Source organism: Nicotiana tomentosiformis, chromosome 1 (genome assembly GCF_000390325.3).
Source record: "Nicotiana tomentosiformis chromosome 1, ASM39032v3, whole genome shotgun sequence".
NCBI lineage: Eukaryota > Viridiplantae > Streptophyta > Magnoliopsida > Solanales > Solanaceae > Nicotiana > Nicotiana tomentosiformis.
This window is the reverse complement of record NC_090812.1, coordinates 146,203,973-146,276,061: the sequence shown is the minus strand read 5'-3', so window position 1 is coordinate 146,276,061 and position 72,089 is coordinate 146,203,973. Positions and strand designations below refer to the sequence as shown.

Below are 72,089 nucleotides of genomic sequence, written 5' to 3'. Positions count from 1 at the left end.
GTTTTTGCATGCGTCGTTTCCCAGTCTTCACTATTTAAGCAGATTAAGGCTCGACAGTTTGATGATCCGCACTTGGCGATTCTCAGAGAGACGGTACTACAGGGTGGTGCCAAGGAGGTTTCTATTAGCGAGGATGGTGTTCTGCGACTCCAAGGTCGTCTATGTGTTCCTAATGTCGATGACGTGAGGGAGAGGATTCTAGAGAAGGCACACAGTTCTCGATATTTCATTCACCCAGGTGCTATGAAGATGTATCGCGACCTGAAGCAGCATTTTTGGTGGCGGCAGATAAAGAAAGACATAGTTGAGTGCGTAACTAGATGCTTAAAATGCCAACAGGTTAAGTATGAGCACTAGAGGCCAGGAGGCCTACTCCAGTAGATGACTATACCAAAGTAGAAGTGGGAGCGCATCACTATGGACTTCGTGGTTGGGTTGTCGCGGACTTTGCGGAGGTTTGATGCAGTTTGGGTCATTGTAGACAAATTGACCAAGTCGACACACTTTATTCCGGTGATGACTACTTATACTTCAGAGAGGTTGGTTCAGATTTATAATCGGGAGATAGTTCGGTTGCACAGTGTGCCTGTTTCCATCATATCAGACAGAGGCCCTCAGTTCACTTCGCATTTTTGGAAAGACGTACAGAGTGAGTTAGGGACCCGTGTAGAGCTCAGCATAGCGTTTCATCCACAAACCGACGGGAAGTCAGAGCGGACAGTTCAGATCTTGGAGGACATGCTCAGAGCATGTGTGATTGACTTTGGGGGACAGTGGGATCAGTTCTTGCCTTTGGCCGAGTTTGCATACAACAACAACTATCAGTCCAGCATCGAGATGGGTCAATTCGAGGCTTTATATGGTCGGCGGTGTCATTCTCCCATTGGGTGGTTTGAGCCCGATGAGGCTAGGTTGTATGGAACTGATTTGATGAAGGATGCCTTGGAAAAGGTAAAGTTGATTCAGGAGCGGCTTCGCACAGCTCAGTCCCGACAGAAGAGTTATGCGGATCAGAAGGCGCGTGATTTATCGTTCATGGTGGGTGAGAAGGTTCTCTTGAAAGTCTCACCGATGAAAGGGATTATGAGATTCGGGAAGAAGGGCAAGTTTATCCCAAGGTTTATAGGCCCATTTGAGGTGTTGAGGCGAGTTGGGGAGGTTGCTTATGAGCTTGCTCTCCCCCCCCAATCTATCGGGAGTTCATCCGGTTTTCAAAGTGTCGATGCTCCGGAGGTATCGTCCCGACTTGTCGCATGTGTTAGACTTCAGCACGATTTAGTTAGATGAGAGTTTGGGTTATGAAGAAGAGCCAGTTGCCATTGTTGATAGGCAGGATCGCCAGTTGAGATCCAAGAGGATTTTCGCGGTAAAGGGTCAGTGGAGGGGCCAACCAGTCGAGGAGGAGACATGGGAGTCCAAGGAGGACATGCAGAGCAGATATCCACACTTATTCAGCACTCCAGATATGAATCTAAACTCGTTCGAGGACGAAAATTGTTTAAGAGGTGGAGAATGTAACAACCCGACCGGTCGTTTTACTTTCTAGAACCTTGTTCCCCTAAATAAGACTTTCCGTATGTGCTTTTATTAATTTATGACTTGCGGGGATGGTTGGTTTGGGATTTGGAAGGGTTCAGGTTGAAATCGGAACACTTGGTTCCTTAAGGTTGGCTAAAAAGGCCAAGTTTGACTTCGGTCAACATTTTGTGTAAACGACCTCGGAATCAGGATTTGACGGTTCCAATAGGTTCGTATAATGATTTCAGACTTGGGCGTATGTTTGGATCGGGTTTTGGATGACCCGGGAGCGTCTTGGCGCCTAATAGTGAAAGTTAGTTCTTGGAAGGCTTAAGAAGTTCTTTAAATTTGGTTTGGAGCGGGTTTTGGTGTTATCGAGGTCCTAATGGAATTCCAAGACCGGGGATAGTTCTGTAATGTCATTTAAGACTTGCATGCAAAACTTGGTGTCATTCTAAGTAGTCTAAGAATATTTCGGCGCGTTGGAAGTAAATTGAATAACTTGAAGTTCTTAAGTACGATTCAATTAGTTTTGGGGTGTGATTCTTAGTTTTAATATTGTTACGGGCATTCTGAGTGTTCGAGCGAGTCCGTTTTATGATTCGGACGAGGCTCGGACCAAGATGAGAATTTGGAGCAATAGCTGAAGCATCAGGTCTGTCATAATCTCACCTGCACTTGGCCAGCCGCAGGTGCGAGCTAAGCCTCACAAAAGCGGCCAAGGAAGGGCAGCCCAGATTCCGCAGGTGCGGCCCATCCTCCGCACAAGCGGAAACCCGTCCGCAGAAGCGATGCCAGCCAGCCCAGGGGAGTTCCGCAGAAGCAGACTTTTGTCCGCAGAAGCGAAAGTGCAGGTGCGGCCCTATGACCGCAGGTGCGGAAACCGCTAGAGGCAGTGAACTTTATTTAATACGGGACTTAGGCATGTTTCTCCCATTCTTCACATATTTGGGCGATTTTAGAGCTTCAAAAAGGGAGACTTCAACCTAACTATTGAGGGTAAGTAATTTCTATCTTAATATGAGTTTAATACATATATTATGGGTAGATTTCAACATGAAAATTGGTAGAAATCATGGGTTTAGATGAAAAATCTAGGGTTTAATAAAAATGAGATTTTACCACAAAAATGATAATGAAACTTAGTGAAAACCATATAACTATGTTCCTATGGTTATGGCTAACGACTTTCTTCAAAATATTTTGGAATCCGGGTGTGTGGGCCCGGGTGTGAATTTTAGGAATCTTGCAATTTGGGTTGGGTAATCACTCTAATAGTGGAGATATGAACTTTTGAGCATAGATTGATTGATTTATATAATGTTTGACTAGTTTCGAGTCATTTGGCATCAAATTTGGAGGTTTGAGCGCATTCTTGAATTGGGAAGTAGGCGTTGAGATGAGGTGAGTCTCTTTTCTAACCTTGTAAGAGGGAATTAACCCCATAGGTAAATTATAAGTAATATGTGCTCCTACGTGTGGGGGCTACGTACGTACAAGGTGACGAGAGTCTGTACATAGCTACTAATTATGCTATTGTCCGAGTAGTCTAGGACCTATACCATGCTATACTTGAAATGTTTGCACTCCCATTTGTTGATTTAATTGCTTAAGGCATATTGGATGTTGATAAAAGAATTGAAAAGGTTAAAGTTACTTACTTAAAGTTGTGAATGGAACACTTGACTATAAATGAGAATTTGTGTGTTATTTGAAATAGTTTCTATTTGTGGAGCGGGCCGAACGCCTCGGTAGCAGATAGATGCATCTATGGTTCGTGTCGTTCGACCCTCGGCAGTGCACCGTTTAAATATTATGTTGGATCGGGTCGTACAACCTCGGCATAATATGCGCATGAAAAGCTTTTGGACTATTCATGATTTACATTGCTTAAAATGCCTTGAATTACAAGCTGTTAAATAATGAAACTAAGCTTGGGACTTAATACTTGCGAAAGAAGAATTTACTATTTCCTGATATTGAGCTTTCAGTATTGTTCATGAAATCCATGCTTAGTATATATTTGATATTCCATTGTTGGCCCATAGTAAGTGTCAAAGTCGACCCATCGTCACTACTTCTTCGAGCTTAGACTGGATACTTACTGAGTACATGTTGTTTATATACTCATGCTACACTTCTGCACTTGATTGTACAGGATCTGAGGTAGTTACATATGGTTATAAGTCCGGTGCGCATATTTGATCCCCGCTACAAGAATACACAGTGAGCTGCCCTTCCGAGCTGTTCTGCAGTCGGAGTCTTTTTCTTGTTTATTTGTTCGGTCTATCCCATTTCGGACAGTAGACTAATATTCTTTTGAATATTCTACTAGTAGCCCATATACTTATGACACCGGGTCTTGGCACACACTAGTAGACTTACGATTTTGGGATTGTATTCCTACGGTTATGATTTCATTTAGTTGGTTTCGTTATGATTTCACTTGCTCATTTTAAATTCTCCGTCATTTGTTAAATTCTTTAAATTTAAGGAAAGTTAGTTGTTTGAAAAATTTATTAAAAAAATGGAAATCGCTAGATTGTTCACAGTCGGCTTGCCTAGCTACGGTGTTAGGCGCCATCACGACCTAAACCAGAATTTGGGTCATGACAGTTACTTTCTTCTGTTGTTTTACCGGTGTTTATCTTTATTCCAAATAAAGTAGCATTTAGAGAACTTCAGTGCATTCTCTGTAGAGCTTATGACTCGGTTCCACCGGGTTTTGAAGTTATTTAACAGTTGTACTGTTGGGGTTTATTTATGATAGTTTAATAGTTTAATTTGATATTGAAGTTGGTATTCTTGCTAATTATCAATGTATGTTAGGCTTATCTAGTCTTAAATACTAGGTATCATCACGGCCTAAGATGGGAAATTGGGGTTGTGACACGAAGAGAGGGAGTATAAGATACTTGTATAACTTAGTAATACTTTATTTCTTGATTTTCAAATGATAATAATTTTGGACCAACTATTTTTAGTAATTATGACAACTAAAAAGAACGAGAGGGAGTATAATTGAAATGTAAGGATAAATTTTTAAAAAGAACTATAAATGACTTCATATGTGTTTAAGATATTAACTATTTTAAAACAAATTTAATTTTGTAGAACGACTAAAATTTAAGATCAGAGGTAAAGTATCTTAACATGAAATATGTCTAATATTTATAACACTTGTAATTTATTTAAAAATAAGTTAATATTGTAATTAAATGGATTTTGTTTTAACATTGAAAATTACAAGAATTGTATAATTTATCAAATTAGTTTAGAATTAAAACACAATTAGTTTGTTATAGGTTTAGGAGGATTTAAGGGGCAATTATTGTCACGACCTAATTTCTCCTCCGTTGGGTAACGTGATGGCACCTAGTCATAAGGACTAGATAATCCTAACATTTACTGAATAACAATAATAAATAACATCTAACAACTTTAGAAATGGAATTCCCTATAAAATTTACAATTACCAAAACCGGTAGTACAAGTCATAAGCCTTTCTGGGAGAAGTTTTACATAATGAATACATCACTGTTCCGAAATAGAAGAAACAATGGAAATAAATACATTAGAGGGTGACTTCGGAGCCTGCGAATGCCCGGCAGGTGTACCTTGAAGTCTTCAGCCACACCAAGCATGAGTCTCAAACCTACTCGATCTGAAGTACCTGACTCTACACAAAAATATGTAGAAGCGTAGCATGAGTACACCACGGTGGTACCCAGTAAGTATCGAGCATAACCTCGGTAGAGTAGTGACGAGACCGGGTCAAGACACCTACCAAAAATATAAACCTGTGCAGAATATGACATAAAGCTAATAAGGAAGGAATATCAGAGTAATGCCAATAGCAAAAAGAAATCAAATTACAATCAATAATAACGATAGGGGTTACAGTCAAACCTTGGTCAATTCTTTCAACTTCGAGCTTCTCAAAATGAGAGTCACTTCTAAAAATCCTTTCTGAACCCCTCAATTCTTTCGGAACTAGCATCATCCTTCCAACCACTCCTCACCCCAACGATAATGCAAATCTTAATTCTAAGAACCTCCTCTCAACCAATACCAGCATCCCAGCTAACAACTCATCACAGAACCACACAGATTCTCACATAACACGGTCCGTACACCAAACGGCAATAACCCAGGCATGAAGCAAAATAGAAGGAAAACAAGGTACGAGGATTATCTAACAAGTGCAACAGATATAGTAACAAAGTATAGTTTCATCAAATTATCCCACAGAGGTAAAACAGAACACAATATAAACACAAGGAAAGGGTATCTCACATAACATTCGATGCAGCATGCAGCCCGGCCCCAAATATGTCAATCCACAAAGGGATACTCATCGAGCCAAAGTGCTCGGGTTCACTGATCACATGAATGTTGATATCAAGAACAATAGAGTACACAAGTATAACTGTGGGAAATGAATAGAAATAGAATAACATGGATAAAAACAAGCACAACTAAGGTGAAATAAGCAAATCAACATCACCGGGGCCATCTTGCCCACATCGCCATAAGGCCTGAATGGAATTACAACATGCGCGGAGAATAATCATACAACCTCACATCCCATTATCGCATAAGAGAGAGGTACATAACATAGGCCAGGGGCACAAATAATATTTGTCCTTCCCGGTAACATAATCATGATAACAGTCTCACAAGAATACCCAATCCTAATTTGATATAAAGTACACATTCTCGTTGGGCTTTCAAATAGCCCCCAAACAAAATCCTGATCATTCCCAAATAGGTAAACATATTTCAAAAAGTCCATAGCAAGTTACCAACAATTTATGCCATTAGTTATCCCATTCTCAACATTTCTTCACAATCCGCAAACAAGAAATAGTATGCATATGAGGACATCCAACCCCCCAAAACCTCAAGAACACCATAGTTTCCATACCTGATCTCAACTATGCTACCCGAATAGCTGATACATCACTCACACCCCATCACCTTACTGAAGCACCCATGTGAATTTTCTTTCCGGCCGTGTAACGAAACCTGAACCTTAGAAGCCTCAAAACCCCAAAATCACTATGCCACTAGCCACGCACCCGTAAGCCAAAACTCAAGGTTTCTTCCTAAAGTGCACGCTCTTCACATATGATATCCAATAATGACAACATTCTATCAACTTCTGATATCCATCCAGGAGGCAACCATAATGTATAATATATTCCTTATGCCCATAGTAGACAACTGACTCAAGTCATGGCCAAAACCATCGAGAACTCTCTAAGACCCGCCCGCACGTAACTAATCTATCAGGATCGCATCTCCCCAACTCAACCGAGTTACACAAACTGCCCAACCCAAAAGTACTGCCACAGATGCCGGTGAAAAATTCCCATTCAAAAAGGACCAATTACTTCCATTGCTATGCTGACCCAACACCACAGAGCTGACCCATTTCTTCGAATACTCCTCATCTTTCCTTTGGGGTAACACTTCTCCCTCTCGATACACAATTATCCCAACCAAAACCCAATGCAGAAAATCCTAGCATGAACCACGCAACCCGTAAGCACATAAACCACCGTATTTCCTCTGAAGCGCCCCGTAATACCGCAACTAAGATGCCCACACTGAATAGACCTCCTGTGAATCTGATGTTGTTTCTATGACCCCCTCCCCCCCTCCCCCCGATACTAAAATGTAGATCCATTAATGACGCAGAAATATCGTAAGCCCCAACATCATCCCATGCAAGATCTCAAGTCTTAATCATATATAAATTTTGGGAAAACTTCTAATACTATATATATATACACATCTCAGGCCAAAACTGATATAACACCTGACTCTGCAATCTGCATGCCACTAGTAGACTCCCCCACTTGGCGCGAAGCCATAGAAAACAACATTTGATGATCCACAAAACTAACCTTCACAACTCTTACATCACCAATCACAAGGTACTCCAAGTCATCTACTAAGTGCACATCCATTCTCGTGACAGTCAAACTCGCTTCCTTCAGTGCCTTGAACGACAATATGTACCTTTCATTGAGTAAAAATCCCATACAAACCACATAGCCTTTAATACCACCAGCTATCCTCAATCAACATCCACCTCGTGACCCCACCACGATCGCGATGACTAGTCAACTAATTAAACCTTCCCAAGATTGTACTTATCAACCAGATGTTGGGACCCGCCGCACCTCCATGTGATCAACTGAATAGTCTCCCAACACCTCTGCATCCTCAGTTTGGATGACACGTTGAGACAATGTTTGAGCATATCTGGCTCCCTCATAGTCCATCTGCAGCATCACAAGCTGCTGGCGCATAGCTGATACCAAGAGCGTAATACCATACACGAAGGAATGCAAAGGAACGTAAGGTATATGCTTCGAGCTGAATCAATGTCGCACGACAAGGAATGAAAGAAGTGGAATTTCCTAATAGTTTCCGTAGCCTCTAGAAGATAAGTACAGATGTCTCTGTACCGATCCGCAAGACTCTACTAAACATGCTTATGACTCGTAGCACCTATGAACCTAGAGCTCTGATACCAACTTGTCACGACCCAATTTCCCCTCCGTTGGGTATCGTGATGGAACCTAGTCTTAGGGACTAGGTAAGCCTAACATTTACTGAATAACAATAATAAATAACATCTAACAACTTTAGAAATGGAATTCTCTATAAAATTTACAATTCCCAAAACTGGTAGTGCAAGTCATAAGCCTTTCTGGGAGAAGTTTTACATAATGAATACATCACTATTCCGAAATAGAAGAAACAATGGAAATAAATACATTAGAGGGTGACTTCGGAGCCTGCGAATGCCCGGCAGGTGTACCTTGAAGTCTCCAGCCACACCAAGCATGAGTCTCAAACCTACTCGATCTGAAGTACCTGACTCTACACAAAAATGTGCAGAAGCGTAGCATGAGTACACCACGGTGGTACCCAGTAAGTATCGAGCCTAACCTCGGTAGAGTAGTGACGAGACTAGGTCAAGACACCTACCAAAAATATAAACCTGTGCAGAATAAGACATAAAGCTAACAAGGAAGGAATATCAGAGTAATGCCAATAGCAAAAAGAAATCAAATTACAATCAATAATAACGATAAGGGTTACACGAATGGTAACGAGAAATAACCAAATAATTAAACAACAACATAGTTGGGTACGGATGAAGTATAAATGTGCTCATGTAGGGAAAATGATGTCAACTCAACCAATCAAATCGTTTCTAATATACGATTCCAACAATTCCAATGCTCATAATCTCATATCATAAATCACAACTTCCAAACCTTTAACACACATGTCACCTTGTGCCCACACCTTTCCATCTCACTTTGCAAGGCAAAACCCATGTGCTTCTCGGTACATAATATCCGTGTCAAATGCTAATTAAGATGTTCCAGAGATTTTATTTATACATCACAAGGTAAAATTTCAGTTTCGAGACCAGGTAGGAAATTCGTGAGAAAGATTATTTTATTTTAGAAATTATTTGAGTGAAGAAAAATAACATTTTTCAAATAAAATACAACATCGAACAAGCTATTGAATTTAATATAGAATTTATTAAATTAAATCATAATAACAATTCCTTTTGAAGTAAGATAAAAACCTTAGACAGGCTAAGGAGATTAAGTTGAGAAATCAATTGAAATAAAATATAACAACTATTAGAAATAGTAAATACTGAAATATACTGCAAGTTTTAACTTAGAATTCACGCAAGGTAGCATGATATTAATTTTTTTATTTTAAATCACCATATTACTAACAACTCAGCAAGGCAGGCGGTAATGACTCAACGTAGTAAATTCACCTTGAAAAATCAATTGACCAAAATAATAATATTAGGAAAAGGAGTTCGGGAAATGACGGCAAGGCAGTAAATCAATGACAATAACTAAATCCTTAGAAGATAGTGAAAATCGGAATTACAAGTTCTCAGAATCTCGTACGAAGGAACTGGAACCAATACAATAAAACAGGGGAAAGAAAATACACAAATATGTTACGGCGTGCAACCCGATCCTACCATATAATATCAATATCATAATTCACCCTTATTTCACTATATCAATTCACCCTTATTTCACCTGTTGCGGCATGCAACTCGATCCCACTGTACAACATCAATATTATAACAATAAACATAATATGTTGCGGCACGTAACCCGATCCCACCATATAATATCAACATAATAATTCACCCTTGTTTCACCTGTTGCGACGTGCAACCCGATCCCACCGTACAATCACAATGTCACAATATAAATATCCTCCCTTATTTCACCTGTTGCGGCATGCAACCTGATCCCTCGTACAATAATTTAAATCAACAACAACAATTCAATAACTCAATTTACAAGAGTTTTCCACAAGCGAGGGTATGAGTACACGGCAACAAAGGAACCACATAAAAATCAAAGGAATACAACTACCTTTACAAAAATGACAAGACATGTAAGGCGCGTAATAATTAAGCATGCAATTATAACAATTTGGACATGTAGAAGATATGTATAGATTCATAGAGTAACTCAACAATTAAGAGGTAACAAGACAATAAGAAAGGAAATAACTTCAACCAAGGCATATAAGGGCCAAATAACGACCCAACAGGTCATTTTGAGCTCTAGTGCGTCATTTAGTGGTTTGAGATCCTGAGCAGCTTCACTTCAGGTATAAGTTGGATCGGGCCGTACGCCTCGGCATTTCCTATATCATATCCTCATGGAATCGTGCGTAATATTTGGCAAAAAGCCAGAGTATCTGTGAGTTTTCCAAATTTGGGTTATAAAAATCTATATGATGAAAGCTTGAGTTTCTCGTAAAGAGGGGTATTTTTACCACATGATCTATACTTGTTTATCTCATTTATTTTCTCTTCCTCATATTTACTTACCTCTTTACTATACATGATATTATTGGACCACTAGTAAGTGTCGATGTCGACCCTTCGTCACTACTTCTCTGGGGTTAGTCTAGATAGTTACTGGGTACACGTTACTTACGTACTCATACTACACTTGCTGCACATTTTGTGCAGGTACATATGTGACTAGTGGCCTTGTGAGAGCAGAGGCGTATATGCATACGGGGACTTATGTGAGTTGCATTCCACATTATGACCCGTAGCCGGCAGAGTCTCCTTCAGAGTATTTATATTTTCCTGTCCAATTTGTATTCCGGACAGTTATTGTATTTTATTTTATATTCCTAGTCAATACTCATGCACTTGTGACACCTAGTTTTGGGATGATTATGGGTTGTTCTGTATTGAATTTGTTGAAAGTATTATTAATTACTCTGCAAATTTCCATTCTTTACTATTAAAATTAAAGGAAAATATGATTTCAAAAATAATAAAAATGAGAACCCAATTAAGTAATTATTGTTGGCTTTCCTGACAGTGTTGTATGGCGTCATCACGACCTTTATGAATTTTGGGTCATGACAACATGGTATCAGAGCGAGTCTAGTAGGTCTCACGAGTCATAAGCGAGTATAATAGAGTATTACGGGTCAGTACGGAGACATCTGTACTTATATTCGAGAGGCTACAAGGCTGTTAGGAGCACTTCCCTTCTTGATTCCTCATCATGCGATTTGATTCCTTGAGGCTTGTGCCTTCATTTCCTTCCCATTCAATCTTATGCGACATGAAGCGCTTGTTATAAATTTGTAATCGAGGAATTTTAATGGTACTACAGATGTGGTGCAGGATATTTCTCCGTGCGTATTTGATTGGGCTATTGTCGTCGCCTTGCGGAAGGTCGTTCTGTCGTTACGGCCCAGTATCAGTATTACCTAAGGTTTTGAGGTATGGCATTAATTGTTATGATGATTCGTGCATTGTTATCGCACCGTGTTTGTGTAATGGTAGGATGTATTTCTATGCGTCGAGGTAGTGAATGACTTGGAAGAAGGTTTACTCAGTGCATGATTCAGAGATCCAGTATTTTATTTCCTGTGAAGGAAAGGCAATCGGACTATGAATGTTCAGGTTTTGGGTTGATGGAGTAACGAGACTTGGTATTTTCGAGCGTAGCATAATCTTCATCCGTGATGTGGTGTCGTTGTTCTTGCTAAATGTGTTAAGTTTTCCGGTGCTATGGTTTTCTTCAATTTTCCTTTGGGGCAGAGTACTGTAGATGGCGTCGGGGCAGCGGCTGTCAGAGGTCGCAGTGTGCTGTGGTTCAGAATCGAATAGGTGATCCTAAAGTTGATGGCTCAAGGAAGATGATCTTCGGGGAGGTTTAGAGTTGGCGGCGATCTGTTGGTTCAGGTGCTACAGAGATGGATTTTGATTTAAGGCAACAACTGGTCAGCGAAGGATGAGGAATAATATGTGGGAGGTGTCTTGCGGTGGTTAAACTTCTAGAAGGCCAAGTGTGAGAAACAGGAGTCGAGTAGTTGCTTAAAGGAGTGAGTTTGACCAAAGTGGGAGAGTGGCAGAGCAGTATATGGGTTCTGTGGTAGGATGACTACATGCCTTGGGGGAAGTTAGAGTGATTTGGGATTTATGGTGGACAGTGACTAGGTCTACGGGATTAATTTGGAATATTTGCTGCTATATTGAAGAAGATTGGGTGTGATAGGAGGGAGTTGCTTAATATGAAGCATGATACGACATGACTTTGGATTGGAATATATTGTCGCATCTTTAATTTATGTCCATGAGGAGTGAACAGACTCGTACCGCTGGTGAATGAGCACAGGCTCAGGATGGGTTACTAATTTCATAGTAATTGCACCCAGTGCAGCGGCATTGGATGATGTCGGCATGGATTTTCCACAGGCGGGTTATCTCTGTGAGCAGGTTAGCGGTTGCGTGGTGTTGATGAAGCTTCCACGAAGAATTTCTATTGACTATTCAGGAAGAGGTCGAATATGTGCATGTGGCTAGTGATTCATAGTGGCCATGAAGAGTTTAAGAGCAAGGTTTCGAGAAATTTGGTGGGTTGATTGTGCAAGATCATGTCAATGGGGGATAAGGAATCTTGGTGGGTTCCAGAATTATGCAATGGTAGCTTCGATCTAAGTGGGAGAGCCCCATCGCCTACGATTGGATTGTATGGCTATCTACTTGTGAGGTTTCTGGTTAGAAGCATATTGAAAGGTTATTATAACTAAGTAAAGAAAACATCAGTGGCAATTGGAGTAAAGGATTTGAGGAATGTACTCTATAACTGTCCTTATCGATTCATGTTCAGGCTTTGGGAAGACTCAGGATTTATGCTTCGTGTAGAGGTGAGTTACAAGGAACGTGATTCAGCGGGTGCTTCTTTGAGAGGGTGTTAATGTGCTACTAGGGCCTTGGAATTTAATTATATTCGGGACCAAGTCAGAGTGGGTGGCTCTCGTCAACGGTCCTAGCGGATTCAAAAGTTAAAGTGCGGTGCCTAAAGATTTCGAATCTGTAGTATGGTTAAGTATTGAGCTTTTGCAGTGGATTATGAAAAGTGGCTTGGGAGTTCTACGTTAACTTCGGTCTGTGGTTTGGCATTGGATGAATGGGAGAAAATAACTTAGGATTCATGGAAGAATTTTTAGAATTAGTGTACCAGTTGAAGATGCGAATATGCACATAAGGAGGATATGAGATGGTTCGTGGGTTTTGGAGACAACACGGTCTCGTGGAATAAGGTCACTCAGGATGAGTGCGGATTTGGGTTCATGATGCTTTGAATGGAGCTATTATTATTTCTAGGGAAAGTCCCGAGTAAATTAAAAGAAAAGGCTCGGTTGGTAGTGGTTGAATCAACACGGTTATGGCAGTCACCAGTTTCTCCAGCATGAAGTTATACATGTAATTTGTGGTTGTACACTTGGGCTTGAGCGCCACCACAACTTAGTTGATTTGGGAGGTATTCGATTATTATGGCTTTGTTGTGTAAAGGGATTTCCGGAAGAGTTATGGCAGTTTAAATCATCACATGAGGTTGTATTTTCTGCGGTTTAGGAATTTAGTTGCGTGTTGCATTGGTTCTTCTTAAATGAGCTAAGTAAAAGGTTTCTATATGATGAAGTGTTTATTCTATTAGTGGATCAGGGGTTATGATGAAATTCTTGTACTCTTGTGTATTGGTATGTTAGGTACAGCGAGCGGCATGGAATTGGAAGTTGAGGATGAAGGTTGCAGTTGATGTCGACAAGAATGTCACGAGCTCGGATAAGCGGGGAAGAATTCAGATGTTTAGAGTAAGCTGGTATTGTCCTTAGTGTCACCTGAGATCGGTGTCCTGTGTAAGAGGCTTTGTGTACTGATTTGCGGCTTCTTGATATGCTTTACAGCAATAGTGTGACCGGTGGTATGGATGTGTAGACTTGTTACCTGGTGCGGAGGGTTGTGGGAGTGTATCCCACGAGAAGATTGCATAAGTGTGACATGTAGTCACCTGATTGATTAAAGGTTGGAACCCGGTATGGAGATTTGGTACTATCGCTAATGTGAGAATTTTTGCCTGAAGGGCACTCGGTTCATTTGGTTGTGGAATGTGGAAGTTTGTTCCGGATTTGACGGTTGTTCTCATGTGTCGTGAATAGGTCATTGTGGGTCCTTGAGAGGCTATTTAGCCAAGCATGGTATGATCAAAATTGGTTTGAGGTTCGTGGATGGATATAAATGTGAATGTGGGCTCTATATCAGTCCAGATGTGCTCATCTCAGCATAGCGTTGTTTTCGGAAGGGTCTTCGGGTCTTGGATGTTATTTCTGCCGTCAGCTATTTCATGTAATAATCTATTGTGCCATGTGGGCTGTGAGACGGCTTGAGTATTCGCACTCGTATTGAGATCCCATATAGTTTGTGGTGTTATGTGAGCAGGATGGCTCTCGAGATGCAGATCATATATCGTACCTTAGTTGTGCTTGAGTTTTATAGCACGTGACGCTACCCGTCTCCCCAGGATTTGTATTATGCACTTGGCGTGCTTATGATTAATATTCGGGCATTTTGTGAGTATAAGCATTAGGGCTCAATGTGTGTTTTCTTTAGATTATTATGTGTGGATCGGGTTGCACGCCGCAATGGTATCATGTGTGGATCGGGTGGCACGCCACCACGGGTATATGGTTGGATCGGGTGGCACGCCGCCGTGTATATATTATTTGGATCGGGTGGCATGCTGCCACGGGTATCATGGTTGGATCGGGTTGCACACCGCAATGGTATCATGTATGGATCGGATTGCACGCCGCAACAGTGTGTTATTGAGTACAGTTTCCCATATCTATTATGGTGTGTTTTGCCTCTCATTTCTTGAGGAAGGATCCTAACATCCTTTCAGTTGTTTAATTAGCTACGTGGGTAGAGTAACTCTTTCCAGAGTTCGTTTTTCCATATGTATCACATTCGAGTTTGTATCTTGTTAGCACATTGTGGCATCATATGAGCCTTTTGGTAGTGTCTGAGGTGGTTTATTGCCTGAGCAGCTTGTACTGGGTAAGACGAGATTATTGGACCTGGGATCAGTGCGATCAGATTTATATGAGGCATATTAAAGAGTAAATATTGTTATTAAGTCCATAATGAGGTAATGGCTCTTGTCGAGAGGAGAGACTTCATATATTATAATTCGGCAGGTGGCTATGAGTTCTACACATCTTCTCTATTGTGGCATTTCAAGAGTTGGAACAAGACTTATATGTATCATGAGGTGTGTTGTGAGGATAAGATTCGTGGGATTTCGGCTATTGTCGTCAGAGGTTGTTATTATAGTCATGCGAATAATGCAGTACATGGTGTGAATTCAGTGAGAGTGTACAATCATGTATTGGTACATCGTGTAGTGATTGAAAATGTGTTCATATGTTGGAATTGGGCTCTAAGGCTTATTTGACTAGATAAAAGGGAGGATTTTCACGTTTGCTCGAGAAAATGTGCTCAATTGGGTTATGGTAGCACGGGTAGGTGCACGAGGTGTTAAACAGCAATTTCAGACAACTCTAGAGTAGTTCTTAGCACATTCACGGACGAACGTATGTTTAAGTAGGAGAGAATGTAACGAACCGACCGGTCGTTTTGAGATCTAGCGCATCATTCAGCGGTTTGAGACCCTGAGCAGCTTCACTTCAGGTATTATGACTTGTACGTATGGTCGGAATTTAATTTCGGGTAGTTCGGAGTTAGTTTAGAAAGAACAATTCTGATTTCGAAAGATTTAAGTTGGAAGAATTGATTAAGGTTCGATTTTTGAGTAAACGACCTCGGAATCGAGATTGGAAGGTTCCAACAGGTTCGTATCATAATCTTGGACCTAGGTGTATGTCCGGTTCCGGTTTTGGATGACCGGGGAGCGTTTCGGCGCCTATTGTGGAAGTTGGCATTTTGGAAGGATTTCATAAATTTGGGATGGAGTACATTTCAATGCTATCGATGTCCGTTTGGGATTTTGAGTCTGGGAATAGCTCTGTATGGTGATTCTGGTATTGGGAGCGCGTCCGGACGTGGATTTAGAGGTCCGTAGGTCATTTCGGGATCATTTGGCGAAAGTTGGGACTTTGAAGGTTTTTGAGGAGTTTGACCGGAAGTGGACGTTTTGATATCGGGGTCGGATTCCGATTTTGAAAGTTGAAGTAGGTCTGTAATGTCAAATATGACTTGCGTGCAAAATTTGAGGTCAATAGAACGTGATTTGATAGGTTTCGGCATCGATTGTAGAAGTTGAAGTTTCAAAGTTCACTAAGTTTGAATTGGAGGGCGATTCATAGTTTCGATGTTATTGGGCATGATTTGAGGCCTCGACTAAGTTCGTAATGTCTTTTGGGACGTGTTGTTATATTTGGTTGAGGTCCCGAGGGCCTCGAGTGGATTCTGGATGGTTAACGGATCAATTTTTGGACTAAAGGAATGATGAGGCAGTTGGTAGCTGGTGTAACCGCACCTGCAAGGTTTTGGCCGCAGAAACGGCCATAAGGGGCGCAGGTGCGATTTTGGTTGAGCAGTGTTAAGACTGCAGATCTCGCCGCAGAAGCGAGACCGCACCTGCGGAAGGGAAGGCGCAGAAGCGGAAGCAGCGGCTGGGAGGCATCTCTGCAGAAGCGGAACAATTGCCGCACCTGCGGAACCGCAGAAGCGGTCAAGTGACCACTGGCGCGAGAATTCGAGCTGGGCAGTGAGGTTTCCTTTAAGACTGGATTTGGCCCATTTTTCTCCCATTTTTCACTTGATTGGGCGATTTTGGAGAGTTTAAAGTGGGGGGTTTTCATCATCTATGCCAAGGTAAGTTATTTCCATCCATTACAAGTTAAATACATGGTTTGTTTAAGGATTTAAGCATGGAAATTAGTAGAAATTGTGGGGGTTTTGGTAGAAAATCTAGAAATTATATTTTTGGATTTTGACCACGAATTTGGGCATGAAATTGAGAATAAATTATACATTTGAGCTCGTAATGCTATGGGTAGTGTTTATCTTCAAAAATTTTCGGAATCCGGGCACGTGGGCCCGAGGATAATTTTATCGACTTTTCGAGCAAAGTTGGAAATTGTTATAAATTGATTAATTATGAGTATTAGAGTACATTTTGATTGGGTTGCATCTTAATTGTCTAGTTTGGAGCGACGGGCATCGGTTTGAGGTGTTAGATGGCTTTGGAGACGGTTATGGAATTTCGGAACGAGGTAACTCTCCTGTCTAACTCTGTGAGCGGGAAATTACCCCTAGGTGTTGTATATGGATGTGTGCTACTTGTTGTGGGGGCTACGTACGCGTGAGGTGACGAGAGCCCGTACGTAGCTACATTCATGTTATTGCTCGGGTAGGCTTAGGTTCACATCATGCTATAGATGTATTAATTGAGCAGTCTCTCCTATTAAATTCCTCTATCTTACATTACTACTTGAGACTAGACTTGTTATTGTAGAGACTTCACGAGTTCACGATTAGTCACCAAATAACTTTACTCCTCCTACGGCATGTTTTCGTGATATATATATATATATATATATATACTTCTTTGAAAGGGTTTTGTTAAATAAATTACAACTCACACGTTTATTCGTGAGTGGGGGTCAAGGATCCGTCAAAGCTTCTTACTCTTATGGGATTGGGCCATTCGCCTCGGCAGGAATTAGTATTTCACTTCTTATGGAATCGGGTTGTTCGCCTCGGCAGAATTTATGTACCACACTCTCATGGGAGCAGGTTGTTCGCCTTGGCAGGTTAAATAGATGCATCTATGGTTCGCGTCATTCGACCCTCGGCAATGCACAGTTTTATTATTATGTTAGATCGGGTCGTACGCCTCGGCATTTCCTATGTCATATCCTCATGAAATCGTGCGTAATATTTGGCAAAAAGCCAGAGTATCTATGAGTTTTCCCGATTTGGGTTATAAAAATCTATCTAATGAGATCCACTATATATATATATATCTGGTTAAGGAGGAAATTTCAAATGGAGAGCTTGAGTTTCTCCATATGATCTATACTTGTTTATCTCATTTATTTGCTCTGCCTCATATTTACTTACCTCTTTACTGTACATGATACTATTGGACCACTAGTAAGTGTCGATGTCGACCCCTCGTCACTACTTCTCTGGGGTTAGGCTAGATACTTACTGGGTACACGTTGCTTACGTACTCATACTACCCTTGCTGTACATTTTGTGTAGGTACATATGTGACTAGTGGCCTTGTGAGAGCAGAGGCGTATATGTATATGGGGACTTACGTGAAATGTATTCCACATTACGACCTGCAGCCGGCAAAGTCTCCTTCAGAGTATTTACATTTTCCTGTCCAATTTGTATTCCGGATAGCTGTTGTATTTTATTTTATATTCCTAGTTAATACTCATTCACTTGTGACACCGGATTTTGGAATAATTATGGGTTGTTCTGTATTGAATTTGTTGAAAGTATTATTAATTACTCTGTAAATTCCCATTCTTTACTATTTAAATTGAAGTAAAATATAATTTCAAAAATAATAAAAATAAGAACCCAATTAAGTAATTATTGTTGGCTTGCCTGACAGTGGTGTCCGGCACCATTACAACCTTTATGAATTTTGGGTCGTGACATAAGCGGCTTTCACATAACAAGATAGAACGATCGACTCAATTCCTAAGGGGTAGGTTCCCCCACACAAAGTTAGAAAAGACACTTACCTCAATTTGGCCAACTCAATACTCAATTTAGCTTTTCCTTTTACCAATTCACTACTGCTCGGCTAAATCTAGCCAAAGACGACTTAAATACATCAAACAGTGCAAGAGAAAACCATTTCAATTAACAAAGCTATGATCCTTTTACAATTTATAAAACGTCAATAAAAGTCAACTCCCCGGGCCCGCACCTCGGAATCCGATACAATTTACAAAACCCGAACACTCATTCCGATACGAGTTTAACCATACCAAAATTATCAAATTTCGATACCAATTCGTCCTTCAAATCATCATTTTATATTTTTGAAAGATTTTACAATTTTCCCCAAATTTTCCTTTAGATTCTCATGAATTTGATGTTAAATCTAAGGTATAATCACAAAATATAATTGAAAATTGATTAAAGGCACTTACCCAATGATTTGATATGAAAATCCTCTCTCAAAATCGCCCACTCTCGGACCTAGGGTTCAAAATATGATAAAATGAAGCTAAGCCCCTAAATGGAAGTCTTAATACCAGCCTCAGATGTCGCATTTGTGACATCCGGATCGCAAATGCGACAAAAGCGTCGCAAAAGCGAAGGCTGACCAGCTCTGCTAAGGTCGCAAATGCGAGCTCAGAGTTTTCGCAAAAGCGACAGTATGTGTCGCAAATGCGATGAAATAGTTCGCAATTGCAAACTCCCTTGCCCCAGCCCATCATCGCAAAAGCGAGAAAAATCTCGCAAATGCGAGAACAGAGACACCAGCACAATTGTACCTTCTTCCAACACTCTGAAACGCGTACGAAACTCATCCGAACCCTCGGGGCTCTATACCAAATATCCACACAAATCTGAAAACATAACACGAACTCGTTTGCGCCATCGGAATACCAAAATAACCTCTAGAACCACGAGTCGGATGCCAAATCACATAAAAATCACCATGAACTTCAAGAACTTCTAGAATCGCAACCAAGCATCCGAACCATATCAAATCAACTCCAAATGACACCAAATTTTACAGGCAAGTCCGAAATGACATAACAGAGTTGTTCCAACTCTTGGAATCGCATTCCGACCACGATATCACCAAAGTCAACTCTCAGTCAAACCTCTCAATCTTTCAAAACTTCAACTTTCCAATTTTCGCCAAAATGATTCAAATTACCCTACGGACCTCCAAATCCGGACGCATGCCTGAGTGCAAAATTACCACCCGAGCCTATCGGAACCATCAAAACTCCAATCCGAGGTCGAATACTCAAAAGTCAAACCTTGGTCAATTCTTTCAACTTCGAGCTTCTCAAAATGAGAGTCACTTCTAAAAATCATTTCCGAACCCCTCAAAAACCCGAACCGATGATGCACGCAAGTCATATTACACTGTGTGAAGCTACTCGTGACCTCAAATTGCCGAACCGGATGCAATTGCTCATAACGACCAGTTGGGTCGTTACAATTATATTTTTAAGGGAAACTACTAGTTATGTCCATTTATAAATAGGTTATTAGAAAAATTGGCCAATTCATAAAATATTACTAATATTAGCCAAATATTAGCCAATTAGTTATTTGTAGCCAAAAAAGGTCAATGTTTTATTTTTTTGTGAGTAGGTGTTATTAGAATAGATTGGATACATCCTAAGGAGCTTGAATCTCAGTTTTGGAATAATTTGGTGGAGTTTCGAGGTTTGAATTGAAAATTCGAAGTAGAAGATGAACATGAAAAAAAATGATATTCGTATCACACTGTGTATCACAGATGTATCATATTTGTATCAAATGTGTATCACATGTATATCCATGTATACCTGCATGTGAGATACATGCATGATACGTGTTTGATACATGTGTCGTAGAAGAATTTTTTGAACTCGATTTTAATTACGAATTTTGATACCAAATCACCTCCAATCTTCCTCAAATTATTTATATTGACTCATATATATGTTTTCAATGAATTTCAACCATACCCATTGAAAAAAATCCTTTTTTGCTTAGATTTTTAGAATCTTGTATATATATATATATATATATATATATATATATATTTCATCACCTTATTTGCTACCTCATCCATAAAATTTTCTTTCCGTCTTACATCGAATGTTGTTGATCACACTTAAAAATATGGAAGGAGATCTTTGCGTGTAATTCTTGGAGAGAAAGAATCTTATTTATTTGGGTTTTTAATTTTTATATGTGCTTGGCTAGTTTTGTTAAGTCTATGATTAATGGCTAAAGATTGGTAAGTTGAAAGGGATATTTATGTAAGATTCTATGTTTATGCGAGTGTTAAAAAAACCCTTGCTTTGTTAATATCACGGTTTGCTATGTATTAGTTATATATAGGATAATACCAATAGGATGTATACATAAGTTGAAAAAATATAACAAATAAGAAATTAGTAGTACACAAAGCTAATGATTGAATTGCACAAAAATATGCTTGCATGGGACTTAAAGAGCTGAAATGTATGTGGAGTAAAAGAAAATCTAAAAAATGGTTTATCTTTATTTCTTTTAACTTTTAACTAATGTTTATTTCTTCATACTGACGATGATATAAATTTTGTTTATTGATAATATATGTATTATTGAAACAATACCTAACTACAAAATAATCCAAGTATTTTCATCATTTCCAAACAAAAATTTATCGCAATAGTATTCTTGAAAAAATAAAATATTTCTTTACGTGGTTAAGTATAACAAAGAAGCATTAGTTCTACTTTTATATATGGAATAATTCTTAATTTTTCAAGAAAAAAAATCAATTTATAAAAATTACTAAGAACATCACTATATTGTAATTGTGAGATTTTTTAGATTCAGTTGTGTTTTCAGTTTTATCAGTATTTTATAATACTTGTACTTATTTTGCTAGATTTTTATTGGACAAAAATGTTAAATTAAACTTTCTGTTGCCCAAAACAATACTCACATAATAAGGATTGCCTCATTAATTTGAAACGATAAATAGGAAAAGTTTTATATTTTAAAATAAAGTATTACTAAGTTATTTGTTATACTTGGTCAAAATTAATATAATATTGTGACTCGGCTCTTTTACCATGAGAGATTATATTAGCATTTTTGGTAGAACTAGTATCTGCACACTCGTTGCGCGTGTATTACATATGTCAATGGGCATAAATTTTTTATAAATCACATAAAATTATTAAAGAATATTTTGGTTTATAAAATAAAAGTCAAAGGGAAAATCTCAAGTTCCTAACAAATGATGAATTTTAATCTTATTTGGCGAACAAATAAACCATACCCAAAAGAAATCCTCAAAAATAGAAGCAATGAAGTCAATACATCATGTGTTATATCATACTTACCTCACCTTGTGTACGAATTTTTTTCATCTTATCCTCTAAGTGTATGTTGACTCGTATAATGTCGACAAATTAAAATTGAAAGTATTTGTTTTTTGTACATATTTGGCAATACAAAAAGATACCACCCTTCTTGTCTCCCTCAATTTTACAAATACTTTCAATTTTAAAATATTTGTATTGAAAGGAATAAATACGCGAGGAACAAATAAGATATATCATATTAACCAAGTTATGCGTAGCAGTTATCAAGGTCATTGATTTTTTAATACCTTAATAAGATCATGATTATTCGTATCATAGTATATGATATGATATGATACTTTATTTTAATTTGTATTGTAATAGACAAATTTCCAAACAAAATAGAAGATAGGAGACTATTACAAAGTTTTCTGGGACAGTTAAATTAAGCTAATAATTTTACAAAAATGAGCAGAACTTATAGAAATTTTACGGAAGAATTAAGAGGAAAAAGATATTCTTTTCTTGCCTTGATAATCTTTTTGCAAGGTTTACTCAGTTTTGTTTCATAGTATATCATTAGACCCCTTATCTAAATTGCCCATATGTAAAAATAAATGCTATTCAAGGTTTGCAGGAATCATTGTGCCATAATTTTAACTTAACTCTAAGTAGTTTCTGTTATTATCATTTCATGATTTTTTGTGTCGGAAATAAAAAAAATTATCGGAAAAGATGGATCGAGAAGTAGATATATCAGAGTTCCTGTGAGTTATTTTCCTTCTATTTATTTTTGTTTCTTACCAATATGACTGATTCGTTTCAATCTCTTCATTTCAATTTATGTGAATCTGTTTGACTGGACACGTAATTTAAGAAAAAATGAATACTTTTGGAATTTGTAGTCCTAAAAAAATCAAAAAGGGATCTAGAGTATTTGTATGGTTATAAAAGCTTCTCATTAGGGATAGAATTGGAAGTTTAAGTTAAATTGTTTCCAAATTTAGAAAGGAGTCATTCTTTTTAGAACAGACCAAAAAAGAAATAGGTTCACATAAATTGGAACGGAGGGAGTAGTTAAGAAAAAGAGTTAAGTAAATTTCTTTTTTTTTAAAACTATAAACTGCACAAAGGTTGCGCAACCACAAACAGTATCATAGAAAGAGATTATTCTGAGACAGTTTAGGAGCATGATAATAAATTGGAAACAAACAACAGTATCCAAAAGGACCATTGAGATATATCATCTTTTCAGAACTATATCATCTTCTCTTAAAAAAACATCATTCATTTTCAGACCTTGCTCAATGCTCATCATTGCATTCTCTAAATAGCTCCTATGAAGGTGGAGGTGAAGGAGTTACGGCTTTGGTGTTTAACAGAGCTTTTTTTTTTTCCTTTTCCTCTTGAGGAACAAAGCGGAACAACAAAGGGCTGAATCTAAGTGGAACTAACATAGCCTTGTTGGAAAAATGGATTTGGAGGTTTGGTATACAGAAATATATCGTATTTAGAGCCCGTTTGGACATAAGAAATTTTTCATCAGCGTTTGTTCATAAAATTTTCAATTTTCACTTGAATATCCATTTTGGAAATTTTCGAAAATTTGAAAAACTCCAAAAAGCTGTTTCTCAAAATTTTCACTCACAAAACTTCAAAAACAACCCAAAATTATATTCATGTCCAAACACAACTCTATATTTCAAATACCATTTTCACTTTAGAAAATATTTTCTCCCTATTTTGGAATTTTACAATTCTTATGTCCAAACGCCCACTTAATATGTATTGAGAGACAAGTAGCAGAAAGAAAAACCACGCTAATATGCAAGATAAAATAACCGAAACAGAGAGAACTCTCAGCCAGAAGATTTGCATATAACAGCTTCGGAGCAAATAAATGCTCCCTGAATTACAAGAAACATGACTAATTGAAACCAGACAGAAGTACCTAAAGCATAAGATCCAAAAGCTTCACGTCACGCCAGCAAATTAAGAGGCTGCTAGTGATTCTAAATCATGAATGCTAGGGAAAGAGCTGGAGAATTTGAGGTTGTCCAGAAGAGCATGGTGCCTCCAATTCTTGGAATACCTCAGAGCTGCTTGACCCATTTGTCACTGAATTATCTTTGCGCTCATCTGGAGAGACTTCAAAAGATTCAGGCTGCTCCGAAGAGCTTGGCGCTTCCAGTTCAAATACCATGCAGGAGGTAGCCTCATTTATCGCTTCATCAACTTGTCGATCAGCTGGAGGGAGCTGTAAAGTTTGTGGCTGTCCAGAAGAGCATGACTCTTCCCTGTGTCGGAAGCTTTGAGCTGCAGAAGAGCATGGTGTTTCCAATTGTTGATCAGGAATTATTTGGAGAGTCTGAAAGTCACTGGGAGAGCATGAGTCCTTCATCGCTTGAAATTTCATAGAGCAGCCAGCTTCAAATGAAACCATATTATCTCTTTGACAAAAATCAACCCGTCTTCTCTTAACAGAAGCATCCTCCGTTTTCTGGACTTGGTCATCATTAGATTCTCTCAACAGGTCAGAACTTGGAGACTCCACATCACGTTGGACCGAGATGGTTGATTGATCTATCTGTTTAATTTTATTCTCGTACACCAGAAGAAGTCCCCATTTTGTTGCAATGCCTGGGTCTATAGACGCCTCAAAGAAGCAATAATCATTTGGCTTCTTCCCCTTTTCACTATCAGAAGTATGCCATAGTGCTAGAAAAGGTATGTAGCTAAAGCAAATGGCATATTTACTACTATGAGAGCAAATTGCTTGGCGAGCAACAATCAAACATTTTTTCTGGAGTACATCTTGTTCTTGCCTGTCATATCTTTGCACTAACTTAGCTGTAACCTTAGTGCAACCGAACCAGTGACTTCCTCTTCGTGATTTAGAATCCAAAGGTTTCTGGTTCTGAACAGTATCCAATGGTACACGAAAGCATATAACAAATCCTTTGAATTTACTCTCATGCCAACTTGGATCAAGTGGAGTGGAGAATCTTTTCGTATGCTCTTTTCGATAATAATTGAACCCGCTCCATCTTATATCTCCAGGGAAAAAAATGCTAAATGGTAGCCTTTTCTCAGACTGCACGAAAGAAAATTGCATTAGCTCCAATCTCCATTTCCTTAAACTTAATTGGATAAGCAGAAAAATGACGAGCGAGAGAAAGAGCGATACCTGAGATGCCACACTAATTAAGTGGAGGACAAAGTGCAAGATATCAGTCAGTTCACCTCTATTCTCAATATGCTGTGTGAATGACACTGAATACAGCTCTGAATATTTGGTGGGGAAATCAGGGATGCTTTTCAAGACTAAAGGATCATATGCATATAACTCCTTTATGCATGATGGAAGTCTGGGCATTACAAGCTTCTCACAAAATGTTATATCTAGGTAATGAAAGTGCTGATTGTTGCTTTCATTGAAACTAGTAAAATCATTTCTAGTCAAATCCAAGTGAGCCAAAGAAGATAAGCATCCAAGATCCTGATAATGTTCTCCACTACATAGTGTGTGCTTATTAAGCTTTAACACCCTAAATGACGATGAACCTGATGCAGAGGGTAACAGAAAAGTTGCATCTTCTCTGTATCCAAACCAGGGAGAGAATGATAAAAAGCTTAGTTCATGAAGGTCTGCAACTGAAGGAGGTATTTGGGAAATTGCAGTACCAGATAATACTAGCTTTTCTAACAGCTTCAACTCACCCATCTTCTCTGGCAAATCTGCAAGTCTTTTGCAGTTGTAGATCACAAGAACTCTTAGATTCTTCAGACAAGAAAAGCTGTTCGGAATGCTTACTAGATCTTTACAATGACTTAACCGTAGTTGTTTGAGGGAACCAAGATTTCCAATTGACACCGGAAGCTCTACTATTGGAGTATATTCTATAACAAGTTCCAATAAATGGTGCATCTCTTCTGTTGCCGGCAAGGCCATTATTTTTGGAAGACAAGAAAGTTTGAGAGTTGCAAGAGATTCCATCTGATTACAACTTGGAAGCATCTCAAGACTCTGACAATCAGTTATCTCCAATGTCAATAAACGGTGCAACCCCTTGGTTTCTGGTAATTCCCTCAACTTTGGAAGACAAGAAAGTTTGAGACTCTTAAGGGATTCCATCTGAATATAACTTGGAAGCTTCTCAAGGCTCTGACAATCAATTAGCTCCAGTGAAATGAGCTTCATGAGAACTCCAAAGGATGGGCTCACTTCTCTCAAACTCTTACATCCCTCTAGCTTTACTCTCTCTAAATTTGGCATCATCTCAAAGCTTGGAACTTCTTCCAAGTGTTCGCAATAGCTGAGGTACAAAGTTTTTAGTTTGTCCAAACCCTGTTTAGAATGGAAGGAAATTATAATTATGTGATAACATTCAGCAAGTAGATTGATTTAACTTTAAAAAATATGGAATAAGAATGCCAAAGGAAAGGAATGGTAACAATCCTACCTTCGGAATTAACCAGAGTTTATGAAGTGTAGTACATTCGAGTATATCAAGGCGAAGAAGCTTTGATGGTTCAAAACTCTGTGGCAATGAATTTAAAGGGCAACCTTCCCAATCAAGCCACCTTAGGCTGCTAGGAAGATGAGTAATCGGGTCAATAGAGCAGAAATCTGTTGCTCTAACTACAAGTACCCTTAATCTTTTCATTCTCCTAAATGCTTCACTGATGTTGTAATATGATATATCCTGTTTTGTAATGTAATTCCTTGGTATCCATAGTCCCTCCACAGATTCTGCTTCCTAAAAGGAAACAAAAGAAAACCTTTAAAAAACACTATTGTGTGAAAATCATTTCCATAGCTGAAAGTTCGATTAATACTTGAAGTAGATATTGGCATGAACTTGCAAGGGGATGTCTCCTAATCTTACATATACTCATTGGTAGTTCAATTCAAGAAAAAGATATCAAAAGACGAGACCACACAAATACAATAATATGGAAAAAGAAACAACTGATAACAAAAGAATGTGATTCCTAGTAGAATGAATACTCTCTCTGTGTGTGTCAATGTATCAAAATGATTTAGTTAAAAATCATGAGGAAACAACATTTTAAACACAAGACACTCTCTCTCTCTCTCTCTCTCTCTCTCTCTCTCTCTCTCTGTGTCACTGTATCAAAATGATTTAGTTAAAAATCATGAGGAAACAACATTTTAAACACAAGACAATTGTACCCATTATACATTTGTTGAATAACAAAATTGATCTCTCTCTCTCTCTCTCTCTCTCTCTCTCTCTCTCTCAATTGTACCCATTATACATTTGTTGAATAACAAAATTGATCTCTCTCTCTCTCTCTCTCTCAATGTATCAAAATGATTTAGTTAAAAATCATGAGGAAACAACATTTTAAACACAAGACAATTGTACCCATTATACATTTGTTGAATAACAAAATTGATCTCTCTCTCTCTCTCTCTCTCAATGTATCAAAATGATTTAGTTAAAAATCATGAGGAAACAACATTTTAAACACAAGACAATTGTACCCATTATACATTTGTTGAATAACAAAATCTCTCTCTCTCTCTCTCTCTCTCTCTCTCTCTCTCTCTCTCTCTCTCTCTCTCTCTGTGTGTCAATGTATCAAAATGATTTAGTTAAAAATCATGAGGAAACAACATTTTAAACACAAGACAATTGTACCCATTATACATTTGTTGAATAACAAAATTGATCTCATTCATTTAACTAACCAAAAAATGATATAAAATATTAAAAAGTGATGTGATCAACACAAATGAGAAAACAAAATACAATTCTATGTTGCAAAATAATTGAAAAAAGAAAAGAAAAAGAACAAGAAATCCGTACAGAACCTAAAAGTGGATGATGGCAATACAGTTCTTATGAATGAGATAATGACATATCTTACCAAATTTCCAGTAAACAAATCCTCAATGTCCTCAGGAAGCCATATTCTACTCCTTCGTGAGTCATCTTGACTCACGATGTGCCAGGCCATTTCTTGTATCAAATCATGCATTTCAATTGTGTCATATGGTGAGATAAATAAAAGAGACTTTTCAATTAAGACTTTTATTCTTATTGTAGATCCGATATCACAGCTCTCAAGTATTTCCTCTACATAACTCCTCAATTTTCCTCTATAAAAGCATGCAATATCTAGAAAGAGTCTCTGATCAACATGCCCCAGTCCTTCAAAGCTTATCTTAAGCTTAGCAAGAATTTCATCATTTGGCAGATCCTTCAGCCTTTTCCAAGTTGATCTCCAATGCCTCCTGTCTAATCCATAGAGAAACGAACCTAAAACTTTCAGAGCTAAAGGGAGCAAACCGGCACAATGTACAACTTGATTTGAAAGCTCCTCAAAGTCTTTCTTAGGAATTCTTTGCTTAAAGGCATGTAGGTTAAATAGCTCAATAGCTTCATTAAGAGTCATCAAGTTCACAGAATACACTTCATCCACCATATGATTATCTAACAAATTTTTATCTCTTGTTGTAATCAAAATTCTACTACCACTACCAAACCAATCATGCCGTCCAACTAACATTTCTAATTGGTCTTTTTGATTTACATCATCAAGAATGATAAAAACCTTCATTGAGCGCAACCTCTTCTTTATGATTTCCATGCCTTCATATACACTTGTAATAGTTAAGCTTAACTTTAGGATTTTTGAGAGGAGAACACCTTGCAAATATTGCAGTCCATATGTCCTTTGCATTTCTGCAACATTATCAAGAAAACAAACACCTTCAAATAGGCCAGAATATTTGCCAAACACAGCGCTTGCAATTGTTGTCTTACCAATGCCGCCCATCCCCCAAATTCCAATAAAACGAACATCAGGTGTTTCCATCCTTAGTAATGAACTTACTTCACGCACTCGAGACTCCATCCCCACTAAATCATTATCAATGGTTGAAGTAACTTGACACAATTTACCCAGTATGTCTTCAACAACATGCTGGATGCAATTCGATTCATACCTGTACAAGCAATTGCAAAAACAACTTGAAACGAGGCTTCACAAACAGAGTGCATGATTGATACGTCTAAGTATTCCTAGTCCATTCAAAACCATGAAAAACAATTAGTGTGGAAATCTATATAAATATATAAAGCTGGGCATAGTTGAGGTGATGTGGCACCTCTCTAACCAGCATTCCTATTTTTCTTTCACTCCCTCCGTTCCAATTTATGTGAACCTGTTTGACTAGGCACGGAGTTTAAGAAAAAATGAAGACTTTTGAAATTTGTGGTCCTAAACAATTCAAAAAGGGGCCCAGAGTATTTGTGTGGTTATAAAAGCTTCTCATTAAGGGTAAAATTGTAAGTTTAAGCAAAATTGTTTCCAAATTTAGAAAGTGATCATTCTTTTTGGAACGGACCAAAAAGGAAATAGGTTCACATAAACTGGAACGGAGATAGTATCTCCTTTTTTGACATTTTTCCTCTCATCTGGTCCAAAATTCTCTTTTTGCTGTCGACAGACTTTACATATTCCCACTACTTTCAGCAATTGATGTGGTCTTTATTTGTCTTAATAATCAGTTGAAGCCTCTATTAATTAGAATGTCATTCCCACTACGTTTCAGCAATTGAGAGGCATTTATTTGCCTTAAAGTTTAATAACAGTGCTGGATTTATAAGTTATATATATCGGAACTCTATTTAGAATGTCAAAAGCATAAAGTGCTAATCTCATTATAATTTCAAAGACTGTCAATCTGCTTTTGTTCAATATTCTTTGTTTTCATTCCTTTTGGTTTTTAATCTGTTTTTTATTTATTCCTCCTTTGCACTCCCTTTTGGATTTCACACACCGTTAAACATGACAAGAGCAAGTTCTCCACTTATCCCCCTTCTCTCTCTTTTAATATAATATATTCTATCTTTAATTTAATGTTTTTCCTTGGCAAAATAGCCTCCGGGCAACTTAAAACTTGTACCCGTTTGTCAACCCGGTAAATGAACTTACAAGTTTTCCATTTAAACACTTGTACTTGACGGAATGAGTACCAATAAACACCTCTGACCATTGACCAAACCTATGTGGCAACAATATGTGTGACGTGGCAATAGTGTGTGCATATCACGCAAATCAAACGCGTGAAAGCAATTTGCTTGAGTAATTAAAAATGAAAAGAAAAGATAAAAAGTAAAAAAGAATAAAAAATTACAAAAACCCACCCGACACCCCATCTCCCCATCCCCTTTCCCTTTCTTTTCTTTTCTTTCCCCTGAAATCACAAGTCCTTCTGTTTCTCTTTTTTTTTCATCTCTATTAGAGGCTTTGAAGCTCTTCACTGTACAACAATGGTGGATCTATGCTCCATAAAAATACCTCAAATAAACCAATGGTCTGGCTTTCAGATTTAGGTGGGATGGTTTTAGGTGGCCTTAAAGATATAATCAAACACTCAGAGTTCGAGAATTAACTAACAAATTAAGCTGCAAGATATGTCGGTAAGTATATAACCTAGAAATGCCCTAGCTAAGAGAAAACGAAATACATTAAATTTGTGCCATGGAATTGATACAGGTTCGCAAACATGCATTCAATAATTTGGTTTTATTAAAGTCCGATTATTGAAAGAATGTAACTCAAACTTTCCAAGAGCTTGACAACGCAGAGAGAAAAAAGAGCACCTGAATAGAGCGGAGAGACTGCTAGTGGTGGCCTGAGACTAGAAAGTGGGAGGGTTTTAGGTGGCCGAGTATTGAATATGGTGAAATGGTGGTGGATCGGCGGGAGCTTTGACTATGAAGGAGAAGACAAAAATTAATTTTTTAAAGAGGAGAATAAAAATCTGGTAAAATGATTTTTCTTTGAAAGTAGGACCCACAGATTACACATGTCAAAGAATAAAAGGCTTAGTATATGACGTGTCAGTCATGTCACGGCGAGTGAAGAACACGTTCAGTCGGATGTGTTTATTAGTATTCAGTTCATCAAGTAGAGGTGTCCAAATGGAAAAAATAAAAGTTTATATACCGGGTTGACAAACGGGTACAAGTTTAAGTGGCCCGGAGGCCATTTTGCCTTTTTCCTTTGAATTCTATATCGAATCATGATTCATGTTGGCGATATTTAGTTAGTTAGAATGTCTATTATCATTACTATGGATGTCTTTTATTTTTGATGATTTCCTTGAGCTTTTAATGATAGCCGTACCGTATAGAATCATAAGAATCATTTTTCTTTCATGTGATGTATAATTAGGGGTAGGAGTATCTCGAGTTGAGAATTTCAGTATATTGATGTGCAATGAGTTAATGTTAAGCTTGAGTAAAATATTCAATGTGTTTGTAGGAATATCATTTGGGTTGCATACAAATGGATTGTATTTGCAAGAATGAGAGGGGAGTGTCACGTGAAGAGAGATTCTTCGGAATCAAAATATGATGTTTTATGATAAAGAATAAAAATATAACAAAAGCTAAAAAACTACTTACATATAAATATTCATAATAACTCTAGAACTTCATTGATAATAGTCAGAAACAAGTACATATAGATTTTGTGTCTATTCTAGAATCGCAAGCTCTTTAATTTGATCGAGGGAGAGATACGGGCTTTTTTTGTTGTGCATTTGAAGTATTCTTTTCTAAGGTTTCCAATTTTTATTATTAGGAATTTGCATGTTCCTTTTGTAGATTATCTTTTTGAAGAAAAAATACCAAAAACTATTCTTCCCTTTATTTTACTGATGGTATTAGTTTATTTGGTTTACTTTACTGAAAAAATATTTATTTTATTATAATTTACTATAATGTTAGAAGTTTTTCTTTTCAATTGAGCATTATTGTTTGATAATACTTTCAAAATTATATTATGTTGCTTCTGCGTCATACATAGAAACTTGTATTTGTTAATTATGGTTAGGATTATTGTGTTTATTGTCTTTTAAATTTACTTTAAAGGTGTTTCAGATATTTTTCTTAATTCCGTATTATAAATAGAAACTTATATAGTTTTACTCCTATTTATTCATCATGCTTGGGATTATTCTTTCCATAATCTACAATGAAGAATGTTATACTTGGGAGTTGGGATATTGACTGCGTTTAATTTTTTTTGTGAGTTCTTTAGCTTTTTGTGAGCTTTTCAAAGTTGTTTTGTTTATGGGTCAAAATCATGAGAAATTTTTAAAGTGATTGTCTATGTGTAATTACCAGAGGTATTTACTTTGGAATTCTTTGTAAAACCTCCTAATCACTATAACCATATGTAATTTCTACAATTTCTTATGCATCTAGTGGTTTGTTTTGCTTTTTTGGTCCCCAATATGAGCTAAATAATGTTGATATGCTTTAGGTATTAAATTTGCGAAAAATAGAATATGATTTTAATTTTGAGTTAGCATATCATTACAGATGAGTGATTGTGATAATTAAATTTTACAAGATATAGAATTCTATCATTGTAGGAAAAAAAGGATAGGATGGTTAGGTTACACATGATTTTTATAGATAAGAAGGAAACACAAGTATTTTCATGTTTCTTTTTCTTTACATCTATAAATTTATAATACCATTTAACAAATTTATAGATATTTTTTAATCCCGCGCGAAGCGCGGACAAATTTACTAGTTATGTAATAGATTTAGTATTTCTAATCCTTTTGGGACCATGAAAATCAGAAAATAATGAGCTCAATCATATGTCATTTCTCCTTGTTCACATACCCCCTTTGATTCCTGTTAGATAGTTAGTAATGTATAATGTCCTACATCGGAAAATAGATATCTATTATTATTTAATCATTGTATATAAATAGGGTATTGTAAAATACTTTAGACATAATTAATGAAACTTTTCCGTGCCATACTTCTCACATGGTATCAGAGCGTTGGTGAGAAACATCCGGGAAAGAAAACTCTGCCACACAGACGCCATGTGTTAGTTTTCGGTGACTTCTAGGGCTGTTATTGTGTCACCTACGTTTCCCTCAATGTTGTGTTAAAACCAACATCACAACAGGGTCCTCCACCTTGCGGCAACCAAACCCCAGCAAACCCCGCCGAAAAATACCCCCCCCCCCCCCCGCGCGCCGACCAGAAGGGGAAAATTTTTGGCAAGATCTCCTCACTCTCTGGCGCATGAGCTGCCTTCTGGCCAGTTTATGACAAAACTCCTTTTGGACAGCTTGCTCGCGAGACTATTCCGAGTCTATCCATCTAAGTTACATCAAATTCCGAACCTTTTTATTTTCCGGCGACTATTCAGTCTCCGGCAAGATACATTGTTTTTTCTTCACTGTTCCTGTGAGTTTTTTTATTGTTCTTGATTGTCTGTGCTATTTGGTCCAACAATGTCTTTGGGACTTGATATTTTTGATTCAGCACGGGTTCTGGAAATTCAAGTTTGATGATTACTTTGGAACCCTTGATGGAAAGTTCAAACTACTTAGCTTGGGCTTCTTTTGTTGAGTTGTGGTGCAAGGGTCAAGGTATTCAAGATCACCTAACCAAGAAGAGTAGTGATGGAGACGAAAAAGCCAAAGCACTCTGGGAGAAAAGTAATGCTCAATTATGTAGTTTGTTATGGCGATCGACTAATTCCAAGATAATGCATTTGTTTCGTCCATTTCATACATATTTTTCAGTTTGGTAGAAGGCTCGTACTTTATACACTAATAACATATCTCGTTTTTATGATGTGATATCTCGGATGACAAACTTAAAGAAACAGAAATTGGATGTTTACCTACTTAGGACAGGTGCAGGCAGTAATGGAAGAATTTGAGAAATTCATGCCCAGACCCCACCTGTTGGGATCAAACTGGGTTTGTTGTTGTTGTTGTTGCTGCATGCCAATCACTGCTAGTGTTGAAAAACAGCAAGAGCAACGACAGAAGATGTTTCTAGTTCTTACACTTGTTAGACTGTCTTATGACCTTGACTCGGTGCTTGACCAAATTTTGGCTAATTCTTCGGTTCCTACGGTTGATGAACTATTCTCTCGATTTCTTCGTCTTGCTACGCCACCCCGTCACACAGTGGTGTCACCACCAACTATTGACTCATCTATTCTCGCATCTCAGACAATGGAAAAGCAGATATCTCAGACTATGGAGAATAAACGAGGATGAGGTCATTTTGGAAGATCTCGACCCAAGTGTTCTTATTGTAATAAGATTGGACACACTCGTGAGGTGTGTTACTCTTTGCACGGTCGACCGCCTAAAAATGCCCATGTTGCTCAAACCGAGACTACAGGTAACCAGGGATTTTCTTTAACTGAAGAAGAATATAATGAGTTACTTCAGTATCGAGCAAGTAAACAGACACCTCCACAAGTAGCCTCTATTGCTCAGACTGATACCTCTATTGCTGGTAATTCCTTTGCTTGTGTTTCCCAGCTTATTACTCTTGGACCGTGGGTCATGGATTCAGGCGCCTCTGATCATATTTTTGGTAATAGGTTAGTTTTGTCAAATAGTGTTTATACTCAGTCTCTTTCCAATGTTACTTTAGCCAATGGAGTCCAAACAAAAGCAAAAGGAATTGGACAAGCTAATCCCTTATCCTCCATCACTTTGGATTTTGTTCATTATGTCCCTGTTTATCCTTTTAATCTCGCATCTGTTAGTCTTTGACTCATGCCCTCCATTATGGTATATATTTTATTGATGATTCCTTTATTATACAGGACTGCAATACAGGACAGATGATTGGTACAGGGCGTGAATCACAAGGCCTTTACTATCTTAACTCACCAAATCCCTCCACAGCATGTCCAGGTACAGATCCTCCAGATCTAATTCAAAGACGTTTAGGACATCCGAATTTATCCAAGCTACTGAAGATGGTGCCTAGTTTGTCTATATTAGATTGTGAGTCGTGTTAACTTGGGAAACATACCCCAGCCACCTTTCTGCGTAGTGCTGAGTGTCGTTCGGAGTCTATTTTTTCTTTAGTTCATTCTGATATATGGGATCCTAGTAGAGTCCGTTCAACCCTAGGATTACATTATTTTGTTACATTCATTGATGATTACTCAAGATGTACTTGGATTTTTCTAATGAAAGATCGTTCTGAGTTGTTTTCTATCTTCCAGAATTTTGTGCTGAAATTAGAAATCAATTTTGGTGTTTCTATTCGCACTTTTCGTAGTGATAATGCTTTAGAATACTTATCCTCTCAGTTTCAGCAGTTTATGACTTCTCAAGGAATTATCCATCAAATATCTAATCTGTATGCCCCTCAGCAAAATGCTACCGCAAAATGAGGTAGCAAAGAGAAAGAATAGGCATCTCATTGAAACTGCTTGCACACTTCTCATTTAGTCCCATGTTCCACTGCATTTTTGGGGCGATGCAATTCTTATAGCTTGTTACTTGATTAGTCAGATGCCTTCATCTACTATCCAGAATCAGATTCCACATTCAGTATTGTTCCCTAAGTCACCGTTATACTCTCTTTCTCCTTGTGTTTTTGGGAGTACATGTGTTGTTCACAACTTAGCTCCTTCAAAAGATAAGTTAGCTCCTAAGTGTGTCTTCCTTGGTTATTCTCGGGTTCAAAAGAAGTATCGTTGCTACTCACTTGATCTTCTTAGGTATCTTATGTTAGCCGATGTCACATTTTTTGAGTCTCGACCTTACTTTACTTCTTCTGATCATCTTAATAAATCTGAGGTCTTGCATGTACCTACTTGTGAGGAATCTACATACACGGCACCACCACAACCACTACTACCTATACAGACTTTTGAGGAATCTATAGTTGCTCCTCCTACATCCCCAGTCACAAGGCCACCACTCTTGACTTATCATCGTCGTCCACGTCCAGCATCAGGCCAAGATAATTCACGTCTTGCATCAATTTCTGCAGCTAATGCGTACTTGTCTCTTCCTAGTCCACCAATTGCACTCCGAAAAAGTGTATGATCCATACTTAGGGGTCGTTTGGTAGGAGGTATAAGAATAACGTTGAATAGGGTGTATTAGTAATGCTGAGATTAATTATGCTGAGATTATTTCTTATTCACTGTTTTTGGTGTATTAAGGCATTGCAAAAAATTGATTGTTTACAAAAATACCCTCCACATTCTTTAACTTTGTACACTATGTTTGCAACAGTTTTATTACCCTCCACATTTTTTACTCTCTAAAGCCAATTGTTTTCTACACGGGAGCAAATAGTGGATTCTTTTACACTATTCCATTTGCTAATATTATTATTAATCTTTAGTATATAATTTTTTCAGAAAATATTTTTCATTTACTAAACAAACACAAGATATTTTTAAATACTTTTCGTCGGTATTAAAATAGTAAATTGAAATAACGATCATGTGTAGTCAACATGTCAATTACAAAATATGGTAGAAAGTATTTGGAATAGGTTTTAAGGGATTTGAGGGGCAATTATGTCTTTAACCTGCCCCACACCGCCCCGCATAGCATTTCCACCCGCGTTCACCCGCCCCACACCGACACCCGCGTCCACCCGCCCCGCATAAGTTTTTTTCTTCATTTTGTTATTTTTTTTTCTTTTGAGATTTTGGATGGAATTTTCAGTTTAATAAAAATAAATGCATGATCTTTTGTTGATTGTGTAATGAATTCGGCAATTAGAAAAAAAAAGTTTTTGTTGCTCATTGTAAAAACCGCAAATCACCCCTTTAATATATTATTATTCATTGTAAAGTAGTATTTTACATTATTACTGTTTCGATTGATATTAACTCTCTCTATATTATTATCTGCTTTTCTCCACCTTTTTATCTTATCATTCACGATATATTAATTTTTGCTCTAATCTGATCACGAAATTGCAAGCATTATTCTACTCTTTGTCTATACACATTGAATAATTAAAAAAGAAAGTCGTATAGAAAATATAAAACCAAAGTAGGCATATATATATATATATATATATATATATATATATATATATATATATGCTGGGAAGCATACACTTGAAGAAACTAATAAAGAATTCTCTAATGACTCTAATGATGTCATTAGAATTAATAAGGAGAAGATAACTTGACGATTCTTTAAGTTAACCAACCAAAAATAATTAACCTCACCTTAAGCAATATGTCTAATTTGTCCAGAAGTCTAATCATCATTTTCATATCTTCTGTACCATCAAGTGCAGGATTTGACTCCACAGAAAGTGAGAACCCCATAAGCGCTCTGTCGTAATTCTCCAACTTTGGTTAAAAATTTTAAATAGCTTTTACTATTTTGATTAGAAAGTTTACCGCATTTTTAAACTTGTATCTAGGTTTGTGTTGCTGATAATTTGCAGAATAGGCCAACCAAAAAAGTTGCTTAAACCCGCGTAAACCCGCATAGACCTGCAACCCGCCCCGCATCAGTTTTTTTAAAAATTATTTCAACCCGCACCCGCACCGCCCCGCATAACCTAAAACCCGCCTCGCCCAGCCCTGCATAGCTTTAAACCCGCACCGCCCCACACCCGCACCGCCCCGTTTGCCATCCCTACTTGTTGCTCTTCTTTCAGGTAAGTCTATTGTTGGTTGTCATTGGGTTTATGCAGTCAAAGTCGGCCCGGGTGGCCAAGTTGACCGGCTGAAGGCTCGTGTTGTTGCAGAAGGATACACTCAAATATTTGGGCTTGATTATAGTAATACTTTCTCTCTCGTGGCTAAAGTAGCATCTGTTCACCTCTTTTTGTCCATGGTCGATGTTCGTCATTGGCCTCTTTATCAGTTAGACATTAAGAATGTTTTTCTCCACGGTGATCTTGAGGAAAAGGTTTATATGGAGCAACCACCTGGTATCATTGCTCAGGGGGAGTCTAATGGTCTTGTATACCGATTGCGCAGGTCACTCCATGGTTTGAAACAGTCTCCTCGAGCTTAGTTTGGTAAGTTGAGCCCAGTTATTCAGGAGTTTGGCATGACTCGTAGTGAAGCTGATCACTCTGTGTTTTATCGGCATTCTGCTCATAATCTGTGTATTTATCTAGTGGTTTATGTTGATGATATTGTTATTATTGGCAACGATCAGGATGGTATTACTAATCTGAAGCAGCGTCTCTTTCAACACTTCCAGATTAAGGATCTGGGTAGATTAAAGTATTTTTTAAGTATTGAGGTTGCTTAGTCTAGCTCAGGTATTGCTATTTCACAGCGGAAATATGCCTTAGACATTATTGAGGAGACAGGAATGATAGGTTGCACAATTGTTGACACTCCTATGGATCTAAATGCTAAGCTTCTGCTAGGACAGGGGGAGCCTCTTAGCGATCTTGGAGATATAGGCGGTAGCTTGGAAAACTGAATTACCTCATAATGACTAGACCTGACATTTCTTTTCCTGTGAGTATTGCAAGTCAGTTTATGGATTCTCCCTATAATAGTTACTATGGTGCAATTGTTCGCATTCTTTGGTATATAAAGTCAGCTACAGGCAAAGGATTACTATTCGAGGATCGAGGCGACGTTCTAGTCTGGATATTATGTTCTAGTAAGAGATAATTTTGTCTCTTGAAAAAATAAGAAACAGAATGTAGTTGCTCGATCTAGCGCAAAAGTAGAATATCGAGTCATGGCAAAATGTGAGCTAGTTTGGATCAAGCAGTTGCTTAAGGAATTGAAGTTCGGAGAAATCAGCCAGATAGAACTGGTGTGTGATAATCAAGTTGCTCTTCATATTGCGTCAAATCCGGTATTCCATGAGAGGATTGAGAAAAGATACTCCCAGTAGATATTGTACAAAGTTTGTGAAGTCGAATGATCATCTTGCAGATATTTTCACCAAGTCCCTTACTGGTTCTCGTATTAGTTACATCTGTAGCAAGCTCGGTACATATGATTTATATGACCGACTTGAGTGGGAGTGCTAGATAGTTAATAATGTATAATGTCCCACATTGGGAAATAAATATCTATTATTATGTAATCTATATAAAAAGGATATTGTAAAACACTTTAGACATAATTAATGAAACTTTTATGCGCTATACTTCTCACAATTCCTCTCCCAGTTAATGTTTGGTTCCTTATTTTTCTCATTTACCTTTTTCTCTTCTTCATTTAGAGATATATCTTTTGGGAAACGACCATTATTAAAAAATGGACATTATGTCTAATTTAACCCCAAAAGTTAGCTCATTGGATGAAGATTGTCCAACACCATATGAGGCGACAACAACTCATATCCAAAAATAATGTGGGATTCTAACTCCCTTCACACGTCCAAAACTAAACATTTGGAGGATGGACAACATAACATGAGGGCCATAAAATTGGGTAAACCAAGAATAGAGATGGGTTTGGCTCTAAAAAAACATGTTAAGAAATGGATCTTAGGCCTAACTTAACCACAAAACTAGCTCATGAAGTAAGGATTGTCAAATCCATATAAGGAGACAATAATCCATATCCTCAACCATTGTGGTACTCGAACACACAAAGCAGCATATTTTTATTTTTTCAGCCCTACCTTTTTTTTTTCTCTCTTTTAAATTGCATAAGGGTAGTATAACTACTTTTAGCTTCTCTAAGTTGTTCAAACATATCTTTGAGGCTATTGTTTAGTCAATGATGAACTAAGCTCTTACCTTGATTTCCCAAGAACTTATTAATATTCCTGACTGAGAACATATCTTCGGTATACTGGATAAACTACAGAAATATTTTCTTGAGTGTGAATTTTCTATGAATACCCTGAATAGTGAAGAGTATAGACAACCCCAACTACTGGGATTAAAGTATAGTTGACTGACATGAATTTTGTTATGCTAAAAGGATACAGAGAATAAGAAGGAAAATGAAAGAGAGCCTTGTACCCGTCGTAGCCATTTGGTAAATCATATCCTGCTGTTTTGCCTGCCTCACCAAATGCATCCCTCCAAGATTGCACCTTCTCCAAATCATCTCTAAAATTTTCCTCATGTCTAGCAAATGATTCAGCAAAAGTTCCACTTTGCTTACTCACATCCGATGGATCTACGTCATAGAATATGGGTATCACAGTTTGTCCTAATTCTTTCTTGCATTTCATGATCTTTACAAGTTCATCCAAGCACCAAGTGGAGGATGCATAGTTCTTAGAAAATACAACAATAGCAAATCTTGATTGTTCAATAGCTTTCACAAGTTCAGGTGAAATGGACTTTCCTCTCTCTAACCTTACATCATCTTTGAAAGTGTGAACCCCTTTGTGTTTTAGAGCATAGTAGAGATGACCCACAAAAGTTTTACGAGTATCTTTACCTCTAAAACTCAAGAAAACATCATTCTTCCAATTTTGAGTGGGTGAAGAAGTAGAAGCCATTGTAGATGAATGTGAAAGAAGTTTGCAGATGTAGGAAAGTTGTGTTCAGTTGCAATTTAAGGCACTATCTTCTTTATTACTGTCATAAGTCTTTGGTTGACTTATCACACGGTTTAACAAAGACTTGCTCACCATTCCAGTAATTCTTTAATTGACGAAAATGTATCTGCTCCTTCCTTTATGTATACTTTATTCGTTGTCAGTTCTTGGTAAATTCTACCAAAGTAACTTGAAACCACATTGTTCACATCTGTCAATGACAATATTCAATTCAATCCATCACACAAATTTTTCCTCCCGTACAAATTTGATTGGACACAAAATTTTAAAAAGAATTAAACACTTTTAAAACTGATGGTCTAAAATAATTCATACGCATTTGTGTGGCCCTGTATATCTCGTAAAATAAGAACTTCAAAATAAAATTATCTTTAAATATAGAAAGTGTGCATTGAAACAAAATGAGAAATATAAAACAAGGGGAAAGTACAGAGTTTGCGTCTAATTTTGTTCTGAAACTGACTTTAAGAGCGTGGTCTCGCAATTTAAGTTATATACACGGTAATGATTTCAATTACGTTATAGCAAATTACTTATCATTTATTCTAATTACTGCTATTAAATAGACTATCTTCAATTACCTGATTGTGTAAATACTCGGTGCATAGAACCTAATTTCTTTTTTCACTTCTTGTAGACCATTCAAGCTGAAGATAGTGAAGTTGGTGAAGCCCACCGGAGACTCGACGGAATTTCGCCGGAGAAGTGATTGTAAGAGAGATTGAGCTCAAACAGGTTCGAGATGTTTCTCTGTACGCCGCCGGAGAACAAATTTGCCGGTGATTTGTCCATATAGCTGGATGCCGGAACCATAAAAGATTTGTCAAGTTCGAGATTTCCGGCTGAATTTAGCCGGAAAATCCACCTTTCTTTCAATCTCATTTCTTTCTTAAGGTTTCACTCTGTCAATTATCAAATTCCAACCAAATAAACTCTGAATCGATAATTTAGGATTTGAAATTTGGAACATTTGTTCCATTATATTAGTGAAATTATTTACCGGTAGGTAATTTTGATCCCTGAATTATATGCGTTATTTTTGTTCCATTATATTAGTGAAATTATTTACCAGTAGGTAATTTTGATTCCTGAATTATATGCGTTATTTTATTTTTTGTGCTTCTGTTATTTATCGTATGACACTTAACCTTAAATTAAATTAAATTAAATTTTTTAACCCGGATAATAGATACTATTATGTCACAGTTATAACAATTAACAAGTAACAATACTTCTTTTGTGAGGTTTGAAAGAGAGATTAAGCATAATATTTGGCATGTAAGTCTTCTTTGTCTCTTTTTTATAGAGTTAGAGACGATAAAAGAGATATTAAAAAAAAAATCTTTATAAACATAAAACCAGTGAGACGTTTAAATATATCTTATGATGTTTGAAAGAACACATAACCTTTACTCTTTAGAGATGAAAAAGGAGTCTTTTAAATAATTTTCTCCACTTACCACAGATGACGAAAGGACCGAATATTCCCTATCGAATTTCTTTATTGCCCTGCAAATGGTGTTCTTTTTAATGGTTAGCAAAATAGTAAGATCGACTCTTATTGCCCATTTGGTCAAACTTTTGAAATCGTTTTATTTTAAGAAAACTTTTTTGTAAAAAGACATTTTTAGAGAAGTGTTTTAGATAGGTACGTAATAATTAGTGTTTGACTGAATCATTTGAGATGTGTTTCTTTATCAGTTTTAGAAACAGTTCTAGTTGACCAATTATCCAAAAAAGTACATTTTAGAGTCAATTACAGAAACATGATACGTAAACTCAGTTTCATATAAGCATTATTTAAATAAATAAATGCTTTTAAATACCTATTATGAAAGACTTTTATTATGTTTTCCAATTTTCTTTCAATAAAGAGTACTATTAAAAGTAAGAGTGCACCATTAGCCACTTTTAAGCATGTGTAAAATATATTTACAATTTTCAATGTATTCACAGATGAAGCAAGTCACCCAAACTTCAAGATTAAATATCTTGAATTTTTGAATTGCTAGTTTGGAATTCACAACTTAGTATCTAAAATATCTGAGCTCTAATTAGAAATTCAAGATCAAGTCTCCTGAATTTCTGAACTGTTAATTTAAACACAAAACTTATACTCAACTCCCTTTCTCATCTCTTAAGATCCATGCTTTTCCCTCTTTATCACATACCTCGATCGCAGAATTAAATCAGCAGACACTAGAAAAGTCATCCCGGATCCCTAATGAGGCCAAATGTAGATAGCAAACAATTCAACTGTAAAACAAAGGATTAGAACTTGACCAAGAAAAAATTCTTGACCAAGTGGTTGACCCAATTTTCCAGCAGTCAGTCCCTCTGGGTTAACGTACGCAAAAGAAGCATACACAAAGCACACATTGTTCCCCACTCGCGAAGCTCAAGCAAAACATACTACAATTCCATATCAATAACAGTAACTAGGTTATGATTAAAAGAACAGCAAACAAGATAAAAGCAACGAAGTCATGAGAAAGCAGCACATTAAAGATCTAACTACAAGCCTCAAAAACCAAGAGACGACGAATGGCAAAAACACCTATCTAGTATTTTCACAAACCCAGATAAAAACAGATAACAGCCAAAAAGATAATACCCCCTAATAGTAAATACTGCAAAGCTCATGGACCTGATCTACGCAATTCTTCTGCTCCATGTGCAAAGTGGCACCTTTCTCCAAAAGTGCACAACCCTTTAGCAAAGTTCTCACAAATTTTTGTTTTAAAGTTGCTTGTTGCAGTGGAGCTGGGATTCTTCATCATGGGTGCCGCAGATTTTGCTGTAACGCTCTGAATAAGCTCACGAACCATTTGACTGGCTTGTCCAATCTGATCAATTGTACCTTCAAGTTCTATATTCCTCAAGTTAGGATCTGACTCATGATCCCTAATGGAAAATTTGGCTCCAGTCACACGGCTTATTTGCTTTGAGTTGACACCACCTTTTCCAATAATAGGTCCGGCAAGAGAGGCATCTACACTGATCTTAGCAGTCGCAGAGGACCCAAAGCTGGCAGCTGCTCCAAGACCTGCAGGAGTTGTCTCTGGTCGACTACCATACCTTCCATGCATCTGGAACCTACCATGGGACTCCTCATGCAATGGAGCCATTGGCTTGCCGAGCTCCCACTCACCATGGGCAAAATTACATTTGTCACCAAATTTGCAACCTTCAGCGGTGTTGAATTTGTTGCAGAGACGAGTCTTAACAGCTGGAGGAGATGATCCATCAGGGAAAGACGGAGCTATTGAATTTCTAGAAGCTGCTGGAAGAGCTGGGTTGCTGCCAAGCATTTGAGTTACAGCTTTAAGACCTCCAGGTACATAATGCAAGAAGTGGCATCCTTCCCCAAATGGGCATCCCGAAGTACTGCAGAAGATCAAATTAATACATTAATTCAACTATACAACAACCCAGTAAAATCCCACTAATGGGGTCTGGGGGGTAGTGTGTACGCAGACCTTACCCCTACCCGAAGGAGTAGAGAGGCTGTTTCCGAAAGACCCTCGGCTCCAAAAAAAAAAAAAAGGACAAAAGGGCAAAAAGGGAGACAATAAAGTTGGAAAAAACAAAGTTGCCATCATGAACCATTAGAGTCAAGCTTATCAGCAAGAAGATCAATAACAGCGAGAGCCAAGTCATACAGCATCTCCCAGTTTATTCACATATCTTAAATAGGGGCTCGATTTATTAATTTCTTGATTAAGGCATTTGTCAAGCAAAAACACTCTACAAAACCTCTTTGCTATCATAAAAGAACATGATATCCAACAACTAAAATCTCTAAAATTCAAACTCCGATACATTAAGAAACACAAAGAACAACACATAGCCGGACTCGTCTACGATGTTAACGGCACATTATTACTCATATTACGAGTCCCTAGAACTCTTTTGCATGTCAATTTTTGAAATTGCCCAATGCTTGCTTATCAACAGGAAAGAATGTTGATAGGAATCAAAAACAGGGTAATTTCACATGAACCAAAAAGTGATCAAGCAGGTCTTTTTACTAGGCAAGCAAAGTAACATACACACATATTTCTTGAAATCCACACATTGCATATTCACTTATGCACAAGATTTTGACAAGAAATACAAAATACTAAAATTAACTGAGCACAAATCTTCTAGCAATTTGCCCAGCAATATCTCCAAAAAGATGATATCTCAAAATATCACTAATCACTTTCTCATGACATCACTTAAGGACCGGTCAAACTTTAGCCTATTAAAACTATTTTACAGCTTGGGGCATCAGGGAGGCAGTGGAAGGTCGGAACAGTTGGAAAGTTGACATAGCCATCAAGAAAATCTCGAAGATGATCCCAACAAGCATTTTTTGGTGGCTTTGGCAAGAAAGAAATCGCATATGGTTTGATGGCATTTCAGCTCCAAATGCCCTGAGCACCTATTTAGTTGGAGCTCTCTAACCCCTGTAAATAATGTAGTTCCCCTCCTAGACTTCATTGGCTCGCATACTCTAGCTTAGCCCAGTTATGTTGTTGTTGATGCCTGCAATGAAGAATCTTATTTCATCACTCTTATTTTACAGCTTATAGGATGAAGAAGGGACAATTCTCATTTCTAAATGCTAGAAAAGCTAGGCTAAACCTAATATAAATTACCATAACTGATGGTAAGCTAGAAACCCGTGTTTTAGACTTTTAGTCATAGTTTGCACTCTAATTACTGCATTTTACTTGTGGTTGAGCTTAAATAATGGTGATATGCGCTTATTATGTGTTTTATGCCTTGAAGGAAATGATTCCGAGCTATTAAGATAATTTGAAGCAATATTGAACAAGTTGGAACTTTGAAGTCCGAGTAAAAGCCCAAGAAATTAAGCTATGATTACGTTCGGGAGTCGAGGACCAAGTCTGAATGTCAAAAAATGAGAAAAAAGATAACTCTAAGAAAAATGCACTACATGCAGAGTGTAAAAATCAGCCCTCTAAAGTTCTCCACTTGCGCGCGCATTGGGCATCGCGCCCTGCGTCGCGCATGTGTATTTTTGTCCGAGTACTTTCTCGTTTCAGCTTGGAAAGGGTAGTTCCGTTCGGACCCATTCCTACATGGTATGAATACATCAAAAATACAATTTTGAGAGGACTTTTGACCTACAGAAGATTGAAAGAGTATTGGAGACTCAAAGCACAAGGATTCATCATTCTTTCCTCAACTCAACACCCGAGTTTGGATTGAATTCATGTTTTCTTATACTTCAACTTTATTTGTGATGAATTTCTCCATGATTATGGAGTAGTTTACCTTAGGGTTTGACGGATATGGTGTTTTGATTGATATTTGTGGATTTTAACACTAGTTCTTTGCATGAATTCGTTTATGGAGCTTTGAATTGATTGCAACTTTGTTCACTAGTTTATTTAATCGAAAGAGGAATATTTTGGTGATAATCTTTGCATTATTTTGTTTGGTTTAATTGAGTGATTCTTTTAAGTAATCCAAAGAGCTTGTTGAATTGTTGATTAAATCAAGTTAGGAGAATATTCGAGAGACGTTTTCCTAAAGACTAATCCATTAACGCGTGCTTGCATATTTTCAGAGTGCTTTATATTAGTTCACCTCAAAGAGTTAAGATTTAATCAAGAGAGGGGTCTTGGCTACACGTTTGAATTAATCATTAAGTGAATTTGTAAGAATCATCATAACATTAGAGTGAATTAAAGTAGAGTTAGATCTCAAACAGCCATCTTGCACATATCCTGTCACGGCCCTTATTTCTCCCATTGATTACTTCGGTGTTGCTCAACTCTTGTCTTTATGCAATAAAATGCTAATTGCTTCAGTTTTCGTAGTTAATTTTAGTTACTAATCATCCCAAGTCCCAACCACAGTGTTAATCATCCTGAATAGCGGTAAGCTAGAAATTACTTGAACACTGGTTAAATACAATCCTTCCCTGTGGAGACGATAATTAAACATTACTATATTTGGCTAGCGAGCATCAATTTCGTGTTGTGTTTTGCGCTCGTCAATAACCCAAACAAAAAAAGTGGGGACAGAGTTTTTGTTTCCTTTGGAAACCTCTCTCAAATGGATAAGGACTTTTTCTTTTCATAAACGTTAAAACAGACTTAAAAAAAAATTGATAAGGTAAAGAATTATATTAATGTCCAGTCCTCGACGAAACCCCGTATACAAAAAGTATACCAAAAAGTAGAGAAACCTACACCAAATATGGTTCTCTACAAACGTCACTAACTCGTATATACGAACAAGGACCTCATGGGTACACCAGAAAGAAACTAGAGACAAGAGGCTACCCCTCACAAGTACAAAATCACTCTCGAACCCTTCAAGCGTTGTCCTATACAGTGTTATCAAAGGCGAAAAGCGCAAAAAAGCTCTAAGGCCTGTTGGGGCTTTAAGCGCAAAGTGCAAATAAAAGCGTGGGCTTTAATGGAAAATGGCAAAATGGAGAAAAAGTAAAAATATGTATATGTAGTGCAAGACAAATAATTATAAACATAAATAACAAATATATGGACAAAAAAAACGATAAAGTGAAATATCAATTGCCTTTTCATGATTACACTCATTGGCAAGAAAACGTATGCCTTAGAGCCTTGATGCGACGTTGAAGCACCCGCAAAGCGAGGCGAAGCGCTCAACATGCTTTGAGCCTCGCTTTAGGGCTTAAGCGCGCCTTTGATGACACTGGTCTCATTTCTCTCCCTCTACACACAAAGATAAGAGCTAGTGGGGCTATATCTCATGCCTTGGGTCTTATCTTTCTCCTTTTGAAATTCCAGCTATGCAATGCCCCCTTTACTGAACTCACCATAACCACTGTATTCCAAACCAATTCAGAACCTCCCACCACAGACTTTTCAGTTAAAAGACCATCAACATACAATGGCAGCTAAAATTAGAAACTAATCATCTTCATATATCGATCAACATCCACTGGCAGCCAAAAAATCAGAACGTAAACCATCTTGGTATAAATTAAATGACTCGTGTCCCCTGCATAAGAAAAGAAAACACTTCGCAACAAGAAGCATTGAGGTTTTCTCTTTGACATCTCATCTCCTTGAAGATCCTCTGTCCATATCACCTCAAAGGAAATAGAGACTTAAGAGCCAAAATCCAAATTTTGTTCCTTGAGAAAAATCTCTATCCAATGTATCCATGAACCAAAAGTAACAGTGATTCATTGACACCAGTACAGCAAAATGTCAATCATCACGTATATGGTCTTTTTCCACTAATATCACAAAAATGCCGCATCTTCACATAGTATCTATGAATGCATTCTCATTCCAAGTCTCCGGTAAATGTATTACTGCGTGAAATAACTATCGGATTTTATAAACTATTATGATAGTCTGTAAGTGTAGCAAGAGAAATGTAATCTCCGGTGCGCTGAGCTATCATGACCACAATTTCAGAATGGAATAAAATAGCAAAGCAGATGTATACTACTTTTGTAACCATAAGCTGGTTTACAAATTTCCAGGAAAATCTTACCCTCAATGTTGCACTTTTCTCTACAAATCCACATTTCAGTATCAGAGATTAACACAGATCATACTGATTATTCGTCCAACTAAATAAAAAATTTCAACTTGGGAAAGACGATGTATAAACCTCTGATACAATGAAATTAGTGTTTAAGATCTATGAATTCCTCACCCATAATTCATAACAATCTAATTCTCTCAGCCATATCACCAAACACTTCCTTTTATAATGAAAACATCCAAACCACTTCTTGTTATAGTTCCAACATTCATAAAGTATTCAGAAACGACAGAAGAATGTCAATTTTGTGTTACAAGCACAGCTGTCCAATTCCACTCAGACTTTAGGTTTAAATAACTGAATGACAAGGAAATTGAGATCAATGGTACAAACTCCAGTAGGAGGGGAAATTCCTCAAAATAAGAACATTTGCAATTCTAATCAATGGACAAGGTTTCCCACTATGGTATCATGGTATGTTATAAGCATCAAGGCGGGGGGAATTGAATCTTTTTTTAATAAGTTGAATGAGGAATTGAATATCCAAAACATCATTTCATTCCCATTCTCAAAGTTACTAAGCAATTTAAAAACCAAACTTTTGAGTGCAATCATATCATATGTATCATAACAATCAGATGTTTGGTTTCAGATTGTCCAAGATTTACTCTTCGGACTTGTCAGATTCTTTTTTTTATTCTTTTTGTAAGTCACTTGTCAGATTCTCAGTAGCAAGTTCCAAAATTGCACCACAAAAGATTACCTATTTTTCTTCTCTATGCACACAACCGGTTCAACAAAGCAAGATACAAAGCTTATTGCTATGAAGCAACCAAACATTTTATACACAATCAGCCGAGTAGAAGAAACTGGTGAGGTTTACATCATTTGAATACACCAAATCAATTCTAAGTCGTATGAAGGGGGATCACTTAAAAAAGATTAAGACGTTTGAATCTGAATACACGTCTGAATATCAAAATGTGTATTAAGATTAAGACATCTGAATCTAAATACACATCTGAATGTTAAGATGTGTATTAAGATCTGAATACTAAATGATTAAGACTGTTTGATTTTTAACATCTGAATGTATAAAATATACGTTTATTTGAAAATTAATAAACATAAAATTCAAATAAAATACTAATTAATCCAATATTCCATCACTAAAATATATAGCTTTTTAAAATATGATAGTTGCTGGTGGTGATGGCTAACGGTAATGCTTGTGAATGCTGACTAAAAGCGGCGGTTGGTGGTAGATTTGGTTGATGGTGGTAGTTTAGGGTAGTAGCTAGTGGTGATTGGTAGTGGTAGCTATTATCATTGAGGATGGTGGTGGTGGGTGGTGGTGGTGGTGGTGGTGGTGGTGGTGGTGGTGGTGGTAGTTTATAATTATGGGCAGTGCCAGCTATGGTTGTTGATGGTGATGGGATAGTTAGTTGTGGTAGTTGAGGTGGATGAGTGTTGGTTGTCGTCGAGAATGATGATGGTGGGAGTGGTGGGGATGGTGGGTGGTGGTAGTCGACAATGGCGGCGGCTATGATTGAGGATGATAGTGGTGGTGGTTGAGTATGGTGGTGGTGGGTGCTGGGTGGCATGGTGGTAGTTGATAATGGTAGGCGGTGGCGGCAATTAATAATGAATATGGATGATAGCATCTTAATGAAGTCTCTGTTATAGATCTTAATGATACAGACCTATTAAGACCGATTAAGTGGTTATGAATTAAAAAAAAAAAAAAAAAATTAACGATTAAGATCTGAATAATTAAGATTCAAACTTTAAAAACAAACGTACTTAATGTCTGAGATCTGAATGATTAAGATTCAGACCTCCATTAAGTGCAAACAAATGAGGCCTTAGACATTTATGAAAAAAATAACGAAGTAACGGAAAAGAAGGCAGGGATTCTCATTTCAATAAAATGAAAATTGTAAGCAAGCTTCTCTTCAGAGCACACTAGATATTTCTTAATCACTGCCTTTCGGTTGAATGGTCCTACGTCACCAACCCCCCAGCCCCACAAAAAAAAAGTATCCGAAGTCAACTGAAAATTTTATGTTAGCTTACAATACACCAGGCTGCTTCTTTCTATTCGACTTTTGGTCTAAATAACTGAGTTGAAAGAAAATTAAGGTGGAAAAGTCTGTACAAACTTTAGTTGCAAGGGAAATTCTTCAAACAACAAATATACCTGAATTGTAAGACTCGAAAGAAAAGGTTTTCCAGATATCAATCATGGCATTGTAATGCACCAAAAAGGGGATAAAAGAGGACTTGAAGATCTAAAATGGCATTTCACTACATTTCCCAGCATTGCCACATAAGTGAATAAAATTTAAAGACCAATTACGGTGTGATCACATGTAGCATCTACAGAGAGAAATGTCATAACAATCACATCCATTTTCAGAATACTACAATTGACTCTCCGCAATTGTCAGTGTATCTCCAAGATCATCAATTTTCAGTTAAAACAGAATCAAAGAAAGCATGCTTAATGGCAAGATTCGAAACTGCACCTACCGATTTTTCTATTCCTAACAGTTCAACAAATACAAAGATTCAAAGCGTATTGCCATAAAGCAACCAAACATCTTATACACAATCAGCCAACTAGAAAAAAATTATGTCCTTTCTATCTTTTGATGGAAGATACCAACCATGCACTTTACCTATACGGACAACTTCAAGTTTGAATTTCCTACCCCTTCACAATTTACTGAATGAGAATAACAATCATCTAACCAGAAGAATTTGGTAATATTCTCCTTTCAAAAAAAATGCATCTGTGATCTTTCTTATCAAATGACTGAAGGGAATTTCTCTGCACATAGCACAATTCACCAAAACAGCCACAGAAGAAATATATTGAAATGTGGTACCTGGTTCATGTCAAACATGTACTCTTCAATAGGCCCAAAACAAGGCACCAGTAAATTCTTCTCACTGTTTGGTGCCTGTAGACAGAAAAAGCCAGAGCTTATTACTTCTGTCTCAATGTAGTCACTGATAAAGTAGGGACACTTCTGAAGCTCTTTTAGACCACCCTCTAATCATACAAGTACATACAACTATTACATCCACTTTCATCTATGCTTTAACCAGCTCCATAGCAAAAGCAGAATCTCAAACTATCAATCAATGTTCTGTTTTCAAGATACCAGCTAGTGTCCTACTTAATCTTTCCACCCTAAACATCTTGTCAGATTTCTTGCGCCTTCAAACAAAGGCTTTAAGCTCATAAAACTGCAGCAAACTTGCAATCATGGCGTATATGCAATATAACCAATTATGTATAACTTCATAAAACTCCACCTAGTTATGTCTGTGTGTTATATTCTTCAATCTTCAGAGCCATCATGTGTAACAACCAGTCTTTCCTGATTTAAACATAAATTGGAGCCCAGACCTTTGCATTATGACTTACTAGTACAATGACAACCGGAAGTTTAGGGCTCTTTTCTATCTCTTAAATCTAAACGAAGGCAATCATAACCCCTTTTTCCTACAGAGAAACAGCCACACAGGTAAAAGACCCTAGAATCAAATCAGACTAATATTTGAGCTTTTGGAAGAATCTACGTAGAATGGTTGGTTGACTCTACAGCAAAACAGGCTATGACAACTAAGCAAAATGAAAACTGTTTTTCACCAGCGACAACTTCAACTAAAACTGCTTTTCTGACCAATGGTGTTACATCCAAACATGCAGAGAGAGATTTCAAAGTACTATTTATAAAGCACCAACAATTTTTTTTTGATAAAGAAGAGATAACAAAAAAGAATTATCAGCAATCTATAACCTTTTTTATATGTAAGGTGAATTATCAGCAAGATTATATCAATGACGCTCTTCTAATGATATCAAAAAGGGCATCTATAATCCAACATGAATATAGCCTCCAACCAAAATTGGACATTTGACCAATAAAATCTTTGATAACTATTTTAACCTCATAATCCCATTACATGGCTTAACCTTATAGATATGTCTAACGACTCTGACCTCACAATCTCTTGCACAATTAACTTTAATGCCCCATAATATAAACAGAGCAGCATCCTATCCTAATCTTAAACTTTTCTCCAGTCCACATGATTTCTTCTAGTAACTTGACTCATCAAGGAGCACTGAACATATGCGCCAAACCCTGTAGTTCGCTATCGTATATGACGTAATTCTTGAATTAGGCATTATTATGTATACCAGCAAGATTATATCAATGGCACTTTTCTGAAACATTACAAATTTAGGAAAACTTCAGTTCATGCAACCATTTAAAAAAGGCCATCTGTGATCCAACATGACCATAGCCTCCAACCAAAAATACACCTTTGACCAATAAAATCTATCATAACTAATTTAACCTCATAATCTCATTACATGGCTTAACCATATAAATACATCTGAAATCACATTCATCCTGCACAATTAATTTAATGCCTCTTAACATAAACCATAGAGCTCAAAAAACACAGAGCATCCTTTAATCCTTTTTTCAAACTTTTCTTCAGTCCACATGCTTTTTTCTAGTAACTTGAATCATCAAGGAGCACTGAACATATGCTCCAATCTTTGTACTTTGGCTATCTTTTATCTTTCTTTCTTTTTTTATGACCGAGAAATCCGTGATTCGTCTTAGGCAAACCCTTAGGGCCAACCGCAGCCTTCAAAACATGAGGATAATGGGCCCACCCCTCTACTCTTCTCCACTTAGAAACCAGGCTTAGTTTGAATGACGCGGGGATCGAACATGTAACCTAATTCACAAATCCCTCAACCTTTGCCACTTGAACTAAGTTTGAATGACGCAGGGATCGAACATGTGACCTAATTCACAAATCCCTCAACCTTTGCCACTTGAACAGCCCTTGGGGCTTCGGTATCTTATATGACGTAATTCTCGAACTATGTGTTAATATGAATGTAGTGATCTCATCATTTTGAGTTCCTCTTCATCTCAAAAATAACTAATCAATTAAAAAATAATTTCCTTGTGTGAATTTACACACAAGGCCAAAACTGAATGGTGCCTAATACTACCAGCAGAGATATATCATGCCTCATCTTGTAGACAGAAATAGGTACATCAAAAGAATCAAGTTAACCAATGAATTTATTTATTTCCAGCCAACAGTAGGGATCACATTACTTTGGATGGTATATCTTGGTGCCAAAGAAATCTTATACAAGTTACAGTGAAACCAAAGAAGATGTTTTTCCTTTTGAGGTTATTACATCCATTCATAAAACTCTTTGAAGAAATAGTTCTCTTAACTAGTTAGCCAGAAACATTCCAAGAACCTGGATCCCTTAAGCAATTGAGACCTAGTAGGCCAAGAGAAGAAGGTTTAGAACGAACAAATTAGTATAATGGAGTGGGAAGGCAGCTAGCAGAAGTCACCTGAGACGCATGAATCCTCTTGAGAAGGTTCAAGATTTAATCATCTTGGACATGCTTGAGACGCTTTTAACCAAACATGAAACATACATCAAATATTCACATTCTATAGGATGAAGTAAACACTCTATCTCTTAGATTTGGTGATTCGTGGAGACTTTAAACACAATCTTTTATATATATATAAATGTGCTTAAACATGTTTGCCTCACAAGATAAGCGATTCTTGAGATGCAGTAAAAAGTGGCTCATAATTTAGTAATTTACTTGAACGATCACAAAACACAAGTTTTGTGTCCGACAGGTTATGTTCCCACCAAGTAAAATAACATGTAGTAAGGTTCATATTCGATTTCCCTATTTTACTTGTTCATGTATGTTATACATGTATACAAGAGGACAAGTGTGTATAAATGGCACTATGTTGTGCAAATTCAAAACTTTCCCGACACTGTACTTTCCCCTTCTTTTTATTTTTAGCCTTCATGCATTGATCCATAAAAGTACAAATTGACTTTCTAAAATCACTTCATGCAACAACATTTGCCTGATTCATCAATGAGACTAACCAATGCAAAATCTTCCCACATAACAGCTAGATCAACACAACCACCCAAAAAGCCTATTTTATGCAGAAAGAGTAGGTTCATGTCACACATTAGAGAATAGGAGAAGCCAAAAGTACCACCTAGATTGCTTGAAAAGAGATTAGGCAAACTATAACTAAGAAGGCATCAAGACTTCTCAGATCAAGAAGCTTAGCTATTCTAAAAACTTTACCAATATAATACTCCCGGCCCACCCAAACCCTTGAAGTACCAACACATCAATTTGATTGCAAACTACAGAATTGTTCAATGCCAAGAAAAGTCACTTAGGAGGAGAGAACAGCATAATAATCGGCATATGAAAGACCAATTCATCTATCTGCCGCATCATCACAATATTATCACCGGATGTGACTCACCAAAGTTTCTCACAAAATTATATAGCTAAGTTTGCACTGCATTTACTTGCCAACATGATTGAGTGTAGCAGAATCGTTATACTGGCTTATTTAAAGGCAGTGGAAGTTTTACTCCCGCTGACGGCTGATCAGCTTTTTTGATTACAAACTCTGAGCAAGTTGTTAGTTCAATGTTATATCAAAATCATCGTATTTCCTTTCAACAGCTGTTTTCAACTTAACAACTATTATCCCTGTAACACGGCCTTGGATAACCAATCCATTAGTCCGAAAGGATCTGAATAATTGGAATTAACTACATAAATACGCTTGATTAGAATTTAAGAAGTTAGAAATATAATAAACTACACTTAAAGTGCTTATTTTAGATGAGTTAAGATTAGAACCTGAAAAACTTTGTGCACGGCTTCAATTTGCTTCCTATACCAGTTGGAATTGACTCCAGTTCTGTTGCATAACATTAATCAATTGTTTTCCAGTTAAATTTGTGGTATTAACCATCTATTTGAAAGACATCTGTTATCACTCAATTAAATTATCACAACTTTTTCTGATCAATATAAAACCATGGAGTTGATAAACAATGATGAAAACCATTACAAATTAAACTGAATCCTTAAGTTGGTCCCGTAAACCTTTAAAGTATAACCAGATTTTATCTTTCTCCAGAAACAAGAATTTCACTTTTTTGGTAAGTTCTTATTTTAAGGACAAAACAACTTACACTTGAACTCTTCAAACTCTAATTCTTTTGGAGGTGGACATAGAATATATAGTTCACGGCAATTTACCAGGACAAACTTGGCTACAAGAAAATTCACAGTCAAATACAATGTGCATGCCATCTAACAGACCCTGGTGTTTTTTTTGTTTTGTTTTTTTGTTTTTTTAAGAATGTCTACCGGACCCTATTTTACAAATAACTTCCACAATTTAGAGGTACTCCAGCAAAAATTTCTGAAGAGATAGAAGCAAATACTAAAACCTATCTTCTTGGAGGTATAAAAAGGCAAAAAAGAAACACAAGAAGGAACTGGGTTCTCCTCTCTTTCTCACAAGAAACAAAAACAATTCAGCTCGATCATGATAAACTATTTTACTACCATGTGTTTCAGATTTAACTTAGCAAGTTTTACATGACGATTGTTCCCTCTACTGTAAACGATTTTTCTTTTTTTAATGACTGTGGTATTCGGGCCAGCTTGCATGAGTCTTGACTATTCCTTACCTCCCATCAGAAATCACCTAGTATTTTTTAGCTTCGTTGCAATTTGCACCTAGTTCATTGACTACTAAGCCACACCATGGGTGACTGTAAACAATTTTAACTATCATAGTTTACAAGACACTCTTTCATGGCTAAAAAGTTTTGAATTTAAAAAATTTTCAAAACTTAATTCATTTAACTATTCACACTTTACACTTTGATGTAACTGTCTTTGCGACCACTACTCGGAAATTTTTAATCACCATGACCGATAAAATACATGAGTGGAAAACAACCCTATTAATACACACCATTACACGTTTCAGAAAGGGAAAAAAACACACAACAACCGCAAATATAGATACCAGAAAAGGATAAAAATGTCAACAAAAATTGATATATATTAAATTCCAAAAAAAAAGGGAGAAGTAAAATTAGCAAAACCCTAGATTTGACAGCACGTATAGATAACAAATAACGAAGCCAACAATATGCAAGCAAACAAAGATTAGAAAAAAAGAGGATGAAATGCAAAAAGTATTTAGCAAGAAAAAGAAAGATAATAAGTACCTTGTTTAGATTTCTTAAAAGTACCATTGCCATTCATAGGGCCATGTGGCCTTCCTCTTTTTCTATCACCTCCAAACTCCATTAATGAAGCAGCAGAAGTTCTCGTAGTCGCAAAAGAAAAGGAGATCGAAACCCTAGATTTGCAGAGAAGAGAATAATAAGGGTTGTTTGTTTGTGTGTGTGTGTGTGTGTGTCAGAGAGAGAGAGAGAGAAGAGAGAGAGAGAGAGGCGACTGTTTGTGTGGGTAAAAGAGAGAGAGAGAGAGAGAGAGAGAGAGAGATGCGGTTGATGCAACTTTCCAGAAAAAGGACGGGAAAAAAAAAAGAATAAAATCACGTGCACCCTAAAAGGTCCTAATATAACCTGACATTTGTGATTTGTCTGATATGTACTATAATAATTACATTTAAGTGTATATTTAGATTTTTTCGATTATTTATGACCTGTTTGGTCATAAATTTTATCAAATTTTTCCCAAATATTTTTTGACAAATACATATTTATTCATAAATTTTATCCACATTTTGACAAATTCTCAAAAATCCCAAGAGCTGTTTTTGGCCCAAATTTTACTATTATATTTTTTAAAAAATTACCTCAAACTTTTGTATTTTATAAAAGAACCTACCATTTATTATTTTACAACAATGCTGATTTATCTTATCGGTCATCTAATAGTGTATAATGTAGTTCATTATAACAATAATAATTTTGTACTAAATTTATTTATGTTCAGGACTATGGTTTGTGATAATGATAATGCATGCTATTGATGAAGATATTGTTGGATATTTGTGATAATTTTTAGAACTTGTATGTATAAATCCAAAAACAAAAGTGAAATATGTTTTGAAAACTTATGTCCAAACACATTTTCATCTTCAAACCAAACTTCACCCGAATCAGATTTTTCAAAACAAATTTGGGAATCTATGGCCAAACGCTAGCTTAGTGCCACGACCCAGAATTTCCACCTTCGGGGTCGTGATGGCACCTAACATTTTACTTGTTAGGCAAGCCAAAGTTAGAGGATCTTTAAGCCATTTTTTAATCAATTCAGTTAAGTAAACCCAATAAAACCAATTAAGCCGAAAAGAAACCAAAACTGAATACAAATGACATAAAACAAATAATATCTAAGTACAACTCGGATCTAGAGTCACAAGTTCCACAAACTTCTAGAATCTCTACAAAATAGGGTTTAAAATAAATACAAATGTCTCGAATGAAAAGAACAGTAGATAAAGGGAAATGGAAGGGGACTTCAAGGTCTGCGGACGCCGGTAGATCTACCTCGAGTCTCCAAATGCTAATCTGAGCTAATACGCCGCACGAACAGCTGGACCAGTACCAAAATTTGCACAAAAAGTACAGAATGTAGTATGAGTACAACCGACCCAATATACTCCGTAAGAGTCGAGCCCAACCTCGGCGAGGTAGTGACGAGGCTATGACAGGGCACCCGCGTAATTAAACCTGTATAGACAGAAATATACGTACAAAATAACCACAAATAAAGAATTAACAAGTACAATAGGGATGGGACATGCGAAAGGGGTTCAAGATACGGTAACTACAGCAGGGAATAATAACAAGAATTAGTCAATAAACCTTTAATCAACAAAATCAACAAGCATAATGAATAAAACTCCACGGTATCACCTTTCACACTTTTACTCTCAGCCTCACTATGAAACAATAATAACGGTACGGCATCACTCTTCGTGTTTTTACTCTCAATCTCACCATAAAATGATAAATACGGCACATCATCATCCTCTGTGCTTTTATTCTCAATTTCATCATGAATCAATAGATACGGCACGACATTACCCTTCGTGCATTAACTCTCAAATACGGCACGACATCACCCTTCGTGCTTTCATACTCTCCTTTACCATGTAAGTGAACATATAACAATAGGGAGATGGAATAAGCAAAATCAAGTCTTCTGCCAACAATAGTCCCACAATACCAATCTCAACTTCAGAAACAATACTCAATTATCACAGATAGTTCATAAGTACGAAAATAACGATCAATTTATAAATTAACTAGTCTAATCATGGATACCAGGATCAAATAGGCAAACAAGTCCTAATCCCTCGAGTCAAGGTTAACCACGACACGTACCTCGCTCCAAAGACCAACTCAAAGCTCAACCACGGCGTTGCCTTTCGAACAAACCTTCGAACCAACCAAATATAGCAAATTATCAACCAAACGATTCAAAATAAGCCTTAGGAACTACCCACGAATGAAAAAGGTTCAATTTAGGTCATTATTGAAAAAATCAACAAAAGTCAACTCCCGGGTCCGCTTGGTCCAAACTCGAAACTTAGACCAAAATCCGATTTTCATACCCGAAACTCGGACCAAAACCCGATTACCCACTTACCCCCGAGCCTGGTTATGTATTTCGTTTCGAAATTCGACCTCAATTTGAGGTCTAAATTCTAATTTTATAAAAGTCCCTAATTCTTCCCAAACCCCCACCATAAAAATCCTAGATTTTAGTTTGAAATCTTATGAAAAGTAATGAAAAATTGAAAGAAAGTAGGTTAGAATCACTTACCAACAAATTGGGGAAGAAAAGTTCTTAGGAGAATCGCCTTTAGGATTTTGTAGCTTTGAAAATTTGAAGAATGAACAAAATCACGTTTTTGGGACTGTTTTAATCACTAGCGTCAGGTGTTCATCGCGTTTACGAAGAGCAAAGCCTCAATGGCGCGAGCGCGAGTTGATCTACGCGTTCGCGTAGGTTTAGCCCCCTAGCCTCCGTGTCCGCGATCCTTGTATCGCGTTCGTGTAGAACAACAGTCAACTCGCATTCCCCACCTTTATTTCACTACGCGTTCGCGATTGACTGGCCGCGTTCGCGAAGAGCATGCCCCCCAATGCTCCATGTTCGCGACCAAGATTTCGCGTTCACATAGAACAAAATCTCCTCCAGCTCATTTTACGCTTCGCGATCGTGGGAGTATATTCGCGACTGCGAAAAAGGAAACACCAGAAACCAGCATAAGTGAAAAACGAGCAAACTTTCTAAGTTCAAAAGGCCCGTAGGTTATCCTAAACTCACACGAGCCCTCGAGGATCCAAATCAAACATGCACACAAGTCCAAAAATATGATACGAACTCACTCGCGCGATCAAAACACCAAAATAATACCTAGAATTACGAATCAGACACCAGATCTAATTAAAATTTCACTGAAATTTTAAAATTTATATTTTAACAACTGAACGTCCGAATCACGTCAAACCAACTCTGTTTCTCACCAAATTTGACAGACAAGTCATAAATATAGTAATGGACCTATACCGATTTTCGGAATAAAATACGGACCCGGTATCAACAAAGTCAAACATTGGTCAAACCTTTAGATTCATTAAACCTTTAAACTTCAAAATTTCGACAAAAAATGATAACTCGAGTTAGGGACCTCCGAATTCGATTTCGGGTATATGCCCATATCCCAAATCACGATACGGACCAACTGAGGCCGTCAAAACACGAATCCGGGCCCGTGTGCTCAAAACGTTGACAGAAATCAACTCAAATAAATTTTTAAGGTAAAGTTTCATATTTTATTATTTTTTTAACATAAAAGCCTTTCGGAAAATACCCGGGCTGCACACACAAATCGAGAAAGGCTTAAGGAAGCTAGTGGATGCTTCGAAACAAAGAATTAAGGTTTAAAACTCTAGATGACCTATCGGGTCATCACACTTAGAGTATAGTAGTTTCTCTACACGTGTAAGCCGAATAATGTAGTACACAATTTTATAAAACAATATCAATATAATTAGATAATTTTTTTAAGTAAATGGGCACAGTAACTGATATTACTATGCACTTTCTAAGTGTTCAAATATTCAAGACAAATCAAAACAACATTATCTACGCCAAGGTAAATGCATAACTGAACAATGCGCCTTCCCTGATACCCTATTGTTAAGGAAGATTTTTCCTTGGGGACAAAGATGAGCTAAATCTCTTACTTTATATAAGCATTATGATCCCCATCTTTCTATACTTCCATATTAACTTTAGTACTAAATCTCATAATAAAAATTATCTTTGTATTTCAAATGAAAGTTTGTAGCAAATAAATATCAAACTCTAATAGTTCATTCGAATCAAATATCAAACTTTGCAAATAAACTATTGACTCAAGCCAAACGGTAACTACATCATGGAGGTAAACTATACATAATGTTGGCTACGAAATCTTAGCTATGAATTTAAGAAGCGTGGCTAATGCCTAGCAATAGCCACAAAAATTAGAATCCTATGGCTATTTCCAAAATTGTAAAATATCTTATCTACGAACACTAAATTGGCAAAGCTAATTTCTCATATTTGCTATAGTTACTAATAATCGTGGCAATAACTATCTAAATAGCTACAAATTCATTGCTACAGTGGAATTTCGTAGCTAATCATAAGTTTTTATCACGCGTCAAAAGTTATTGTAGCAATAGTAACCTTTTAGCTACAATAAATTATTTGAAACGATGTGTTGCAGCTAAATGAATATTTTTGCTTCAAGTTAAAAAAAGTTATGGCAGTAGTTAAATGATATAGCCACATAGTTATTGCTATGGCAGAATTTTGTAGCTAATCATTAGTTTTTTGCCACGAAATAAAAGTTATTATAGCAATAGTAACCTTTTAGCTATAACATATTATTTAAAACAAAATATTGTCGCTAAATAAATATTTATTACCTCAAGCTATAAAGAGTTGTGGCAGTATGAGTTAAATTAGTCACGGATTTATTCCTAATATGGAATTTCATAGCTAGTCATTAGTTTTTATTTTTCGAGATAAAACTTACTGTAGCAATAATAACTTTTTAGCCATAATAAATTATTTAAAATAAAATATTACTAAATAATTCTCTTGCTTCAAGTTCTAAAAGGGTGTGATAGCAGTTGGTTTAATAACTACAATTATTTGTCATGATTAAATGATATAACCACATATTTATTTCTATAAAGAAATTTTATAGCTAATCATTAGTTCTTTTCATGATGCGAGACTTGCCATAACAATAATAATCATCTACTAACATTAAATATTTAAAATAAAATCTTCTAGCTATAAAAAAGAAAAATTAGTTAATTAACTTAATAATTACAACTATTTGTCATGACAAAAGTAGTAACCACAAATTTAGAGAGACAATAAACTTACGTAGTTAACTATAACTTTTGTCATACAATTGAGGTTAAAATTGCAATAGTGGTATTTACAAATTTTGTAGGTGAATGTTTTTGTCTCAATGACAAAAATAAGGATTGGCCTAACAATATTAGTTTATGAAAAATAATTATAACTATGAAAGTTAGATTTTTACAAAATGATAGAAAAAATAGTAAGTGTATGTAAATTGTAGCTAAACATATATAAAATTGCCACCAAAAAGAATATGGCTATACATTCACTTTTTGTACCAAATAATCAAAATCTTTTGCTACAATTCTATGTATCTCATGGCAAAAAACGTGAAATCTTAGCTACAAAAAAGAATTTTTTTGGCAAAAATTTCAGCTCATAGCTATGGACTTTTGAATTTGTAGCTAAACAAACCCATTATTGCCACGAAGTTAAACCATAAAAGTAGCCACAAAATCTGAATTTGTGTGGCAAAGAAGTTATATCTTTTGCTACGAGATAATACCTCGTGGCTACAATATAAATATAGCTACAAATGTTGTTCGTCGTGGCAAAAGAATAACATAATTTGCTATGAGTATAATTTTTGGTGGCAAAAGACTTTTATCATTATAGCTACAACACCAAAAATATTGTAGCAATAAGTACTACTCCTTAATGGATTATGTAAAGTTTGAAGCTAACTTTTAGCTCCATTATATTTTGCTATGAATACTACGGAATTTTTTTTTATGGCTAAAGTGTTTAGTCACCGAAATTTTCATATTTAGCTAGGATGCATTTCGTAGCTGTATATACATAATCTTGTAGTAACAATGCCTAACATCTCATGGCAAAACGATCCTTCATGGCAAAACGATCATTCACCCTTGTGATCACACTAAACAACAAATATTTCACCTAATTGTAATTTTTTCAATATTTTTTATCTATGCAGTATTGTTTGACTTTATTTTTGAACTGTTTATTACTAACTTTTATCTTCCCTTTGACGGTGTCTTTCTTCAGTATTGTGCATGTTTAATTTTGCCTTTGTGTTATCTATCATTTTTTTTTACCTTAATTAAACATGTGGTATTTTTATATCAAGTCGAAAGTAATATCATGTACTGATAAAATTGTTGAGGTTTTGTTTTTTAAGATGAAATAGTCTTAAAATGAGGGTGAATGGGAAATGGAGGAAAAATGAAATTTTTGAGTAAAATTTTAAGTTTTTTCCTCTTGACAATGAGACATTGTCCCATATTGGAAGAGAAAAAGATTTTTGGTGGGTATATATATAATTGCTCTTTTTATAGCTCTTAAAGAGTTAAGAAGAAAGCAAGCCTCGCGCCGTCGTCGTCGTCGCTCGCTCGGCTACGGCTACGGCTTCGGCTTCGTAACGGATATTTTCCAATCCGTGTATTGACCACAAGGCAGCCGCCTAATGCTCTTCCCACCATGATTGGGCTTGCTCCACAAACAAGCTAATGCTTGCTCCACCATGGAGGGTGGACGATTGTTCTTTTTCAACACTGGCTGCTATATATATGTGCAACAGCTGTTGAAGAAAGACACACAACACACAAGACACGAACTGAAATCGCTCAACAGATTTGGCTATACATTGCACTCCTTCCTCTCAGCATTTCCATACGATTTTCTGAGTTTCTACTCCTTCATTCTGCATTATTTTTAACTTCAAACAAAGCAACTGTAAGTGTGATTTGCTACCGAACTTTGTGTTCGCTGAAACACTGGGGTTTGAAATACCGCTACACCAGTGTGTGATTCGTTCTATCCTGAGAGAAAATAATCCATTACCTTGGGTACTAGGAGGGGATTAAATTCCTTAAGGAAACACTGTGAATTTAGTGGGCTCGAATTAATTACTGTTTCATTACGATAACTTATATTTTGCAGAATTATTATTTACAAATACAGCAATATTGGCGGAACTAACAATCTTAAGGAATTTAAATTTATTTCTGTATTTGTGTTATTCTTATTATTCTGCAAACTAAAACCTTTGTGGTTTTGTGTACTCCCGTTTTGGAGAGTAAAGCCTTCGTGGCGTTTTGTTGGAGATTAAAATCTACGTGATCTTTACTCCAGTTTGAAAACGTGTATTAAACGTTTGTTTGTGTCATTTTTTTTTTAAGAAAAAAAAATGACGACTGAAAGCGAAAACCAAGCTGTTCCGATGGTGACTGCCAACACATCGACAAGTCGAACACCGGCGTTGGCACCGACAGAAAAACCCGTGAAATTTTCCGGAATTGATTTCAAGCGCTGGCAGCAGAAGATGTTCTTCTACTTAACTACGTTATGTCTACAGAAGTTCATCAAGGAAGATGTTCCTGATCTGCCAGATAAAACTCCAGAGAATGAACGCTTTCTCGTGATTGAAGCGTGGAAGCATTCTGAGTTTTTATGCAAGAATTATATTCTTAGCGGACTGGATAATAATCTGTATAATGTATACAGTAGCATGGAGACGTCAAAAGAATTGTGGAATGCGCTTGAAAAGAAATATAAAACTGAAGATGCCGGAATGAAGAAATTCGTTGCCGCAAAATTTTTGGACTACAAAATGGTAGATAGCAAGTCTGTTATTACCCAAGTCCAGGAATTGCAAGTGATTATTCATGATCTACTTGCTGAAGGTCTTGTCATCAACGAAGTATTCCAAGTAGCAGCAATGATTGAAAAGTTACCTCCGTTGTGGAAGGACTTCAAAAATTATTTGAAACACAAACGAAAGAAAATGTCCCTTGAAGATCTCATTGTTCGGTTGAGAATCGAAGAGGACAATAAAGTTACTGAAAGGAGAGGCCGTAGAAATTCAACAATAATGGGAGCAAATATTGTTGAAGATAACAAAAAGAAAAAGAAGGCTTCTGGTCCGAAATACAACCCAAACAAGAAGCGGTTCAGTGAAAACTGCTACAACTGTGGGAAAACCGGACACAAATCTACGAAGTATCGTACTCCGAAGAAAGACAAGAAAAGGGGTCAAGCAAACATGGTAGTAAACCATGATGATGTTGATAACTTGTGTACCATGCTTTCTGAATGTAACTTAGTGGGAAATCCTAAACTGTGGTGGTTTGATTTAGGAGCCACTCGCCATGTTTGTGCAGTTAGAGAAGCTTTTGCTACTTATGCTCCTGCTGGACCCGGAGAGACAGTTTATATGGGAAATGCTTCAACAGCAAAAGTTGAAGGATATGGGAAGATATTTCTGAAAATGACTTCTGGCAAGGTCATGACTTTGAACAATGTCCTTCATGTTCCCGAAATGAGAAAGAATTTAGTCTCTATTGGACTTCTTGTTAAGCACGATTTTAAGTGTATTTTTATGTCCAACAAGGTTGTCATTAGTAAGAATGAAATATTTGTAGGAAAAGGTTACCTCACCGAGGGCCTTTTCAATCTGAATGTAATGGTTGTGGAAAACAATAATAATATTTCAGCTTCTTCTTACTTACTTGAGTCAAATGATTTATGGCATGTACGTTTGGGTCATGTCAATTATAAAACCTTGCGAAAAATGATTAACTTGGAAGTACTACCCAAGTTTGAATGCGAAAAATCAAAATGTCAAACATGTGTGGAATCTAAGTATGTTAAACATCCTTATAAGTCAATTGAAAGGAATTCAAATCCTTTAGACTTAATTCACACAGATATTTGTGACATGAAGTCAATACCATCTCGCGGTGGAAAGAAATATTTCATAACTTTTATTGACAATGGTACTCGATATTGCTATGTTTACTTACTGAATAGTAAAGATGAAGCAATAGACGCATTCAGGCAATACAAAAATGAAGTTGAAACGCAACTTAACAAGAAAGTAAAAATAATAAGAAGTGATATGGGTGGTTTGTGTGGGTAAAAGAGAGAGAGAGAGAGAGAGGGGGGGGGGGGGGAATATTTGTGTGGGTAAAAGAGAGAGAGATGCGGTTGATGCAACTTTCCAGAAAAAGAACGGAAAAAAAAGAATAAAATTACGTGCACCCTAAAAGGTCCTAATATAACCTGACATTTGAGATTTGTCTGATATGTACTATAATAATTACATTTAAGTGTATATTTACATTTTTTCGATTATTTATGACCCGTTTGGTCGTAAATTGTATCAAATTTTTCCCAAATATTTTTTGACAAATACATATTTGTTCATAAATTTTATCCATATTTTGACAAATTCTCAAAAATCCCAAGAGCTGGTTTTGGCCCAAATTTTACGATTACATTTTTTTAAAAATTGCCTCAAACTTTTGTATTTTATAAAAGAACCTACAATTTATTATTTTGCAACAATGCTGATTTGTCTTATCGATCATCTAATAGTGTATAATGTAGTATATTATAAAAATAATAATTTTCTACCAAATTTATTTATGTTCAAGATTATGGTTTGTGATAATGATAATGCATGTTATTGATGAAGATATTGTTGGATATTTGTGATAGTTTTTAGAACTTATATGTATAAATCCAAAAAACAAAAGTAAAATATGTTTTGAAAACTTATGTCCAAACATATTTTCATCTTCAAATCAAACTTCACCCAAATCAGATTTTTTCAAAATAAATTTGGGAATCTATGGCCAAACGCTAGCTTAGTGCCATGACCCAAAATTTTCACCTCCGAGGTCGTGATGGGGCCTAACATTTCACTTGTTAGGCAAGCCAACGTTAGAGGATATTTAAGCCATTTTTTAATCGATTCAGTTAAGTAAAACCAATTAAGCCGAAAAGAAACCAAAACTGAATACAAATGACATAAAACCAATAATATCTAAGTACAACTCGGATCTAGAGTCACAAGTTCCACGAGCTTCTAGAATCTCTACAAAATAGGGTTTAAAATAAATACAAATGTCTCGAATGAAAAGAACAGTAAATAAAGGGAAATGGAAGGGGACTTCAAGGTTTGCGGACGCCGGTAGATCTACCTCGAGTCTCCAAATGCCAATCCGATCTGGTACGCCTCACGGACAGCTGGACCAGTACCAAAATTTGCACAAGAAGTACAGAATATAGTATGAGTACAATCGACCCAATGTACTCTGTAAGAGTCGAGCCTAATCTCAACGAGGTAGTGACGAGGCTATGACAGGACACCCACGTAATTAAACCTGTACAGACAGAAATATACGTACAAAATAATCACAAATAAAGAATTAACAAGTACAATAGGGATGGGACATGCGAAAGGGGTTCAAGATACGGTAACTACAGCAGGGAATAATAACAAGAACTAGTCAATAAACCTTCAATCAACAAAATGAACAAGCATAATGAATAAAACTTCATGGTATCACCCTACACGCTTTTACTCTCAACCTCACTATAAAACAGTAATAATGGCACGGCATCACTTTTCGTGTTTTTACTCTCAGTCTCACCATAAAATGATAAATACGGCACATCATCACCCTCCCGTGCTTTTACTCTCAATATCATCATGAATCAATAGATACGGCACGACATTACCCTTCGTGCTTTAACTCTCAAATACGGCACGGCATCACCCTTCGTGCTTTCACACTCTCCTTTACCATGTAAGTGAACATATAACAATAGGGAGATGGAATAAGCAAAATCAAGTCTTCTGCCAACAATAGTCCCACAATACCAATCTCAACTTCAGAAATAATACTCAATCATCACAGATAGTTCATAAGTACGAAAATAACGATCAATTTATAAATTAACTAGTCTAATCATGGATACCAGGATCAAATAGGCAAACAAGTCCTAATCCTTCGAGTCAAGGTTAACTACGACACTTACCTCGCTCCAAAGACCAACTCAAAGCTCAACCACGGCGTTGCCTTTCGAACAAACCTTCGAACTAACCAAATATAGCAAATTATCAACCAAACGATTCAAAATAAGCCTTAGGAACTACCCACGAATGAAAAAGGTTCAATTTAAGTTATTATTGAAAAAATCAACAAAAGTCAACTCTCGGGCCCGCTTGGTCCAAACTCGAAACTTGGACCAAAACCCGATTTTCATACCTGAAACTCGGACCAAAACCCGATTACCCACTCACCCCCGATCCCGATTATATATTTCGTTCCGAAATCCGACCTCAATTTGAGGTTTAAATTCTAATTTTACAAAAGTCCCTAATTCTTCCCAAACCCCCAATTTCCACCATGAAAATCCTAGATTTTAGTTTGAAATCTTATGAAAAGTAATAAAAAATTGAAAGAAAGTAGATTAGAATCACTTACCAACAAATTGGGGAAGAAAAATTCTTAGGAGAATCGCCTCTAGGATTTTGTAGCTTTAAAATTTTGAAGAATGAACAAAATCCCGTTTTTGGGACTGTTTTAATCACTAGCGTCAGGTGTGCATCGCGTTCGCGAAGAGCAAAGCCTCAATGGCTTACGCGAGCGCGAGTTGATCTACGCGTTCGCGTAGGTTTAGCCCCCTAGCCTCCGTGTCCGCGATCCTTGTATCGCGTTCGTGTAGAGCAACAGTCAACTCACATTTCCCACCTTTATTTCACTACGCTTTCGCGATTGACTGGCCGCGTTCGCGAAGAGCATGCCCCCCAATGCTCCATGTTCGCGACCAAGATTTCGCGTTCATGTAGAACAAAATCTCCCCCATCTCATTTTACCCTTCGCGATCGTAGGAGTATATTCGCGACCGCGAAAAAGGAAACACCAGAAACCAGCATAAGTGAAAAACGAGCAAACTTCCTAAGTTCAAAAGGCCCGTAGGCTATCCTAAACTCACACGAGCCCTCGAGGATCCAAACCAAACATGCACACAAGTCCAAAAATATGATACGAACTCACTCGCGCGATCAAAACACCAAAATAACACCTAGAATTACGAATCAGACACCAGATCTAATTAAAATTTCACTGAAATTTTAAAATTTATATTTTAAAAACTGAACGTCCGAATCACGTCAAACCAACTCTGTTTCTCACCAAATTTGACAAACAAGTCATAAATATAGTAATGGACCTATACCGATTTTCGGAATAAAATACGAACCCGGTATCAACAAAGTCAAACATTGGTCAAACCTTTAGATTCATTAAACCTTTAAACTTCAAAATTTCAACAAAAAACGATAACTCGAGTTAGGGACCTCCGAATTCGATTCCGGGTATATGCCCATATCCCAAATCACGATACGGACCAACTGAGGCCGTCAAAACACGAATCCGGCCCCGTGTGCTCAAAACGTTGACCGAAATCAACTCAAATGAATTTTTAAGGTAAAGTTTCATATTTTATCATTTTTTAACATAAAAGCCTTCCGGAAAATACCCGGGCTGCACACACAAATCGAAAAAGGCTTAAGGAAGCTAGTGGATGCTTCGAAACAAAGAATTAAGGTTTAAAACTCTAGATGACCTATCGGGTCATCACACTTAGAGTATAATAGTTTCTCAACACGTGTAAGCCGAATAATGTAGTACACAATTTTATAAAACAATATCAATATAATTAGATAATTTTTTTTTAAGTAAATGGGCACAGTAACTGATATTACTATGCATTTTCTAAGTGTTCAAATATTCAAGACAAATCAAAACAGCATTATCTACGCCAAGGTAAATGCATAACTGAACAATGCGCCTTCCCTGATACCCTATTGTTAGGGAAGATTTTTCCTTGGGGACAAAGATGAGCTAAATCTCTTACTTTATATAAGCTTTATGATCCCCATCTTTCTATACTTCCATATTAACTTTTGTACTAAATCTCATAATAAAAATTATCTTTGTATTTCAAATGAAAGTTTGTAGCAAATAAATATCAAACTCTAATAGTTCATTCGAATCAAATATTAAACTTTGCAAATAAACTATTGACTCAAGCCAAACGGTAACTACATCATGGAGGTAAACTATACATAATGTTGGCTACGAAATCTTAGCTATGAATTTAAGAAGCGTGGCTAATGCCTAGCAATAGCCACAAAAATTAGAATCCTATGGCTATTTCCAAAATTGTAAAATATCTTAGCTACGAACACTAAATTGGCAAAGCTAATTTCTCATATTTGCTATAGTTACTAATAATCGTGGCAATAACTATCTAAATAGCTACAAATTCATTACTAAATAGTTTTTTGCCACGAAATAAAAGTTATTATAGCAATAGTAACCTTTTAGCTATAACATATTATTTAAAACAAAATATTGTCGCTAAATAATTATTTATTACCTCAAGCTATAAAGAGTTGTGGCAGTATGGGTTAAATTAGCCACGGATTTATTCCTAATATGGAATTTCATAGCTAGTCATTAGTTTTTATTTTTCGAGATAAAACTTACTGTAGCAATAATAACTTTTTAGCCATAATAAATTATTTAAAATAAAATATTACTAAATAATTCTCTTGCTTCAAGTTCTAAAAGGGTGTGATAGCAGTTGGTTTAATAACTACAATTATTTGTCATGATTAAATGATATAACCACATATTTATTGCTATAAAGAAATTTTATAGCTAATCATTAGTTCTTTTCATGATGCGAGACTTGCCATAACAATAATAATCATCTACTAACATTAAATATTTAAAAAAAATCTTCTAGCTATAAAAAAGAAAAATTAGTTAATTAACTTAATAATTACAACTATTTGTCATGACAAAAGTAGTAACCACAAATTTAGAGAGACAATAAACTTACGTAGTTAACTATAACTTTTGTCATACAATTGAGGTTAAAATTGCAATAGTGGTATTTACAAAATTTTGTAGGTGAATGTTTTTGTCCAATGACAAAAATAAGGATTGGCCTAACAATATTAGTTTATGAAAAATAATTATAACTATGAAAGTTAGATTTTTACAAAATGATAGAAAAAATAGTAAGTGTATGTAAATTGTAGCTAAACATATACAAAATTGCCACCAAAAAGAATATGGCTATACATTCACTTTTTGTAGCAAATAATCAAAATCTTTTGCTACAATTCTATGTATCTCATGGCAATAAACGTGAAATCTTAGCTACAAAAAAGAATTTTTGTGGCAAAAATTTCAGCTCATATCTATGGACTTTTGAATTTGTAGCTAAACAAACCCATTATTGCCACGAAGTTAAACCATAAAAGTAGCCACAAAATCTGAATTTGTGTGGCAAAGAAGTTATATCTTTTGCTACGAGATAATACCTCGTGGCTACAATATAAATATAGCTACAAATGTTGTTTGTCGTGGCAAAAGAATAACATAATTTGCTATGAGTATAATTTTTGGTGGCAAAAGACTTTTATCATTATAGCTACAACACCAAAAATATTGTAGCAATAAGTACTACTCCTTAGCCATGGATTATGTAAAGTTTGAAGCTAACTTTTAGCTCCGTTATATTTTGCTATGAATACTACGGAATTTTTTTTTATGGCTAAAGTGTTTAGTCACCGAAATTTTCATATTTAGCTAGGATGCATTTCGTAGCTGTATATACATAATCTTGTAGTAACAATGCCTAACATCTCATGGCAAAACGATCCTTCATGGCAAAACGATCATTCACCCTTGTGATCACACTAAACAACAAATATTTCACCTAATTGTAATTTTTTCAATATTTTTTATCTATGCAGTATTGTTTGACTTTATTTTTGAACTGTTTATTACTAACTTTTATCTTCCCTTTGACGGTGTCTTTCTTCAGTATTGTGCATGTTTAATTTTACCTTTGTGTTATCTATCATTTTTTTTTACCTTAATTAAACATGTGGTATTTTTATATCAAGTCGAAAGTAATATCATGTACTGATAAAATAACTGATCATCTGTATATATTATCCAAAAAAAATTACATTTGAATTAGTAAATCAAATCCAAAATCATTGCAGCATAACTAATCGGCACATATGCTTTGAAGATCATCATAAATTTGTAAGAATTTTACTATCAATCAATGAAAGTGCAAAATTTCATAAAATAAGGAAACTTGAGAACAGATTACAATTTTATGTCAGTGAGTACTTGAAATTACACTTTGTTTGTGACCATCACCTTTATGAATTATCACTATAACATTAACTTGATTTTTAAGATAAAATATTTTTCACAAAAATCTTTATTAAAATATTTTTCGCAGTATCGACGAATTCTTAAATAAAGAAGGCTATATTGTAGTGAATTGATAATGTGTTAATGCGCATTTGCGTTCATATATGCACGCAACAAATTTATAACATAAATTCATGAAAGAAAAAGATATAATTTAATTTTTTGGAGAGTATTATATCAATCACATCAGACCAAAGGCAATAGAGAACTTATGACATTGTTTACCCTAAAAATTGAGTAACAATTAAACTTATATTGTGGTTTTAAGAATATGTGATTTAACCTAGTACAAATTGATAAACGGTGAATTAAATAGATAAATTGGATAATAAAATAAATCAAACCGGTCTGCAAATAATGCCTCGACTAGGGGTGTTTGTAAAAATCCGAAAAACCGAAAACCGAACCAAACCGACAAAAAAAAATGATACTTTTTAGGTTTGGTTTGGTTTTGGTTTTGAATTTTAAAAACCGATCAAATTTAGTTTGATTTTGGTTTTAATAAAAAAATAACCGAACCAAACCGACTATAAAAGTAGTTATTTAAATTTATTATTACACACACACACACACACACACACACACACACACACACACACACACATATATATATATATATATATATATATATATATATATATATATATATATATATATATATATATATAGTCTAGTTCTTTGCTATTATGGTAATCTAATTCTTTGCATTTACATTCTAGTTTGATTAGTAGTTTTCTTTTGCTAAGTACAAGAATTTATTTCATATTAAAATAATCGATTTTTAATTGAGTACTTAAATTATTCATCACTATTTGATTCAATTATCATCAATATATCTTGGTAAATGATAGATTTCTCAAAGAGCAATTGATTTGATAGTGTTACGTTGAAAATGTAGTCACCGGAATATGCATTTGGCAGTGTGTCTCA

General features: G+C 36.4%; 2 protein-coding genes and 2 long non-coding RNA genes across 7 annotated transcripts; 2 read left to right on the top strand and 2 right to left on the bottom strand.

Annotated features, from left to right (window-relative positions):
• Positions 1–23,589: 23,589 nt before the first annotated feature.
• On the bottom strand, positions 23,590–40,974 carry LOC104118906 (disease resistance protein Roq1-like). 4 transcript variants are annotated; one of them, XM_033652211.2, is made up of 7 exons: positions 40,834–40,972; positions 39,705–40,442; positions 28,734–28,915; positions 27,835–28,652; positions 26,400–26,696; positions 25,124–26,284; positions 23,590–25,030 (listed from the first exon to the last, which is right to left on the bottom strand). In XM_033652211.2, the coding sequence occupies exons 2-7, from the start codon at positions 40,190–40,192 to the stop codon at positions 23,963–23,965; spliced, it is 4,014 nt and encodes a 1,337-aa protein (XP_033508102.1). In that variant the 5' UTR covers positions 40,193–40,442; positions 40,834–40,972; the 3' UTR covers positions 23,590–23,962. The 4 variants fall into 4 exon arrangements, with proteins under 4 accessions (XP_033508102.1, XP_033508103.1, XP_009628589.1 ...); XM_033652212.2 differs by having other exon boundaries at positions 27,835–28,915; positions 39,705–39,864; positions 40,834–40,974; XM_009630294.4 differs by having other exon boundaries at positions 27,835–28,915.
• LOC104118908 (uncharacterized) lies at positions 40,459–41,288 on the top strand. The gene is made up of 2 exons (XR_691330.4): positions 40,459–40,753; positions 40,890–41,288. It is a non-coding gene; the product is annotated as an uncharacterized lncRNA (long non-coding RNA).
• Positions 41,289–42,650: 1,362 nt separating this feature from the next.
• LOC104118905 (zinc finger CCCH domain-containing protein 14-like) lies at positions 42,651–56,132 on the bottom strand. The gene is made up of 3 exons (XM_009630293.4): positions 55,914–56,132; positions 54,523–54,583; positions 42,651–43,639 (listed from the first exon to the last, which is right to left on the bottom strand). Exons 1-3 carry the CDS (start codon positions 55,993–55,995, stop codon positions 42,892–42,894), a joined length of 891 nt encoding a protein of 296 aa, XP_009628588.1. The 5' UTR covers positions 55,996–56,132; the 3' UTR covers positions 42,651–42,891.
• On the top strand, positions 55,970–56,187 carry LOC138903657 (uncharacterized). The gene is made up of 2 exons (XR_011412996.1): positions 55,970–56,091; positions 56,125–56,187. It is a non-coding gene; the product is annotated as an uncharacterized lncRNA (long non-coding RNA).
• The last annotated feature ends 15,902 nt before the right edge of the window (positions 56,188–72,089 follow it).

Excerpts from the sequence above, each read along its gene's own strand:
- LOC104118906 (XM_009630294.4), bottom strand. The coding sequence starts at position 40,192 with ATGGCTTCTACTTCTTCACCCACTCAAAATTGGAAGAATGATGTTTTC. Across the intron at positions 28,916-39,704 it reads TTACCAAATGGCTACGACGG|GTATGAATCGAATTGCATCC; the intron begins GTACAAGGCTCT and ends TTGCTTGTACAG. Across the intron at positions 26,697-27,834 it reads ATTTGTTTACTGGAAATTTG|GAAGCAGAATCTGTGGAGGG; the intron begins GTAAGATATGTC and ends GTTTCCTTTTAG.
- LOC104118905 (XM_009630293.4), bottom strand. The coding sequence starts at position 55,995 with ATGGAGTTTGGAGGTGATAGAAAAAGAGGAAGGCCACATGGCCCTATG. Across the intron at positions 54,584-55,913 it reads TTTTAAGAAATCTAAACAAG|AACTGGAGTCAATTCCAACT; the intron begins GTACTTATTATC and ends GTTATGCAACAG. Across the intron at positions 43,640-54,522 it reads CCGTGCACAAAGTTTTTCAG|TACTTCGGGATGCCCATTTG; the intron begins GTTCTAATCTTA and ends GATCTTCTGCAG.